This window comes from Eschscholzia californica, unplaced genomic scaffold (genome assembly GCF_041429995.1).
Source record: "Eschscholzia californica isolate CP2 unplaced genomic scaffold, dmEscCali1.0.p SCAF_5, whole genome shotgun sequence".
Classification (NCBI taxonomy): domain Eukaryota; kingdom Viridiplantae; phylum Streptophyta; class Magnoliopsida; order Ranunculales; family Papaveraceae; genus Eschscholzia; species Eschscholzia californica.
Window position 1 is genome coordinate 53,934,791 of NW_028238472.1, and position 52,960 is coordinate 53,987,750.

Consider the following 52,960-nt stretch of genomic DNA (forward strand, 5'->3'; position numbering starts at 1 on the left):
TCTCATGTAAATCTGCTCTCGACGCGGAATCAGGCGTTTGCAAAGTTATTAGCTCAGATAATTCGTTTACGAGCTCACTTTCCTGATTATCCGATTAAGTCAATTCGTCTAGATGGAGCAGGAGAATTTACATCGAGTACTTTCGATTCCTATTGTCTCTCAGTTGGAATTGATGTTGAACATCCTGTAGCTCATGTTCATACTCAGAATGGTCTAGCTGAATCATTCATTAAGCATATCCAACTGATTGCGAGACCAATGTTGATGAGGACTAAATTACCGGTTACTGCATGGGGACCTGCAGTTCTTCATGCTGCAACTTTGATAAGGTTACGTCCTACTTCGAATAATCAATTCTCACCTTTGCAATATGTTCAAGGCCAGCAGCCAAACATATCTCATTTGCGTATTTTTGGATGTGCTGTATATGTTCCTATTACAGCCCCACAACGCACAAAGTTTGGGCCTCAGCGCCGACTGGGAATATATATTGGTTTTAATACGCCATCTATTATTCGATATCTCGAACCCCTGACGGGTGAGACTTTCACTGCACGCTTCGTCGATTGTCACTTTGATGAGACAGTTTTCCCGCCATTAGGGGGAGTAAATTTGCCTGAAGCAAATGTTACCAAAAGGGAACTTTCTTGGGTTACACCAAATTTGTCTCGTTTTGATCCTCGTACTAATCAATCTGAAGTTGAAGTACAAAGGATAATACATCTACAAGAGATTGCTAATAAAATGCCTGACGCATTTAACGACGCAGCGAGAGTGACAAAATCACATATACTTGCTGCGAATGTTCCAGCAAGGATAGATGTCCCTGAAGGACACGATAAAAATATTGCAGCAAATGAATCGTCCAAAGCACGTCTGAAACGTGGACGACCAATCGGTTCTAAAGATATAGTTCCCCGGAAGAGGAAAAACCAACCACAAGCAAGTAATGTTCCAGAAGAAACGACAAATACACCCCTAGAAGTGGGTAAAGCCCCAGAAGAGGCAGAAGCTCTTGAAGAGCATGAGTTATCTCCAAATGAAGAGATATCTATAAATTATGCTTGTAATGGTAAAGTGTTTAATCGAGATAACATAATCATCAATGATATATTTGCGCTTTCAGTAGCCACTGATATTATCACTGAAAATGATGATTATGAACCACATTCTATTGAGGAATGTCGGAAAAGGACTGATTGGGTAAAATGGAAAGAAGCAATCCAGACAGAGCTGAATTCACTGTCAAAACGTAACGTTTTTGGACCTGTAGTCCTAACACCCAAAGATATAAACCCTGTAGGTTTCAAATGGGTATTCGTTAGAAAACGAAATGAGAACAATGAGGTTGTCCGCTATAAGGCGAGACTCGTGGCACAAGGTTTCCTGCAGAAACCAGGGATCGATTATGAAGAAACATATTCTCCAGTTATGGATGGAATAACCTTTCGATATTTGATCAGTTTAGCAGTTCTAGAAGAACTCGAGATGAATTTAATGGACGTGGTCACTGCGTATCTATATGGAAAATTAGATACTGACATTTATATGAAAGTCCCTGAAGGATTTAAATTGCCTGAAAGCAACCCACGTACCATGTATTCACTAAAGCTTAATCGGGCTTTATACGGATTGAAACAAGCAGGACGAATGTGGTACAATCGTCTTAGTGAATATCTGATCAAAAAAGGTTATGTTAATGATCTCGTTTGCCCATGTTTATTTATCAAGAAAGAAGATGTTGGATTCGCTATTCTTGCAGTATATGTTGATGATATCAACCTTATAGGAACTCCAGAAGAGCTCTCTAAAGCAGCAGAATATTTGAAGAAAGAGTTCGAGATGAAAGATCTCGGGAAAACAAAATTCTGTCTTGGCTTACAAATTGAAAGAAGCACAAGTGGCATACTTGTTCATCAAACATTATACACAGAAAAAGTCCTGAAGCTCTTTAACATGGAGAATTCTTATCCGCTTAGTACTCCCATGGTTGTTAGGTCCCTCGATGCTCTAAAAGATCCATTTCGACCTAAAGAAGAGGAAGAAATACTCCTTGGTCCAGAAGTACCATATATGAGTGCTATTGGTGCATTATCATACTTAGCTCAATGCACTAGACCGGATATTGCTTTTGCAGTAAATCTATTGGCCAGATATAGCTCTGCACCAACTAAGAGGCATTGGGTTGGAGTAAAGCAAATTGTACGATATCTGAGAGGAACAACTGACATGGGATTGTTTTATTCAAAGGACGTATCTGGTAATTCTCAAGTAAAGGGATACACAGATGCCGGCTATATTTCTGATCCGCACAAAGGGATTTCTCAGACAGGTTATGTATTCACAAGCGGAGGTACAGCTTTCTCATGGCGATCTAGTAAACAGAGTATGCCCGCTACCTCATCTAACCATGCAGAAATTATTGCTCTCCATGAAGCAACAAGAGAATGTGTATGGCTTAGATCCATTATTGAACACATTAGAAGCTCAAGTGGTCTTGATTCAATCACAAATTCTCCCACAGTCATTCACGAAGATAATTCGGCTTGCATCGCTCAGATCAGAGTAGGATACATCAAAGGCGATAGGACTAAGCACATATCCCCTAAATTGTTTTACTCACATCATCTCCAGAAGAATAATGAGATTGATATCCAGAAGATACAATCGTGTGAGAATTATGCTGACTTGTTCACCAAGTCTCTGCCTACTACGACGTTCAGAAAACTGGTAAATGGCATCGGAATGCGACGCTTGGATAGCCTGATGATGTAAGATTACATCGGTCCAAGATATGATATTCATCAGGGGGAGTCTATTATCATGTGCAGGTTCATGTATCGCTATCTACGCTCTGTACTCTTTTTCCTTCGTCCAGTTTTTGTCCCAATGGGTTTTTCTGGCAAGGTTTTAACGAGGCAGTATTTAGCGTATTCAGCGTCACTCGGAATCTATTATTTGTACTCTTTTCCTTCGTCAGATTTTGTCCCACTGGGTTTTTCTGACAAGGTTTTTAATGAGACAATTATTTCAAGTGATGGTCATCCAAGGGGGAGTGTTATAAGGAATGTGGCTGCCCATAAATCATTGGTGATGCAAGGGATTTGGGTGCCTTTAATATACCCTTTTTCTTATCCAACTTGTATCTCTAGCCACCCACCATTCCTACAATACCACCTTGATGTGGTGTCACCTTATGGTAGCTCCATATGAGAGGTGTCACCTTATGGTAGCTCCATGTGACAAGTGTTTGTGGTTAAGTGACACCACATCATGCAAGTGACAACACATGAGGTTATGTGTCACCATTCTACAACTCCATATGCAAAGTGTCATCTTGGTGGTGACAACACACCATGCAAGTGACAACACATAGGGTATGTGTCAACATCCTATTAGTTCTCCCACCCTATAAATAGATGTACTTTGTGTATTGTTGATATAAGTTTGTGAGAAATGAGAAAGTGTATGGAAAAGTTCCATTAAGTTGCATGCATATATACACACACATTGAAGCAATTAGACCGACAAATTTACAACAAATCACACTTTGTTGTACTCTTTTTCTTATATTTTTATAATCAGCTCAATTGTATAATTGTAAAAATTCCTTTGTCAAAATGTTTGAGATAAGTTTTCATCTTTCGAAACCAACAGTGATGATAAAAAAAACGTTCTGATTTACAAGTTTTACTTTTTATTTATTTTCTATTTGCAACAAAAAAAGGTTTTTTTTAGAGTTGCAATATTGATCAGAGTACAAAAGTTGCACCAACCAAACACAGGCGTGCTCTTACAACAAAGAACTCATAAAATATCAATGAATACTCTTATGCGGGGAAAACATTTTCCCGTCTAACTAGAAGATCATGAGCTACGAGTCCATTTAACAACATTACGAGTCCATTTAACACCATTGAAGCAGGAGATCGACCTTTGAAGTGCAACTGGTAATAGTTTTGATGTATCAATGTCTTTGTAATGACTATCGTAGTCGGTATACAAAAAATAATGAAAAAACCAAATTCTGAGTGAGAGAGAGAGAGAAGCAAACCAAGCACACATTTCCAAATGAAGAAATTTCATGGTTATTCCTAAAAACAGCCAGAACTACCACAAGAGAAGGCATGCTTTTGGGTAGCCAACCTGGGCAGTCAGCCAGATACAAACTATTACTACCAACAAATCTTTTATCAATTCATCACAAGTTGTTATAAAAGTGTTCTTCTTCAGTTACTACTGTACATTAAGATGAGGTGGTTGGATCTGCAAATGAACACTTATTTCGCCAAGAACCTGTCTGTGTCTCGAATAAAATAATCACAAGCACCTCACTATGGCAACATGGAATCGTCTGATGCAAGTATCTCAGTTTCTATTTCCTCCATTGTTGCCCTCGAAGAGTAATCCACGGCAGAATCACCTTGCAAAAACGGATTGTATCGTCAATCAGAATCAAAATAACTGTAACTCCCCAAACCTTAGCAGTTACAGATATTGTCCCCACTTTGACCACCAAGAACAAAACCCCGTGCCTGTGGGTTTGGGCCTGAGGTGCCAAAAGCGAGGACAATATCGTTGACTGCTAAAGTTTGGGGCGTCACAATCACAAACGGAAAGCACACATGTATATGCATGAAACAGATTAATTTGGAAAATATAGTCCGGAGTTGGGGTTTCTTACTGTGTATAGAATCCACGGATTGCCTTTTCGGTGATGTACTCTTCACATCTGCAAAGATTCAATTGTTTAGCATTTCAATCAATCAAGAATCAGTCGATTTTAATAGAATATGTTTAATTCAAGAATTATGACATGAATATGTGTGGAAATTTCTATGTCACTAACGTCCTAATTAATGTTAAGTTGTTTCAAATTCAAACAATAGGACGGCCAATACTGAGTTCGATGTTTGAGAAGTCGAATGAAGTCATTTAGGTTTTGGGATGTTAAAATAAGATAGTCTTTAATAGTTAGACAATTAGCAACTGAGGGTTTCTTAAGATGGGCTCTTGTTATTCGATATGCACAGCTATAGATACAAACTGAGTAACAAATGAATATTGTGTTGTTTTTGGTGAAGCCAAGATGTATAGATTTGACATCACGGTTGAGGCCAAAGATATATTTGGTTACAATTCTGACCAGTACTGTTTTCCCCTCCATTAACACCCTAAAAATATAATATCTAGGTCAATTTATATGAAAAGAAATAGGAATCTTTAGTTACTTAACATAAGCACATACCAAAAGATTGACGTTTCGCTTTTATAGCGTCGAAGTTCTTGTAAGTATATCCCACAAAGCTTAAATCCTTAGGTGTTAATAGCATCTGTCCATGAAACGGAAAAATAAGTCAGAATGGTGAGCAAGTCCAGCATGATCAATAGCATCTTTATAGACTGGTATTCTTTCGTAGGAATGGAATGAACAAATTATTGACGTAGGATATTCCTGAATGAGAGGCCCATTAGATAGTATAAAGTCTATGCACAACCGGACTAGGTCAATTTCCTTTTCCAAGTCTATTTCTTTTTACACATTTATATTTGCACTTGTAGTTTGTCTAGTAGAAACTTCGAAGAACAAAGAAGAGAAAACCTTCCAGATTAAGGGACTGAGGACATTGGACTCTGACAGACAGGATACCCACATATTAAATGTGGAACGATTCATATAGCTAATCAGAGAAAAGTCATTCTGTAAGACCATAGTAACTGATAACGTACATGGGGTTTTAATAGACCATGTGGATTAGAGCGGCCATAAATCATAACGACTTGACTATGTCAAAATTCTGTAACTATTCAATAATTTGCTATATTTCGATACTTGAAAATGTATCACCGAGAAAGAATTAATAAGAGCCACGAGAATCACAAATTACTACTATATTGAAGAATGTTAATCAATAATCAATATTGAATGAAATGGTAATGTACCTTGCGTGAGGGTCCAGAGCCAGTTCTCGCTGCAGTAGGAGGATTCAACTAACAAGAACAATATCAAGCAAGTTATCACATAAGGCAATAAAATTGAGAACGATCTTGCAGTTAGCAGATAAAAACATTTTAATTAGACATAATGGATTGGTATCAAGAGCAGATCTATCATAGTGTGGATATTATGCTTAATCATGAGAAACTTTTTTCAGTGACTAGCAGGTCAAGCTCAATTTTCTGAAAACGATATTCACGGAATGATCGATCATATGAACACCTAACTTCCTTTTTCAACGATAAATATTTCTTGAACACTGCTTTCATATCATAATAAGAAAAATGAATAGTACATGATAATCAGATGATAATATAAATGTAAAAACCTATTATTACTCGAGCCACTCACGAATCCAATGGTCGGTCATGTGATCATTATTCATGTTTTCTATCTTTTTTCTGTTTGTCCTCTGGGGCCCTCATTGGTTTTACTTTTTTTTTAGTATTTTCCAGAACCCTGAAAGCTAATCCACTTATACTTTCAAACAAAGAAGGAAAAATGATTCTTTAGCCCCTAACCTCGTCAAACTTCAAAAAGTTTTGTGTATCAAGCTCCCCATTGATCTCCGGTTTGAAAGCTGCTTCCATTTCATAGAGCTTGTCCCAAACCACATCTTTAAACCAAGGATGAGCCTGAGACATTTTCATTTGAATGAACACAAGGAGGAAGAAACAGCTTAAGGCTGGTAGAAAAATGAACATTTTAGTACTTTTGAAAGCCTTACTTTTATTTGGTCTGCCCCTCGAGTTCCAAATCTGTGTTCAACATCACATAACAATCTACTGATAAGATCCTTTGCCTCGGGTGTCAATCTTGCCTCTTCGGGGAACTTCAAGTGGTTTTTCCAGTGAACAATCTGACAGTTGGTAATGAACATTTTCCAAACAAATATGAGATAATGAGAAGTCGATATAGTAGAAATCACTAAGAGAGTAGTAAGCGAAAGATTAATCGAGTTTTATTAAGATTTAAGGAAAATCGGAAATGAAAATAACTCTCTTATGCTAGTGAGGATGTCTATCAACCTTTTAATAGAATTAGCAGGCAACCAACTGTATATGATATAACTCATAAGAATGCACGAAACTATGATCTTATTTTATAAAGTACGTTCACCTTTCTGCACGTGGTTATGGGGTCGTCGGAGTAAAATGGGGGATAACCAACAAGCATCTCATACATAATTGCACCTAGTGACCACCTGCAAGTGGTCCAATGAGATACAATTAAATCAAACAGATATAATGCATTAAAAGAATATTTCATACATCTCATGCCCGTTAAAGTGTCGAAAACACTCGAGCGTCAACATGCGCAGGTGACATCAACTCTTAGTTGACCGCAAATTCGCAAAAGGAAAGTGAATGTTGAAGAAAACAGTGTAGTGTTGTTAAAACTAGAAGTAACTAAAGCAGTGCAGCATAAAGAAGAAGAAAAAATACAACTAAGAACAAGTACAACACTAAACTAAATGAGAAACTTAGAGTTTTTGCCTAATCAAAGAAGTCGACAACGTAAACTAAAAGAGTGTTTCAGGAAAGTTGGACCCAACCTCTTAGGCCAAATTTCATTTTGTCGAAAAGGATCTACTATATCTTTTTTCGCTTCAGCTCCCAATGTAAGGTTTGCACATATCTCTTTAACCAAGAGCAACTAAAAATTAGGTCTTCGGCCCAATTTTATGTTACTTTATCTTAACTCTAATGACTTGCTAGTTGCACCCTACTTTAAGGAGCAGTTTACTCGTGAGACCCAAACATGACTTCATACTGAAGTAAAGTCTAGTGAAGTGAGTTTGCACTAATTTGGGATAGAGGTTTATTAACTACTAGAGAAGAATAGTTTCATTTACGAACCAGTCACACTCCATGCCGTAGCCTTTTTTAAGCAAAACTTCTGGAGCTATGTAATCAGGCGTACCAACAGTGGAGAATGCCTACAAGATCAAACCACCATCTTGTTACTATGACCTACAAAAATTGCTCAAAAGAACTTAACCATACTAGAAACAAAGTTGAGTTCCCTGAGTAGAATAAGAGTACAAAACTCAAGAGGCTTGCTCCAAAGATGAAAGACCTATGGGGCTTCAACTCATAAATCTCCTTGCTTTAGACTCCTTAGCAAGCATAATTTGTTGGGAAAAAACCCCCACAGGTCTTCAGATGTATCTACTATATGTCATTCTAAAGACGAAAGTAAAAAATTGGGTGCCTACCAACTTCCTCCTATTTATTTGCCAGTGCTGAAGCTGTTCACTGGGGCTTCTCCACGTATCCCCATTAGTTGTATGCTGGAAGTTCACGTCAACGTCCATTCGTTCCGTCACATTTTCATCAGGCATGGGTTCGTCTTCATCTAGAGTAGATAGAGTTGCACAGTCAAGTGGTTTGCAAAGACCAAAATCAGACAGCTTCATGTGACCATTTTTGTCCAATAGAAGATTGTCAGGTTTGATATCTCTGAAAATACATGGGTTCACTATTTTAGGAAAATGCAATTTACATAATTACAAGTGTCCAACAGAACTAATACTACAGAAAAAGAACCAACTTCAGAACTCAGAAGATAATTATGTGCTCATATTAAACACAAACCTGTGAATGTAGTTATGTTTATGAATGGACTCTATGGCGAGGACACTTTGCGCAATATAAAATCTAGCCACACATTCAGTTAAGGTGTCTTCTCTTATCAGCAAAGTCATCATATCACCACCAGGCAGATATTCCATTATCAGATACAGGTGTTCAGTATCTTGAAATGAATAGTACAGTTTCACAATGCAGTGACTAGCAACTTCTGCAAGCAAATCCCTTTCAGCTCGAACATGCTCAACCTGAGGCGCAAAATGCATCTCTAGGTACATCAACCGAGTTCAAAGAAGCTACATCTCTCATCTGATAGAGTTAGTAATACGCAGGAAAAAGGGAAAGATGTCCTTTGATTAAAATATGTACAGAGACACACACGCATCTACTATACGTTGACAACTTTCCAATTTAGCATAAAAAAAGTTTGAGGGCGTAAAAGTAGTAGTGGCATAATCAAAACAACATTGCACAATTCTCAATAAGACTTAGGAAAAGATAGCAATGATTTCTCACCTGACCCCTACTAAGCATATCTGATTTCTTCAACTTCTTCATTGCATAAATATTACCAGATGCCTTTTCTCTGCACAGTCTAACCTGCGTCGCAACCAATATATGAAATCAAATATAATGTCAAGGCCACTTGAATTGTGTCAAGCCCACTTGAGTTGGCGGTAACATGTGTGTCGCACCACTGAGGAGACCAAGGTTTGAATCTTACTGAATCCAAAAGCAGGATTCAGCTAAACACCCCAAGCAACATTAAAATGCGCGACTCTATGTTCTGAGGTAGGTAAGACCCTCACGTCTTACAATTTTGAGGTAGAACTACTAAACAGTCGAGAATAGGTGTGTGCATGCTTTGAAAACATTTTCTTTTATATTTATTGCTCATAGTGGGCCTAGTTGCATTTTTGCTACAGTAACTTCTTAATTGAATTTCCATTTTAAGAATTCCGTCTACAATCATAGAAAATAAGATCCAAAAGATGGAACGATAAATAAACTGCATTTTTGTAAGACATGTCTCTGACCTCTCCAAAAGCTCCGCGGCCAATAATGGTTAAGAGATCAAAGTCATCAACACAAATCTTGTTCCTTTTAAGTCTCATAAACTCTGTCTCTTTCCGTTCTAAATCTTTTAACAGATTCATTTGTTCTTCCTCAGGTACATCTGAAGAAGCTAATTTCTTTTCCAGCACATTGCGTCTGTAATAAAACTATATCATGTCAACAGCATATCGAGCAAGACTAAAAGTGGAATACTGAAAGAACATGAATAAGAGCTGATAAATAAACACATTAAAGTTGAAGAAGATTATGCTCTTTGCAACTTGATCCTTAATCTGTACATACTAAAACGTATGTCAGATCAACAAATACTTTTCAGCTGTAAATACTAAAACGTTTTTTTTTTTTGAAAACTTGATTGAATTGAACGAAAAGAAGACTGTACAGAGGAAATAAAAGAGAGAAAGAGGGTTGCTCGGGTTATGTTTAAATTACATAACCCATGCCTCCCAGTTCCTAACTACATCCAAAAAAGTAGAAAATTTGAACTTAGTGGATCCACTAATCCAGTAGTGAATCGTTCCTTTTACATCTTCCTCATCTATCAAGGAAAACGAGTTCGATTCCTTGAAAATTTTGTCGTTCCGGTCCTTCCAAAGGTTCCACACTATTGCGACCGGTACTAGATCCCAGATCTCCTTTTTGGTACGCGGTTCCAATACTAAAACGTTTTCTCGCATTTGTCTTATTAACCACACAAGGAACATAGCTTTCGTACTATAATTTCCGCTTTCTAAATTTACAAATCTCCACTACATAACTAAAATAACGTAGCCCATTAAGCATAGTTCATATAATGAAACAACACTGAGCATATACTACTAGAACTTTGTGCAAATTGAATCCATATCCTATTCCTACCACTATAATCGTAAACCATAATTCTTCCCCAACTTGCAGTCAACTATTTCAATGGGGAAAACTAACAACTTAGTAGATGATCATATTTAATCCCCAATTGGAATTTAAACACCATTTACATCACCAATTTAGGTTTAATTATCTGATTTAGAGCTCAAATTTAAGCAGACGCAATCAAATTCACTTGGAACCTCAATTTGAAAACATATGCAAATTTTGACAGCTAATAATGTCATCAATTGGAAGTTTGAACAACTCTACATCATCGTCATTTTCAGGTGCTATCACTCTGATTTTAGCCTCAAATTGAACAAATCAATGTCATCAAATTCAAAATCTGAACAAAAACCACAAAAAAAAAGGAAACTACAACAAACATGGAACTTAGATCGGATGTTAACGAAGCTCAATTAATGAACGATGTAAACAAAAAATAAGTAGTAATTATTAACTGATTTAATGATGGATTTGAGATCCAACGAGGTGAAATTATTTATATATAGAAACAAAATCGGGGTGAGGAAATGAAATAATGAATGATTTAAACCTTTCTTTCCGTTCCTGAATGTTCTTCATCTGAGCTTTATAGTGATTCTCGATAAACTGTTTCGCTGCTGCTACTCTTTCCATTGTTAAACTTGAACCTAATGTTTCTTCCTTCTTCTCTGAACTTTTCTCTTTCTCTTGTTCTTCGTCCATCTCCTTCTCTCTCTCTCTCTTACTTTCTCTCTCTACTTTCTCTTTCTCTCTCCTCTATTTTCTCTTTGTTTTAATGGTAAGAACGGAACGCAGTCGGATCATTTTCAGCGAGAGAGAGAGAGAGAGAGAGGCTATAATGGAAGAACGAACCTTAAATTTCACTCTCCTTTTTCTTTCATCTTCTCCTTTTCTCGTGGTTTGATTGTGACGCCCCGACCCTTACCGATATGGATATTGTCCCAATTTTTATTACTCGCTGCCTAAACAAATAGGTACTGGTTTTGTTCCGGATGAAGACTCCACGAAGTCACGGAGTGAAGATCGACTCAGCACTATCGCCTATCACACGTGCGACACTTATGATCAAGACCGGCCTACGTCGAGCATAACTCCGAACTATCCCGTCATGTAGAAGACACTAGAGTCCCACTTAGGAAGGAAAGAGTCACATGGGCACATATTTTGAACAAATTTGTGTGCCAAAATTTTGTCACATGACAACGAGTCCCTCCAAGAGGCATCCTGTACTTACTAAGTTTGAGCATTCACCTAAAGTCCAAATTCTAGACACTTTTGCGAAGATGTAGGACTATTACGTTCCCCCACCCTCAACAAAGAGACGTCGTTGGCTCTGATACCACTTGTGACATCCCAAACCTTAGCAAAATCGATCATGGTTTAGTTTTTACCGCAACAGGCCTAAGCCTACAGGTATGGGGTTTTGTTTTCAGCGAAGGCTCCACGAGTCCCCTCAAAAAGTCTTGGTACTTACGAAGCTTGAGCGATCGCCTAAAGTCCAGACTCCAAATACTCTCACGACCGATGTAAGGATACCAGATTGCGTTTGCGTATAGAACAAAACATGTCTTGGTGATCATATGTTGGTCACATAAAAACTAGATATTTGCATTCAATTCATCTTCACCGTTGATTATATTGTAACTTATTACTTATTGTTTTGAATGGTGTATAAGAGATCAATGATGGGCGCATTTGTCCAATTATCATATGAATGATAGGAAAATATCTACATGCACACACAGAACAAACCATTTTTATTGGCATTCCTAGGTATAAAATGTTTCAGTATGGCACTAGGAATTTTGTAGAAGGCATTGTGCCAAGTTTAATTACTCGAGCGCCTTACAAAGTGATTAGAAAAAGTATAAGGGATATCTTAGAGATATAGACAGTGTTGTCAAATGCATAAGAGAGTGATGTATTAAAAAAGTACGATGTGTTATAATAATTTATACAAGTCTCTAATGTGGTATAAGAAACATATATTCTACCATCAAAATCAAATGACCTTCCACTCTGCAAATGTAAAACTCCAATTTTCACCTATAAGTGATCTTTAACTACATGTCATCTTGTCTTAAGAGATGAGGTCGATGATTGTGACAAACATCTCATCATCTCATAACTCTATTGTTATATAAAAAGATCCACGGTGTCAGTTTTATGATCAAACACATTATGAGAAATGACATAATCTACGTCGCCATGTGACACATAAAATATTGTCAAACACAATAGAGTGATACATTTCACAATCATATTGCACACGATCTAGTATCCATGCCTAATAACCTAATATTAATAAAAATTACCTATCATTATTAAAAGTTAAATGTTTTGGTGTCACATTTTTTTTGTGTAAAGGTGCTCGACTATTATCCACCACACTTGTCTATTATTTTCCATAGGTAAACAACACTAACCAAAAGAAGAATAGTCTCTCTCAAACCAGATATAAGAAATGATACGTCTACTTAGAAAAAAGATTACCTAAAATTTTGTTAATTCACGTGAATCATCTATATATGTCAAAGGGATATGCATTCGAGATTCGAGAAAGGTCACAAGTTTCTTGGAATGTTACACTAGTAAAAACAACATGAGTTATTTCGTTTTTGACCCGTAGTTCTAGAAAAGTTGAAATTTTTTGAAGATTAACTCATATTGTAAAGGGGCTGATTTTGAATTTACAATAGGGAAATTTGGTCAAAACTCCCTAAAAACTTTGGCCTTTGGTTAAAAAAGATTGGACAATTTTTTATGGGCTTCAGCTCCCTGTGGCATTTTTGTAAATTATCTAATATAGGGAAAAGACAAAACTGACCTTATTGCAAACTAGTTTGCAAGGCAAACCAGATTGCAAACTAGTGCAAACCAGTTTGCAAACCAGTTTGCAAAGCTCTGCAAGGCAAACCAGATTGCAAACCAATTTGCAAAGTAGTGCAAACCAGTTTGCAAATCAGTTTGCAAACTAGTTTGCAAAGCTTCGCAAAATCAAACCCTAACAAAATAAGTAACTAAGAAGTAAGATTATATAAAATGTGAGGGTTTTTGGAGAATCTGAGGGTGTTTCTAAAATTTTCCTTTATACAAAGGTCAATTCAGGTATACAAAATTAAGGGATTTTTAGAATTGTCCTTCAAGCCTATTTCCAAACTTTTCATGGTGCCTAGAAGGAAAAAAAGATAACTTTTCTTTTTGACAAAAAAAAACAAAAAATTGGGTCTCCAGCCCAATTTCCTGTTTACAATATCACTTTAACAAGGGAAAGGATAGAAATGGAAAAATTAACCATTAAAAGCCGACCGTGTTAATAAAAGAGAATTCATAATTATCATACGTGGATGATTTATAACCGTCAATTTTTTATTAGTAGAAGAGTCAATGAAAGAGAAAAGATGAAGAGAATTCCGCGCGCTTTTTGGTTAGTCAATTAGGTTATTCCCGCAAAGGCCGCTTAACAGAGTAGAGAGAGAGAGAGGAAAAACCAAAGCGAGAAAGAAGAGAGAGAGAGAGAGAGAGAGAGAGAGAAAGGGAGATTGTGGTGCCGGTGGTGGTGGTGAGCAGAATTAATCATCAGATCTTCTCTCATTTTCTTCTTTTCGGTGGTGGTTTGGTATCTGAAAATGGCGCCGCCTCACATGTCGTCCTTATCAGCCGACGACGATCGTTTAGCTTCATATTCATGTACAGCGGTGGCGATTGATAAAGATAAGAACAGTCAATTTGCAGTGAAATGGGCAATTGATAATCTCTTCAATAATAATCCTAATTTAGTTCTTATCCATGTTAGAACTACCCCTAAATCTCAATGTAGGTATCATCTCTCTCTCTCTCTCTTTCTCTATCATTTTATAAATTAATCATTCAATTCATACTTCATTACATAAAAATTTGTTCGAATAAGCTATAAATCTATTGAGATCTGATGAATGAAAAATGACTGAGTATGAAACAAAAAAAAAATCGAACTTTATGACAAAAGGGTATTTGATTGAATCAGAAAAGGGTATCTTATCAAACCCACGAGTGGGTTTATAAGATCATGGAGGGAAAATGTTTATTAGGATCGAACCCCCTAAAATAGATTTCTTTGGAAATGTAGTTAATTGAGTTTAAAGAGAATTCTCATATGTTGTAAATGAAGCAGCAGGAGGAGGAGCTAATGAAATCAATAATCGGGAACAACTTGATCCTGAGATGCATCAGCTTTTATTACCATATCGTGGATTATGCGCTCGCAAAGGGGTAAGTTCTTATCATTCACCTATTCTAAACATGTGGAATTCATGAGGTATCATAAGCCATATAGGTTAGATTAAATCTTCGCATTTTGACTTGTATGGAAGTTTTTTCACATGCCAAATTTGCGAAATTGTTAGTTTACAGATGGATCACCATCTGCAAACTCTCACACGAGGTGTGGTGGCGGGGTGGTTCCACCCCAACCCCATGGACTTTCCTCTCACGTGAGAGGTGTAGACGAGCAGAAGGTCCAGCCGTCTCTGTACATGTAGCATACCTGCTGCCTTTAGATTTCATAAACAACCAAACAAATCAAAAGTTTTCACGAACTAGTAGCAGTTGGAGGCCAAAGAGATTGTGCCTTGTTTTATCTTTTAAGGACCCTCGAGCTATTTCATGGGCATTTAAGCTACCTTTTTTTTATATATGAAATTGGGTATTTGATGATTTAGGTACAAGCAAAGGAGGTGATACTTGAGGACTCTGATGTGTCAAAGGCACTTCTTGATTACATTAGTACCAACTGCATCAACAACATGGTCGTCGGTGCATGTGGTAGAAATGCTCTTGCAAGGTCCATTCTCTCTCTAAATACTTTATTCTATAAGAAGAGGTGCATTCTATGAAGGGTAACGAACCCTCGACTATCTATAATGGGAGTGTCTTATAATCAACTGACCACCCATCTGGTGCATCGTGCACACTTTGTTTTGCCTGAACGGTTGCATTTCGTAGAGAGGTATCAGACTTTCGACCTCTTGGATGAGAGGTTCTTAGCCATTTAGTCTAAATCACCTGAGACCCCTCTGTTGAACTCTTACTTCTCTCTCAACGTCTGAATTAAGCTATTAACATTGGTTGTAATTGGAGAGTACTGCAGGAAGTTTAGAAACACAATAGATGTTCCGACAAGCATAACAAAATCAGCTCCAGAGTTCTGTGCAGTGTATGTCATATCAAAAGGGAAGGTACTTACATCCAGAGCTGCCAGCCGACCAGCTTCAAATACTGCTGCTCCACCCAGGCAATCATCTTTAGCTGCTAGTGCACTTCCACCTTCCTTTCAACCTCAATCTGAACCTTCCAACCCTGAAGATCCCATTAGGTATTATTCCTTGCACATCTGCCGTGTGATCAGTTCAGTTTATATTTTATGGCGGCAAAATGTCTGAGCTGAAAGAAAACAGTCTATAGTCATAAAATAGAGTAAAATGATGGTGTTATGTGGTCCACGACTTCAATCGTTTTAACAGGATAAGGGTTTCTATCCGCCAAATTTGAGAAACGGATAAAAACAAACATTTATATGAATAAAAATTTCAGAATATGAATCGATATAATATATCCTAAATATGAAAGACTTGATTTCAAAAGACAGTTTTAAGAAACAACGAAGAAACAAATCAAATAAGAAATCATGCTCTGAAGATTTTCTACCGCTATTCAAAAAACGTTTGTTTTTCCTATATAACTGATGTTATTTAAGGCATTGGCGGTAATACAAAGATAGTAGTTATAAAGATTTTTTTATTTGAAAAACGGCTATAACTGAAATATGGTTATCCTGAAAGTTATAAGTGCAATGAGGCAAAGATAACTTTTTGAAATAAATGAAAATTTTCTAAACCTTCCATTGAGAACCCATAGTTTCATCCTGTGAGGAGATGTAACATGAAAAGCGAGAAAAATAATTAATATCTCGATGATGTCTCCCTAAAAAAAAAAACAGGGCACCATTTCCAAGGAGAATGGGTGGAGCAGGGACACCACCAGATAGAAGATCAATCGACAGGGGAGCTGATTTCATGATGTCGCCAGCAAGGGAGAGGCCTATGTTAAACCCTAGAAGCGCCACGCCGAATGATGCATTATTGATGAACAATTTTGATCTTTCGATGAAACCACAAAGAGCTTCACACAGTCGAGATTCCTTCTCTGATGACATTGATTTTACTGGCGCTTTAACTTTCCGATCTTGCGACATTACTGCTGAGAATCTTGAATTTGGTAATGTTGAAGATACTCCGAGGACATCCTCTGCCTCCTCAGCAGCTTCGGTAAGTCTTTGACGTTTTTATTTTATTATCGCTCTTATTTCGTGATTTATGCAGTCTGTAATCTATTAGAGCTTAAATAGGTAGTCTCTATAAAGAAAAAGAATCTGGTTCATGGTTGTTTCCGTTGATACAGAACGTCGTTAATATCATATAATTGAAAAACATAATCAAAGAAATAGTTATAATGATAAAACACCAAAAAAAAAGGGTTTCCTCTTGATATTTCGCAAGCGATACTAACTTTTACTCCATTTCGAGAGAACATGGGGAAAACTCTATTTTTCATTCCCACCCATTACACCCAAACTGGGTTAGTACTACAATGAGGGTTCATAACACCAAAAAGTTATTTCTTCGCTACCTAATTTGACGAGACTTTTTTTTTCTTCTTTCACAGAGAGAATTAGAGGCGGAGATGAGGAGATTAAAGCAGGAGTTAAGGCAAACAATGGATATGTATAGCACCGCCTGCAAAGAAGCCATCTCTGCCAAACAAAAGGTAAATATAGTTTCGACATTAATTTTTGAAACATACTTTTGAGTCACAAATCAAATGGGCCATTAATATTGTAATTATAACAGTACTACCTGTCCCTAAAAGAGAGTTGTAACTGTCTCAACTACTGTTTAAGTTGAGATATGGTTCTTGGCATATTAGAGGAAGATCAAATAGTTTGTAATGTAACCGTAAGTAATAATTTATTGGTGGTTAATGTTTTTTCTTTCAGGCCCAAGAGCTTCATCAGTGGAAGATGGATGAAGCTCGTAAATTTGAAGAAGCTAGGCTAGCTGAAGAAGCAGCTTTGCAAATAGCTGAGATGGAGAAGGCCAAGTGCAAGGCAGCGATGGAAACTGCCGAAGCTGCACAAAGATTAGCTGAAATGGAAGCCCAAAGGAGAAGAAGTGCAGAAATGAAGGCGATGAAAGAAGCTGTAGAGAAGAAGAGAGCATTGGATGCTTTAGCTAATAATGATGTTAGATACAGAAAATACACATTGGAAGAAATTGAAGTTGCTACTAATAATTTCGCAGAATCACTGAAGATTGGAGAAGGTGGATATGGCCCTGTATATAAAGCTACACTTGATCACACTCGAGTCGCCATTAAGGTTTTAAGACCTGATGCAGCTCAAGGAAAGAAGCAATTCCAGCAAGAAGTATGTTCTAAGTTCAGTGCAAGTCGAATGATTTAAGCCCGTGACTTGAGCTTGAACGCTCATGTCTATTGTTTAGTCCTGCATAGTCTAGGAAGACCTTCTAGACATGGGTTCCAAGAGAGGACCTTGTCTTAAAGATTGCCTAATCCATTTGAGCAGGCTTGGCGTCTAAGATGCCGATGACCGTCAGGTACTGAATCCTCCGGTGGCCTAGAGCAGGCTCATGCCAATGGAAAATCCTATACCATGTGGAACTAGGCTGAGTGGGCCTCTGTGGTACTTAAAATAAGGGATTTCCGAATAGATAAGTTAACACTTTATACTCAATCCGAAAACTATTTTTCGTATTGAAATAACAGCGAAATTGGCAATAATTTCACCAATAGAATCAAACCTCTTGGTTTGTTTTCGTACTAAGATTCTTATATATAACTCTGTGCAGGTCGAAGTGTTGAGTTGCATGAGACATCCCAACATGGTTCTTCTTCTAGGTGCCTGCCCTGAATATGGGTGTCTGGTCTACGAGTACATGGATTATGGGAGCCTAGATGACAGAATTTTCAGGAGAGGAAACACTCCTTCGATTCCATGGAGGGTAAGATTTAAAATAGCAACAGAAATTGCGACTGCTCTTTTATTTCTTCACCAAGCAAAGCCAGAGCCACTTGTTCATCGTGATCTTAAACCTGCTAACATTCTACTAGACCGTAACTTTGTCAGCAAGATTAGCGATGTTGGTCTATCGAGATTAGTCCCACCTTCTGTTGCTGATACCGTTACCCAATATCGAATGACATCAACAGCAGGAACTTTTTGTTATATTGACCCAGAATATCAACAAACAGGAATGTTAGGGGTCAAATCTGATATATATTCTTTCGGTATTCTGTTGCTTCAAATTATTACTGCAAAACCTCCAATGGGTCTCACTCACCATGTCGAAAGAGCGATCGAGAAAGGAACTTTTGCAGAAATGCTCGACCCAACAGTTCCAGATTGGCCCATGGAGGATGTTTTATCTTATGCAAAAATGGCTCTTAAGTGCTCTGAGCTAAGAAGAAAAGATAGACCAGATCTTGGGACAGTTGTCCTGCCGGAACTTAACCGATTGCGATGTCTTGGAGGAGGTGAGTCAAGTGGAATGTCTCACAGCAATTATCCACCACGTTCTCCCGATATGAGCCGACCAAGGTTCACGAGTGGAAGTCAGGTTAGCTCGTTTTACTTGCCAATAATCACAGGTAGTTTAGGAAATAACCTCTTTGGATAAACTAAGCTATTAGGGAAGCTTAAGATCTAATTCGTAAATGAGTCCAGTTAATCTTCTCAACCTTTTAGAAATTGTTTCTTTATCTGAAATCTGACTCGAGGTCTAATTGTCTGGAATCAGATTTTAAAGTGTTTGTGTGTGTCTGACTCGTCTGAGTGGTTGGTTTGGGATGTTTTGGCTTCATTTGAGTATTCAAATTCAGACGAGCCAGGTTCAGACAATGACAGTACAACAAACACCACTTAGGTTAGAAACGGTAAACCAAGCCAAAAATATTTTTATATATAGTACATCTGTGATGAATGTTTCTTAAGTGTCCATCCTCTAAGTAAGGATTCGAGACATAGAGTCATACCCTTTAAAGTATGATGATCTTTTCAAAAAACGAAAATAAAAATTTCAATAATCAACAAGGAATTTGATGCATCATGGAACTTTTAATAATCTAGCCAAGTTTAGTCTTCGTAAATAAATTATGTGAAATAGTGGAGTTTAAATGTATATTAAAATATCAAATAACATTACTAGCATGTGTGTTTTAATTTCGTTTCATTATGAATGATAACCAGGAGAGACTATCGAAGAGCAATGCTCAAGCGGGAACCCCAAGCAAATATTCATTTGAAAACTACGGAAGAATGTCACCTTCACTTCCAAATGAAGGGGGGAGGCCTAAGAAGTTGTTTGAAAACATTAGCGACAACGAAGGAAATGACTAGTAGTTGTATCTTTTATCGAATAAGCAAAAAAAAAAAAAATGAATGAATGAAAGAAAGAAACTTGTTTGAAATGTAAAAGTTTGTAAAACAATGTATTTATTCTTCACTTGCAAATTCATTTGTCGAAATTGAGTTGTTGTCTTTCTTTGTAATGTATGAATCACAATTTTACAAAATAATCACATTAATTCTCCTTTCTAAACTAATGAAAAGATGCCAGAGTTTGCTATAGAATTTGGTTACAAAAAAGTGTATTTTAGTATTTGGACACTTTTTGACCTGAATAATAATTTTCAAATGTTTTGTGTTTTTCTACTCATTTTCAATATTATTTTGATCTTTCTAGAAATTACTAACACTTCTGAAAAGAGAAAGGACAAATGTCTCTTTCATCCTCATGGACTTGACCCAGCACCATACCGTTAAAGGTGGTCGAAGCTAACAAGGTGCCAGGGAAGAAGACTAGTTTGAAGCCTGTAGAGTGAAATACATCCATGGTGGTCGAAGCTAACAAGGTGGGGTATCTTAATGAGAAATTGCTAGGAGGGGATGAAGGGATAGGGTGTGAGAAAGAAGATAAGTGAGATCAGGGAAGATGAGTCTCTAAAAGGCTGGGAAAGCCTTCCACCGATCAAAGATCAAGACAATGAGGACCAAAGAACAAACTAGAGAGATGGAGTAGTAGACATGATTCACAGATCTGTTCCCCCTCAAGTTATGATTGTGGATTGCATCAAGAAATGATTCACAGATCTGTTATACCTCAAGATAAATTTAAAAATATTTAGTTTAATCTGTCTTTGGTGACCAAAACCATTTACTGATTTCCTCAATCACCCACAAGTGTCTCACTCACTCGCTCTTTCCCTCTCTCTTTAAACCAATTTTCTCTTGCTTTCAAATAGAGAGCAGTCATCTCCTCAATCGCCCACGAATGTCTCACTCACTCACTCTTTCTCTCTCTCTCTCTCTCTCTCTCTCTCTTTCTAAACCATTTTCTCTTGCTTTCAAATACAGAGTACTCATCTCCTCAATCACCCATCAATTGCTCTGTTTCTTTCTTCTCTGACTCCTCTCTTTTCTTTCTTCGTATACAACTAGTTGGGAAGGATTCATGAATAATATGTGAAGCTATAAAAACACAAGATGAATTCTCAAGGTAAAAGTAGTAAGAATCTCCAGACGTTCTCAAGGTAAAAACAGTAAGAATATCCAGACGTTCTCAAGGTAAAAACAGTAAGAATTTACAAGCTCAGTGTCTTATTTCAACCAAGAAAAAGATTATTCGTCTTCATTAGCACTTAAATCCATCTCATCTCAGATCCTCTTGACATCTACCAATTGGTAGACATCCCCACGCCTTCCCTCTTGTAGTGGAAGGTTTCTCCTGCAGGGGAACACATTTTTCAATATGAAAAACTTAACTTTGAGTTGGTCGAGTCAAATTCAAACGAGTCAGATGATTCAGACTCGTCTAAATCGGATCTAATGGTTTAGTTTAGTTTTTCATTTTTACCTGACGGGCTTGAACAGTGAATAATCTATCTCTGAGATTACCGTGGCCTCTTCATGCAGCGTCGTTGCCAGTATTTCTCCAGACTGCAATATTCATTTTAAGGGAAACTTTGTCAATAGTTTTAGCAATGGGTGACGAATTATACTATCATTAACTTTCAAAGATTTTCACTTACAGGCCCAACAAGGGTGGAATGGCCCCACACCGTAACACCATCAGAACCCACACTACGTGCCGGCGAACATGTTACCACAAAAACCTAATGTTCCAAAAAAGGCATAAAAATTGTAGAATTAATAGAGGAATTGTAAAAACAATTAAGAATTTAACTATAATATTATAATAATAAAAGGTAAAAACAGTAAAGAATTTCAATACCTGATTGTCAGCAGCCCTGGGTAAACAAAAACAAAATTAGCACAATAATACAAAATTTCAATTTCGAAACACTAATTGGTTTGTGGGTCGATAGAAAATTAGCACATAAACAACAAGAAGGAAGATGCATCATTTACCTCGCCCGTTGCAATAATTCCCAGTGCAACGGACCCGTAACCATGTTGAATGCCCCTGGGTAGCACAGAAGGTGAGCACCTGTTGTAAAAACAACATTTTTAATTTGAAGCTCAAAGATCAAATTTCGAAAAAGAAACAATAACGCTTGTAGAAAAGACCATACCTCTTGCTGCACAAATCGTTGATAGCTCTTGGAACCCGATATCATAACCGATACCGACACCAATCCGGCCAACATCTGCACATATGATCACTTGATGATCAGCTTAGTTATACTAGTGATCAATCCATTTGGATACTAGATGATTCATTCTTGAAGGAGTTATTATCTCTCTCATCACCTTTCTATATGCATGTTCACCATTACACCTCTTCTCTCACATTTATTTCTCTCTTTCTCACTTCTTTCTAATTCTAGCTACATTTCTCATCTCTCATCTCTGTGACTTCTTTCTCCCTCTAGATTCTCCCCATTTGACAGATAAAGAGTACAAATATTATTGAAGCTAGCAAGCACAGACACCCATGCACCAATGTACTATACTAAAGCCAAAATAGATGATGACCCATAAATGAACAAAATAGAAGTAGTAATTATATACTTTACACATATATGACCTATACCTGTTACTTGAGATTCATAATTGGTTCTTCTAACATATGTTAGGTTATAATTATTTTTTCGTATTAAATAAGTTAAGGTTTAACAAGCGTGTAGGTGCACTAGCGGTGTCTTTACATACCTGTATCAACAACAGTGGGATTCTCCCCAGCTGTGAGAGTCTCGGATTTCTTGAAGGTGATATCAGGAATGTCAACGTCGAAAAGATGCATCTGCAACCACAACCAAGATGTTACCTTCAGACAATGTCACAGAGAGAATCTCGACAAGGGAAATAAAAGAGTTCTCTTGTTCTAAACTGCTTCTCATTTGCAGCATGGAGACCATAAAGGATGAATCGCCAACTAGCCTACATTATGAGAACATTGAGAAGAATGCATAAATGCATACCTCTCTGTGCTTGGCAATCAATTTCCCGTCTGTCCCAAAGACACAGCACGTATTGTACAGCCTATCACCAGAGCGCTCCGGAATAGAGCCACCGACTATAGTAATCTGGAACCTGCGAGCAGCTTCAGACAGCATAGCAGTTGATGGAGATGCATCGTCACCAGCATCGATATCCTCGGCATAAACTGGGAAGCTATCATTTGAATACGGACAATTCCAAATTTCCTAAGATCAAAGGCAGACAAAACATAAGAAGATAAATTGATATTTTGTATCTAAGAAAAAGAAAATTCAGACTATTTACCATTAGTTCCACTTTCTTAACTTGTCTTTCCTTTCGTGACACATTTATTAGTATAAGTTGGCTTTGTGATATAACCTATACCCGTAAAATATTTCAGCTCATTCTTCTTAATAGTATACTCTGACGGTTCTATGTTTTTTTATCACTAGTCCTGTGATATGTTAGAAGCTCCCTAGACTAATTTTTCCTTTGTCGAAAATGATCCAACAACTCTTCTTAGGCTTCAACTCGCGAGTTTGGTCGAGGTAAGTTTTGCACTTGATTCGTACAGGTTTGGCCAGGGGCCGAAGCCTAAAAGGTACCGGCATGTATTTTTTAACCAAGACCAACACAAAATTTGGTTTTCTTCGCGATTCCTTGTATCCAAAACAATCAAGAAAAATATAAGAGTCGTGGTTCTGGTTAACTTACAGGCAACAGAACAAGGGCGGCACCCTCTTTCGCAGCCCTTCGAATGGCTTTACGGGCATGACGAATATTTCTAACCTTGTCAGCAGTTATAGACAATTGGCACATCGCAATCTTGAACTGAAAAAACAGGAAGATTTTTTTAGATGTTACTGTTGAAACCATCACATGAAAAACTGAATCAGGAATTACAAAATTCAACAAAGTATCAAATACAGAGATAGAGATCTTGCCTTGGTGAGAGGGGGTGGGGGAGAAGGAAGGGCAGGAGGAACCCTAGCCATGCCAGATGCAGCGCGGATCGCGTCTCTGATTTCCTTCTCTCTCCGTAACTTGGAAAGATCGTCATCAAATAAAACCCTACCGTCAACTTCTCCGTTTTTCAGTTGCACAAGCAAGACTACAAGAAATCAGCCAAATTAATTGTTGCATAATCAAAGTATAGTACATTAAATAATCAACTATAGTACAAGAAACCTTACGCCTGGTTCTGTTTTTAGAGTAAACACCCTTGTTCGCTTCTACGAGAGCGTTCTTCATTTTCTCGAGATATCCATCCAATGGAGTTTCAGCCTCGAATTTACGGAGGGGCATGGCTTCTCTTGCGAGTTCGGATCCTGGCCCCTTGCAGACATGTCTGTTCATATACACTCTCATATATTTAAACTCCTTGTTAACCCAATCAATGCAAACCAAGCGTGGTTTGGTACCCTTGAAGCCAGCCAGTAATATATGACCGTCGGTTACTTGGTCCTTGTGGAGACGATCATTAAACAGGGTAGCTACTGTCTTCACGGAAGGTGAATCTCCAAGTTTACCCATGTGTTTGGTAATCTAATAACAATTAAGAACAGCATTAGATTAAGAGAGAAAATGATGTACACAAACCCTAGTTATCCAGTAAAGGATTTCGCCCTAGCCTAAACATGTATTTTTTCTACTCCATGAGGCATATTTATCATAAGAACAAGAATTAGGATAATCTTCTTTATTTATAAGAAGTATAATTAGGAAAGAAAAGATACGTACAATAACCCTAAATTTGGAAATTACACTTTGTAACCTAATTCTTAACATCGAGAAGGTTGTTCTAACACTAAAATAAGGAAAGAAAACAAATAACGAGTAATCAGAACAAGACCTAATTCGATCAATCATAATAACAGATCAAGAACAAAGACCTAATTCGATCAATCATAATAACAGATCAAGAACAAAGACCTAATTCGATCAATCATAATAACAGATCAAGAACAAAGACCTAATACAATCAATCAGAATAACAGATCAAGAACAATATAGGTAATTCAATCAAGAATAACATAATTCGATCAAAGAAGAAACGTAATTTCGATCAAGAAGAAACCTAATCACTTACATAACGCGCAACGTCGTCTCTAATGTTACTGAAGGAAGAGAGATTCCCTGAATTAAAACAGTAGAAACCTCCACCCAGTTTCCCACCGCAGAAAGTCGGAGCAGCCTTCAAGTAGCTCCGTCCGTCAGATACAGTCCCATCGTGACCGATAAGGATGCCGGACGGAGTCGTGATTCCGACGAGATTAATTCCTGACCTAGTTTCATCAACATTCTTCCTCTTCTTCCCCATTAATTTCTTTCTCTAAACAGAACTATCCACTTCTTTTTCTAAGAACAGAATTATCCACTCAAACCACAATCTTTCGCTCTAAGTAAGCGGGTGTTATTTTGATTGTCTACAAAAAACGATGATTCTGATCGTGGCCGTCCATCTCGAAGTATTTATAAACCAAATGCACTTCTACAACAAATGGAGGGATGGGATTTCGTAATATCGAATATTTAATCGATAGCAAAAACCCCACTTGGAGGTTTATTACCGATAAAGAACTTACATGTGGCCGTCCTTTAGGGCAACGACTAGACACCCCTCTCTCTCTCTCTCTAAGCCCATGAGGTCGTGGGATCAAGTCAGCGTGTAAGCAGTTTGCTATCAAGATTTCATTCATGCGTTGTAACGACTAACATAGATTGTAGTCGAATTCTCAAAAGATAAAGTCTAAATCATTTTTTTTTATTGAAGTAGAATATGGCAAGTTGAAGATATAACACAGGGGGTTTTCACCGATTCTGTGGTTATGTAATCTACCAAATGCACTCATCCAAAACCTCACAACTGACCAGAACACACTTTCGAAGTGAGTGACCTGATCCCGAACAATGGAATTTACCTTCCTTCCTATTCATCAATACTTTTCCTCCTACTCAATCATCAGACCGTTTCATATGGCGACCGTCTAATTCAGATAAGTTTTAAACCAAATCCTTTTACAAAGAATTATTAAACCAGACCAGCACCCTTCCTAATACAATCCCCAAATTTGATTAGAAAAAAATTTGATGGGAACTCTGGTTTAATTCAAAAAGTTCGTTGATTTATTTAAAAAATAACACGTAATAGATTACCGGTTCGATCATGACCCACCCGATTTATACAAATACTATCTTTAACGTGTTCAGTTTGCAATCATAGTGAACAAACCATCAATCATCTCTTACTGTAATGTTCGTAAATAAAACAAATCTTCAGTGACTTTGGAATTCAGATTCCTCCAACAAATTTACCACCAACAACTACAAGTTGTCTCTTGTTATGGATCAAAACCCATGATAATTATAATTTTTTTAAGAGCTATTTTCTTTTTAACACCTTAATTTGTTGACTAGCTTCTTTTTTAACCCCTTATTTTTAATAACTTCAAAAAATGACTCACTTTTTATAAAACCGTGACACTTTAACTTTGACACTTAATAATCCTTTCAACAAAAAAAGAACCTAATATCTCCATTATTAGGTCATTCCCACAAATTCACACAGTAAACGAGACAAAAACAAAACATATTCAGGATAAATGGATCCCCCCTGAATCATCCTTCTTAAAAATAAATGTCGATGCATCTTTTATAAACACCCAGCATATTACTGGAATCAGCATCCTGGTACATGATAATGAATCTAAACTGATCGATGCAGTAGCTTACACGGTAAGATGTAGAAATGCAGAGGAAGGTGAAGCTATTGCCATCCTCAAAGGAATACAATGGGCAGAATCGAATGAATACAAAAAAATCATTATCGAAAGTGACAATATAAATATCATAAAATACCTCCAGAAAGGTAAGAACAATATTCAGTGGCAATCCTTTTCTCATATTAAAGCGATCGTAGACATTAAGAAGAGACTAGAAACAGTGAAATTCTCGCATACAAACAGGAAATACATCCAAGCAGCGGACAAAGTAGCTAAATGGGCTAGAAAGAAGAACATATCGAAGATTTGGAAACATGTACCTTATTTTCTATGTAAATTATATTGTAATAATACTCTTATCTCTATTTAATATATATATCCTTCAACAAAAAAAAAAAAAAAAGAACCTAATAACTGATGATGAAGTTGCCAGTGTTACCACTCACCAATACGACCCTAGCCGTGGTGTAATGGCATCATACCAAGTTGTTAAGTTTTACGTAGAAGAAGAAGCGAAGTTATGGGTGACGACTATAACTTGAGAAAAATACGGTAAAGACTTGGAAGAATGGACTCTCAACAAACATAAAAACAAGTATGGATGGGGGTATGGAGGGGCATCCAAAACAGAGTGTATCAGCACTGCTAACAGTTATCGATTCAAAGAAACCCACGACCCAAATCGACAACAAGTTCTGGCAAGCGAAGGAAGACCAACTTAAAAGGAGACGGATGATTGTCGTAAACAGATGCATCCCTATGTAAACGAGCTAAGGAATCCATTAACCACTTATTCTTACACTGCCAAGTAACCAGCAACCTTAAAGATCAGTTGGTGTCCTCCAAGTAGTATTGCAGATGTTTTGAATAATGGGCATGGCTCGAAGTCAGGAAGAGCAAGAAGTTCATTTGGAATATCATTCCCGCTGCAATTATAATGGCAAGACAGGAATAAAAATTCAAGGAAGACAATGTTAACAGCTGAGTAGATATAGAAGAAATTCAAGGAAGACAATGTTAACAGCTGAGTAGATATAGTGAATTGGGAGGCTTGAGATATGTAACAAGTCCCACCTTTTGTACTCTTCACTCTTATTCTACATATTTCTTGTGTTTTGATGTGGCGTTAAAATGCCACACTTGGACCACTTAACTTCGATGAGTTAGTTCTTTTCAGGTTTGATTTCTAATTATTTATGTGTTTCTCTTGGTAGGTACCTTATTTCGAGTTCGACGCTTAATTCGCAATAAAACAGGAGCATTTGTCACATTTTTATCTCATGTGAAGAGACCGGAAGGAAAGAGAGACCAGGGGTATTTTGGTAATTTTGTCAGAGATCAGAGGTTAAATGGCAAGTGGAGTCGATGGTGAGTCCGACGGCGAAAACGAAAGTCGAATCGGAGTTCGGACAAAAAAGTTATGGAAGAACGAAGTTGAGGGTCATTTTTGTCTTTTCTGAAAATTAGAGGAAGTAGAGACAAGTTTGGAGGCACCCCTTGGTTTGTAATAAGAAACAAAGTCCTAACTCCAACCCAAGCCCAAGAGCCTAAAGAAGAGGAGCAATGAAAAATTTTATGAGCACCTTTGTGTTATGAAGACCAAATTTAGCCTTGTTTTTTAGGTATTTGACGTTCTCAGGATATTTAGGATTAGGATTTTATGATTTATACTTTTTGTAGTACAAATTTATCCGAATATTTTATTTTTCAGTTTTATGTTGAAAGTTCAACGTTGAATGGTCGATTGGATATTGATAAACCTGGTTTACTTTCAATATATGTATCTCAAGCATTTCTTGTATTTGACTGGGATTTCTTACTTCCTTAAATAGAGATTTTGTGGATCTGAGATCTTATTTTGTTCCACATGCTGCAGAGTACCATCTTGGACAGCTAAAGGCAAAGATAGCCAAGTTAAGGACACAACTTCTGGAACCTCCTAAGGTATGTTAAGTGTGCGTGCTTGTTGTGACATTCAAATCTAATTTGATGAATAACTAACCTATCCACTAAGATACTAAAAAGAAGTGGCCCACTTGAGTGCGTTAGATCCTTTTAGTAACCGGCTGGACAGGCAAATAAATAATAATGTAATGGCATGAAGTTGACATAGTACATTAGTGAGTCTGTATGTCAAGGGTATGAGTTATCCTGTGTACAATTTTGTAATTATGTTTTGGTCCCATCGACATGCTTGGATACGTTGCCTGCCTTTGGACCAGGAGTGGTTGATGCATTATAAAGTAGGTATTAGGGTTAGATGATTGTGGAGTGTAATTGTATTATAATTCATGAATTATATCTAGCTTCTAGATTTCTGCTACCTCTTTTTCATTGACAATGGTATCTCCAATGGCAATGCCATAAGGTTGTTGGTTGTTTTATTGAGTTCAATGGTAAAACTTCGCCAACGCAATTTATGGTGTGGTGTATTATGCCATCTTTTTCTGTATCAGGGTTCTAGTGGAGCTGGAGAGGGTTTTGAAGTAACAAAATTTGGCCATGGACGGGTTGCACTGATAGGATTTCCAAGGTTTGTCACTTTCTGGACTCACCATAATATTTTTCTCATTTGCTAGATGGCGGTAGAACCGTAGAAGAGACCAGTTTTAGCAAACCACTTTTTCCTTTGTGAAGTTACCAGTATCAGTTATCGATTGTAAGGCCTAATAGCCCTTTTTCTATAAGCCACTTGGTACTTAACCTCTAAGAGCACTTTCAAGATATCTTGGTGTTTGACCTCTAAGAGCACTTTCAAGAAATCTTGGTAGCCGGGTTTATGGATTTTTGATAAATAACCTTGCTTTCAGTTTTCCTCTTTATTACTATCTGCTCAGTCTTCTTTTACCAGTCCCTACCGCAACTGTTGCATTTTTTGGATATCTAAATGCTCTATCCAGAGAAAATATTTGTAACCTTCTAAATTTGTATATGATATGGATCTTGTCTGTGTACTAAATGTAATTTTGAACCTTTTCACAGTGTCGGGAAGTCAACCCTTCTAACTATGTTAACGGGAACACATTCAGAAGCAGCATCATATGAATTCACAACTCTTACCTGTATTCCTGGGATAATACACTATAATGGTACAAAAATTCAACTTCTCGATCTTCCTGGAATCATTGAAGGTGCTTCTGAAGGCAAAGGGCGTGGTAGGCAGGTAGATTCCTTGACTCATGGTATTGCACATTCCTCTTTCAGTTATATTATCTATTTGCACTTCCCTTGTCCTGTATCATATTTTAGCCCTGCATGAAATAAGTAATATACTTCCAACTTCCAAGAGAATCTGGGAGTTGCAATGATACGTTTCATGTGTTTTGTGCATAAGCTAATTTTTCATGCGAGATCACAGTTTTAATATTTGTTCGAATTTCAGGTCATTGCTGTTTCTAAGTCATCAGACGTTGTGTTAATGGTTCTTGATGCCTCGAAAGTAAGTATCTTTTATTGTCTAGTACACATTTCCTAGGATCCTTCTGTTATTTATCAACTAGTATTTTGTTGCTTTAGATTTTATATGTTACCAAATAATATCCCGATAATTTTTAATGGCCTGTTGTCATCCCCGATAGGATGGAAATTCACTAAAATGGTCTAATTTCATGAAGTATTGATTTATTTTATTCAGCCATTAAAATTAGTATGATGATTGATGAAAGTATGAAACATTTGGAGTCTTTAGTTTATTGAGAAATAAATGTATTAATCAAAGCACCTCATAACTTATTTGTATCTTCTCTGAAATTTGTTGTTCTTGAATCTGCTACAGAGTGAGGGCCATCGTCAGATACTAACAAAGGAGTTGGAAGCTGTGGGTTTACGTTTAAACAAGAAACCACCTCAGGTTTGCTCACCCATGGCAGCTTATAGATGTCAAAGATATCTTCTTGTCGCTTTTCATTTCTCAACAGAACCAAGTTTATATCTATCTATATCTTATTTGCTCCAGGAACTATTCGTCGCGGTGTTGTGCTTTGTTATTGATTCACTACAATTTGAAGTTCTTAGTAGTAATAATGTGGTGCTTTTGTTTCCGTTGATAGATATACTTCAAAAAGAAAAAGACGGGAGGCATTTCTTTTAACAGTACAATCCAATTGACTCATATAGATGAGAAGCTCTGCTATCAAATTCTGCACGAGTATAAAATACACAATGCGGAGGTTATCAATTTTCACTTTTGCTAGTTGTTTGGAATTTCAGTGATTCTGTTTGTCACATATATATGTTTGTGCATATACCCATTGCTTACTGCCTTCGTAAGCATCATGAGTGATGAGTCTCTTACTGTGTTGTGGGTTTTCATTGTAGCTTTTGTTTCGTGAGGATTCTACAGTGGACGATCTCATTGACGTCATTGAAGGTAATCGTAAATATATGAAGTGTATCTATGTCTATAACAAGATCGATGTAGTCGGTATTGATGACGTGGACAGACTAGCTCGTCAACCAAATTCTATCGTCATTAGTTGCAACCTGAAGGTAAGTTTTCTCTTCTTTTTTAATAATCAGTGGACTCAATTCATTACACCTTACAGCAGTTTTACGACTTGGGGCAAGATATCGACCCATATCGATTTGAAGCCTAGTTTGACTTTCTGTGACCTGTAAAATTTTTCAAGCTTTTTTTGATAAAACGTTCCATTAGATGAATTTGCGTATCGTTATTTACCTGGAATGACAAGCATCAAATTTACTTCGGTTTCATGATCGCTTAAACAGCTAAATTTTGATAGACTACTAGCAAAAATGTGGGACGAGATGGGTCTAGTAAGAGTTTATACAAAGCCACAAGGACAGCAACCAGACTTTTCCGACCCTGTTGTTCTTTCAGCTGTAAGTTACATACCCTCTCTCTCTAGATATATTTATATGTATATATATTATTATATATACATGGGTTTTCAAACTATATCCATTTTCAGGACAGAGGAGGCTGCACGGTAGAAGACTTCTGTAACCACATACACAGGAGTTTGGTGAAGGACGTCAAATATGTGCTGGTTTGGGGTACAAGTGCGAGACACTATCCGCAAAATTGTGGTCTTGGTACTGTTCTCCAAGATGAAGATGTGGTTCAGATTGTGAAGAAGAAGGTCAGTAATCCCTTTTTTCTAAATCTTTCTAATGCTAAATTTCCCTTTCGCGCGTCTTACGGTAGTTTGAATTCGAATTTCACGAACTCCTTGGATTCTGTGGAAAGTAAGATAGGAGTTTGTTGCTAGGTATTTGACCAAATATGATCGTCCACTTCCTATAGAACCTATGTCTAAGATACCCCTAGAGGAGATAGGACCAAGCGAATAGGAAAGGGTTTTCCATGAGATGGGAAATAACTACTAGCCTCACCGAGGGGTTTGTGAATAAGTGATTATCTGATAATGAGCAAGGTATATCTGTCTTTCTGCTGAAGTTGGAGCACGTTACCAACTTTTGGTTGGGCAGATTATGAGAAGCAAGTATCTGTATTGTCGTTTTCTGTTTTACTACTAACCCAGACTTCAAGTACATTTCCTGTAACAATTTCATTTTTTGCATTTTCAATGTTTAGGAAACTGACGAGGGAGGGCGAGGTCGGTTCAAGTCACATTCGAATGCCCCAGCTCGAATATCCGACAGACAAAAGAAAGCTCCCCTAAAGCAATAATAATGTGCGAACATGCTTGCCAGTTTATTTTTCGATCATCAATGACATGGGGAGATCTAGGAGAAAGATTTGAACTGTAAGAAGAGTACAAAATCTGTTGCCTGAAAGATCGTTGAAACGAATAGCAAATTGTTGAATATTAGGGGTGCATTTGACATAAAAAGTGAAAAGAGAATTACTCAATGTTATCTAATTAATGTTTATTCTCATATGAGAGATTAGGGTTTTCTAAGGATAGTTGGTAAACATCTCTAATAGCCATTACACCCTGTAATACTCGGTGTTTGTTTTTTATTTTTAAGCCATCGAAGATTTTCAGATTTGTGAGAAGATAATTTGGATTTCGCAGTTCTGTAACTTGTGTTATGATGTTTTTTGTCATGAAGGGATTATATTTAGGGTTTGGTTCTCTCTTCTGATTCTGCATCCGAAGATGACTGAAAAGATTAGTGTCTTTGATTTTCTTGTTTTGGGGGTTCGTTTAGATAAGATGGGCCAAATTGTGGTTTTATGTAACCTTGTGCTATTTTGACCTACCAGAACGTAAGCATTTTAGTGTATCTTGTTAGAAGCGTATGATGCATTCGTGTTTCAGTGTTGGTTGGCTTTATTTAGTGAGGGTTTCGAAGTTGAACTTCTCTATGATTTTGATTTTCGTTTTGTATATGTCAACCAGTTATGTTACTTTCCAGTTATGTTCTTAGAAGAAGAGAACGTTTTTTCAAGTCAGTGGTGGTTTCCACTTAGCATTCGGGTTCTTGCAACAGCAATAGTGCATTCACTCTGGAAATCTAGAGGTCAGACTTGATATTTGGTGGAGTTCGTATGGGGTTTGAGGTGTGCTGAGTGTTAGAGGCAATACATGTCATTTTTTATTGCAACAAGTATTTGATGGAAGTGTCGAAGACCCTCCAAGATCAAGATTTTAATCCGACCTTAAAGGCCAAGAGTTCGAACAGTTTTTTATTTGACCAAGTAAAACCAAATTTCATTCACAAGTGAATTAATCACAATGTTACAAGGATGATATTTTATTCCTTTGAGAACTACATGGATGTTACATACGTTCCAATGCAAAGTGCCTCATTAAATGAACTACATGCAGAGTTCGAACAGTTACGGGTTAGACTTTCTTAAAATGTCTGCAAGAATTGTAATAGGATTGTGCAGATTATACTGGTTGCTAGCAATATTGTCCGCTCACAACACTCCAAGGTTTCACAGACTTAAAACATATTTGGGTTGAATTTTTGGTGGTTTTTTTTCAACAGAGAGCGATCGTGTCTCCAGTCCTAAAGCGACGGGGACAATGGTTCTGAAACCTCATTTCTAGGCCCACAACACGTTGGCAGATCCGTTTTGGGGTCAACACGGCACGACAAGGGCCATGCCAGCCAGCTTCCAGGTGGACTCTACCCATTTGGCCATGGCTAAGAATTTCAAAGACAATAGCGCCATGTCATTTCTCAAATAATTTTGTTAAGGAAACAATTCAGAACCTTATAAGTTAAAGCATTCTGACTCCATCTTCTTCCCTTGAAATCCAACTATACCCTACTGATTTTCTCATTCTTCTTTCATTCATCCTTTTTCTCACTCTTTCAGCATCATCCCACCTTCCCACCGACGCGTAGATATTAGCCAAAAGCACATAATTCCCTGTGTTGTCAGGTTCTATTTCAAACAATATTCGAGCTGCCTTTTCTCCCAATTCAACATTCCCATGAACTCTACAAGCACCTAATAAAGCACCCCAAACTCCACCATCTTCTTTACCACTTACATTTTTTGATATAAGTTCATATGCTTCGTCGAGTCTTCCTGCTCGACCAAGAAGATCAACCATACAAGAGTAGTGCTCGGTCGATCGGTCAATCCTGTAATCTGACATTGACTTGAAATACTTGTAACCTTCTTCTACTAATCCTGCATAACTACATGCATTAAGAACTCCTATGAAGGTGATTTGGTTTGGTTTTATTCCATCTTTTTGCATCCTGGAGAAAAGCTCCAAAGCTTCATTTGCCCTTCCGTGATCTGCGAGAGCAGTGATTAATGCACCATATGTGATAACATCTTTCTCTGGCATTCTATTGAATTCAGTCCACGCCCGATCTATACTCGAACATTTTGCATACATGTGGATTAGAGCATTTGATAGGACGAGTGTCCTCTCTGCAAAGAATTATAAATATAACTTCATAAGATTATAAACGAGAACAACCCGAGATATCACTCTGAACTAAGTAGAAAAACAGATGCAGTGTCCTCTTTGGCAACTTTTACATAGTAAGTCGGCTTTCAGTGGTGGATAGTACAAATGTGTTCTATCATTTGGCATCATTGACATCGTGTCCTAACGGGCTATGAGCCCTATCGGTGGAAGGTTGTATGATTAAGTTCTATGGCACTAAAACAATAAACTTACCACAGCTTCCTTCCTCGACATGATCGGCTATCGAATTTGCCATATCGGCATCTCCAAGTTGAGTACATGCTGAAATTGCTCCAACCATCGCCACTTCGTTGGCCTTCACCTTAAGTTCTCTCATCCGTTTAAACATTTCTATTGCTTCATTTGAATAGCCATTATGCGAATAACAAGCAAGCATAGCAGCCCAAGAAGTCTCATCCTTCACACGTATTTCGTCGAACACTTTCCGAGCTCCCAAAACATCGCCAACTTTGCCATAACCAGCTATCATAGCCGTCCATGTAACACCATTTCTTTCAGGCATTTTATCATACAATTCTTTCGCTTCGACAATTTCACCCAAATTTGCGTACCCAGCAACCATAGAAGTCCAAGACACAACATTTCTTTCACGCATTAAATCGAACAGCTTCCTAGCATCTCTCATCAAACCCATTTTGGCGTAGCCAGAAACCATGGCTGTCCAAGCAACAATATCTCTATCAACCATTAAATCAAACACAATTCTAGCATCATCGACAACCCCACATTTTGAATACATATCAAGTAATGCGGTCTGTAGAATTTTGTTATCGAAAAACCCAGATTGGACAATTCGAGTATGAGCTTGTTTACCTTCAATGATTGCGGGAATTCGAGCACAAGCATTGATAATGGAAGAGAAGGTGAACCCATTTGGGGAAACACCCAATCTATGCATTTTGACGTAAAGGGAGATGGATAACTTGAATTGGTCATGGAGGGTATGAGAACGGATGAGAGATGTCCAAATGAACTGATTTTCACAGTGGGGAATTTGATGGAACACATTGCGTGCGTATTTTAAATTGGGGAGAGGAAATTTGAGAAGGTTGGTGGTGAGGTGAAGAAGGAGTTGATGGGTTTGTTGAGTTTGGGTTCTGAGTAATCGAGCGTGGGTTTCTTTAAGCTGGTTTTGAGTTTTGCTGATCTTAAGGCAGAAATCAATAATGGGTTCAGTGTTGAAAGATTGATGAGTTGAAGAAGATAAAAGAGGAGGAGAGAGCAAGTGTTTGAAATTGGTGCTAGTCATAAAGCTTGTTTTTTTGCTCCCACCATTCTCATATGAGCCTTTGGACTGTAAGTTTGTCAGCCAAAATACAAGGAATTTCTTCTTGATTAGCAAGCACCTATAACAAAAGAAGAAGTGAAAAGATAGAAGATAAAAGCTGCAAATAACAAGGTAACAAGTTGTTTTAATGGAACATATATTATAATGAAACTGAGAATATGAACTGTACATCTGAGTATCCCAGATCAGTTCCTATTTATAGGATAAAACACTGCACCCACTTCCTAATATAACTGACCACTATCCCACTTTGTTTACCACTTACAAAGTGACTCTTTAATTGAAATAGAAATTAACTAAACAAACTACCATGTAGGTAGCACAGTACATTTAAACTAAAATGCATAAATAAAGTATGCCGAAAGTTGCGCTAATTTGTGACACTCCCCCTTAGTGCAAGCTTTCGATCAACAATTCCCAAAGCACTTCGGAAAGACTCAAACTTAGATTTTGCCAAAGCCTTAGTGAATATGTCAGCCACTTGATTACTTGTACGAACGCCTTCTAACTCAATCTCTTGACTCAACACCTTTTCACGGATAAAATGGTGTCGAACTTCAATGTGTTTTGTTCGAGCATGGAAAACTGGATTCAATGCAAGCTTGATGGCGCTTTCATTATCACATTTAATTTGGACAGTATAATCAACTTTGCTCATTATATCTCCAATTAATCTTGTCAGCCAAATGCATTCTTGTGCAGCCATAGTTGCTGCCACGTATTCCGCTTCAGTGCTAGACAAAGCAACAACATCCTGCTTCTTGCTACACCAAGAAGTTACTGCTGAACCAATGTTAAAAAAGTAGCCTGAAGTTGAACGACGGTCATCCGTATTTCCTGCCCAATCTGCATCAGAAAAACCACTCAACACAAAGTCATCACATCTCTTGTACAAGAGCCCATGATTAAGAGATCCTTTCACATAACGCAGAATTCTTTTTGCTGCGTCTAAGTGGGGTGTTCTTGGATTCTGCATAAACTGAGAGACAACACCAACTGAATATGAAATTTCTGGTTTTGTAATAGTCAAATAAATTAAGCTTCCAACAAGTTGTCGGAACTTTCTTGCATCTTTTAACAACTTCCCTTCATCCCTCTTTATCTTAAGATTTGGCTCCATTGGAGTAGCCATTTCTTTCGACTCCCCCATGCCAAAACGTTCCAAGAGAACCTTGGCATAACCTTTTTGAGAAACAAAATATCCCTGGTCTGATTTTTCCACTTCTAAGCCAAGGAAACATCCAATTTCTCCCAAATTTTTCATTTCGAAACGAACTGACAAATCATTTCGTAAGTTAGAGATCTTTGAGTCATTGTCTCCCGTTATTATCATATCATCGACATATAGTAATACCAGCAAATGCATATTTGATTCTAGTTTTATGAACAAACTAGAATCTGAATCAGAAACTCTAAAACCACAAAAGATAAGGTATTGAGCAACTTTACCGTACCAAGCTCGAGGTGCTTGTTTTAGGCCATAAAGTGCTTTCTTCAAACGACATACATGATGTGGGAATTCCTTTGAGACAAAACCTTGAGGTTGCTCCATAAATATGTCACGGTCCAACTCTCCATAAAGGAATGCATTCTTTACATCAAGTTGCCACAACTTCCAGTCTTTAAAAGCTGCTAGTGAAAAGATTGATCTTACTGTTACCATCTTTGCTACCGGACTGAATGTCTCTTCGTAGTCTATTCCATGACTTTGAGAGAATCCACGAGCAACTAAGCGAGCTTTAAACCTTTCAACCGTACCATCTGATTTTTTCTTTAAACGAAACACCCATTTGCAGCTTACTGGCTCACAAATTTCTGGTTTTGGCACCAGCTCCCATGTCTCATTCTTTTCTAGAGCTTCAATCTCCTCTTCCATTGCTTTTTCCCAATCTGGACAGCCCTTTGCATCTTCATAGCTTGCTGGCTCTTCTGCACTTAATAATCCAGTAAAGAAACAAGAAGTAACTGTACAATAGTTAAGTTGTACCTCGTAGTCTTTGAGATAATCAGGTTGTCTTATCTCCCTTGTTGATCTTCTTAATGTTTGTCCATCACCATCTTCTACTCTTTCAGTAGTTTGTGGAAGAGTTGGAAGTTCATTTTCTGCTTCGTCTTGGATATTATGGTCAGGAAATAAGATCGCCAAACCATCTTTATCAGCATCAAGAACATCATGTTTAACCAGTACATTTTGAGCAGGAAAAGATGATATTTCATCAAACACCACATCTCTAGAAGTAGTAAACTTCTTTGTCACTGTATCCATGCACCTCCAACCCTTCCTATGTGAGTCATAGCCAACAAAAATACATTTCTTTGCTTTCGGGTCAAGTTTAGTTCTATTAGATTTAGCAATATGAACATAACAAATAGAACCAAATACCCGAAAATAATTTACATTTGGCTTTTCTTCAAATAGAATCTCAAAAGGAGATCTTGTAGTACCTGGCCATGGAGGCAGCCTGTTTACCACATGACTTGCACATTGAATAGCTTCTGCCCAAAGCTCTCGTGGAAGACTCTTGTCGTGCAACCATGAAAGGCAAACTGAAATAAGATGACTAAGCTTTCTTTCCGCGACTCCATTCTGTTGAGGAGTGTCAGGACAAGTCATTTGTCGAAGAATACCGTTGTCATTACAGAATTTGAAGAAGTCATCTGACATATATTCCCCACCGTTATCACTCCGCAAACATTTTAGTTTCGTTTTGAAGTCTTTTTCAACAGTACCTCTGAATTCCACGAATTTCGATAGTGCTTCACTCTTCTCTTTCAAAAATTTCACCCAAGTGAACCTTGAGTGATCGTCCACCAACACCATAACATAACGATGTCCGCTGTAGCTTGATGTTTTTGTTGGTCCCATCAAATCTGTATGAATTAGTTCGAGTGGTGTAGATCTGCGATTTGATGATCTTTTAAAAGGAAGACGATGGGATTTGCCAAATTGGCAACCTTGACAAATTACATCTTCACATACACTTTTCAAAGTTGGCATTCCATCTACCAGCTTTTTAGAAGACATTTGCTGCAACAATTGGTAGCCTACATGCCCCAACCGAGCATGCCAAACTGCAGCACTATCTGTTTGGCTTGTTTTCTTCACATATGCTTCACTCGCCGACAAAACAAACAAAGAGCCTTTCTTGCCACCAGTGAAGACAACATCAGCAGATATTTCTTTCACATTATCAAGCACCTTAACATCATTTGGACCAAATAATACATATTTTCCTGAATCAGTAATTTGAGGAACAGAAATAAGATTTTTTGTCAAACCTGGAACATGATAGACATCATGCAACTTGACACTTTCGGTTCCTGTATCACCAGCAATATGGATTGTCACAACACCTTCTTTTGCCACAGGATAAGTTGAGTTATCTGCAGTAGTAATAACTCGATCTCCACGGTGTTCTTGTGTTTCTGTGAACAATGTGTCGTCTCCAGTGACATGGTGTGAGCAGCCTGAATCAATGATCCACACCTCCTTGTTTCTAGCAGAAGTTAGATTGGCTTGGGATGACTTTTCTTCAACTACTTGGGCTGACTTTTCTTCAACTACTTCAACAGTAAAGCATTGTTCCCATTTGAGTTCGTCATCTCCTTCACTGGTGCATTCACTGGTACATGCTACATTGGCTTTGGAGATCTTCACCCGACAGTTTTTCTTAATGTGCCCAGGCTTCCCACACCTGAAACATGTGAAACGTTTCTTGTTTTCTGATTTGTTACCTTTATCTGCACTTGTATCTCCTTCCTTATCCTTGGTCGTTGTGTATGTACTCTTCTTGTTTGGTTTCCCTTTCGAGAAGAGAACATTATCAAACTCATTGTTCTTTGTCATCTGTTTTGCTAAAGCTTCCTGATTAGAGAGCAAATTCTCTAATTCTTCTACAGAAGGCTCCTTGGACCACCCCTGAATAGAAGTGATAAAAGGCCCATACTCTTTCTTCAATCCACGGACAAGATAACGACGAAGACGTGCTTCGCTGATCTTCTCTTCAACATCTATTTCTGAAATTTCAGCACAAACACTTTTAACTCGCAAAAAATATTCAGAAATTGACATACCTCCTTGTTTTAACATTGCCAACTCGTTCTCCAACAACTGCAATCTTGCAGTATTCTTCTTGGTAAACAACCTTTCAAGTGTTTCCCAAACTTCTTTTGGAGAGCTAACATCACGAACATGGTCGATAAGTTCTTTGCTAATAGATGTCCTTAAAGCAAAGAGAGCCTTACCACACTTGATCTTCCATTTCCTCCGTGATTCGGCATTCTCAGGAACGTCAATAGGAATTTCTGCATCAAAACCAGCAACCAATTCCCATAAGTCCTGACCTTGAAGATATGCCTCCATACACATTCTCCAATACTTGTAGTTGTTGCCTACAAGCTTCTCCATTCCATACTGACTATTTCCTCCATTTGAGACCTCCATTTGTAACAGACAATGAAATCTTTCCTTTCACAATTAGACAAGCAAAAAAGAGACAAAGAAACCTTGCTCTGATACCATATAACAAAAGAAGAAGTGAAAAGATAGAAGATAAAAGCTGCAAATAACAAGGTAACAAGTTGTTTTAATGGAACATATATTATAATGAAACTGAGAATATGAACTGTACATCTGAGTATCCCAGATCAGTTCCTATTTATAGGATAAAACACTGCACCCACTTCCTAATATAACTGACCACTATCCCACTTTGTTTACCACTTACAAAGTGACTCTTTAATTGAAATAGAAATTAACTAAACAAACTACCATGTAGGTAGCACAGTACATTTAAACTAAAATGCATAAATAAAGTATGCCGAAAGTTGCGCTAATTTGTGACAGCACCCACTGCATGGGCGAAAGATTTATTAGATAGACATGAGAACAATTCATTTAGACCAGTCAGACACAAGATTCAAATACGAAAAGAACATTCTAGAATCTAACTCAACTTAAGACACTGACTCAATTCCAAGAAAAGTTTTTTTTTTTTGAAGTATTCTCAGCCTGCCTTTACAAAAAAAAAAAAAAAAGTTAATCCAATCTCAAAACCTAGATTAATAAGTTTAGATATCATCTCATAAATTACATAGCCACGCCTATGATACCACAATCATCACTTTCTCCCAAAAGTACCGATGTTTTCTTCGATTTATACAGATTATGATATATGAACTCCTCTACATTTTCCTTAAATTGTCTAACCTTGCCTGTAGATCATTATCTATTCCACCATCTTCGTTTCCAGTCGGTTCAGCTTGAGCGACTTTGTTATTTGCAGTTGGTGCACTCACTGCCGTTGCAGGTGCATTCAGAAGCTGTACAAGAAAAAAGAATGAACTCTCGGATTTATTTCTCAACTAATAGTATAAGGAGAATCTATAAGAAAAGAATGAAAGACGTACCTCTGAATTTATTTCGATTCCAATCTCATCAAGGACTTGACTCACGAGTTCTTCAGTTTCTTCCTCGTCTCCCTCCAAAGCATCGTCAATGGCATCTGCCATTACCAGATCACTTACCATTTCCATCTTCTCATTTTGCCTCTCGAATTCTTGCATAATCTTCTGTAGTGATGGCAAATTCATTTGTCTATTCATCTGTCCCATTGTCTTGGTTGTTACACCTTTCATGGCCTCTCCCATTGCTTGTGTTGATTTTAATGTCTGAAATATTTTTTAACATTGTCAGATACTATTACATTATCAAAGTAAGACAAGTTCCAAATCTCTCTTAAAATGTTGGTGAAGATTCAACAGTAAGAACCGGATACATGGAAGAGATCTAGGCATTTGGTTTTGAGGTAAATTAATCATCTTCAAAGGAACATTAGTTTCCTTGAGTTGGTGTTTCTAATCCCAAGAAGGCGTATTTGTTCATCTTTCTTTCCCATAACTAATGGATAGATAACAAGCTAAAGAAAAACACATACTGCGCATTATATGCAATCCTTAACATAGAGCAATTAATTTAAGAAACTCAGCCGCATTAACATTTAACAACCAATAAAGAAGAACCGGAAATGTTATTATTACTCATAAGAGGAGACATATCGGGTATTTTGGAGCTAAAACAAAAAAAAAACATATGGGATGGAAATAGTACCTGAATTCTAAGAGATACCCCTTGCAGCTGTGATTTGAGTTTGTAGAATTTCTCAATCTGATGCCTCGTTCTAATAAGGTCTTTCGCCATTACCTTCACAGCTCCCTAAAACAATAAATAAGATAATTTTTCAGTTCGACGGATTAAATCCGTAAACAATTACGCAAGTTTTGCATTAGAACACTGAGCAGTATCTGAGTCTAACAAGGCGGACAGTGTTCATCAACTAAGAAGCCACATATATTAAAACACTGCATCTCCATTTTTGCAAGATGATGCATGGGTTTAGTTCAAGAAGGAAAAAACGAAACATTTTATTAAAAAGCATTTGTTTTAAGTTGTTATTTGTTTAATAGCATCATATATTTTCGGGTGTCTGCCACATGAGAAACTAATCCGACCAAACACAGGATGTATTAAAAATATACTGTTAAAAGAATACTATTAATTTGACCTCCTCATTTTAATGGTTTTAGTTAGACAATGATCACAGGCAAATTACGTTTCTGAGGAAAAGTAACTTAAAACTAGTGTAAGTAGCTAATAACCAGAGTTTTCGATCCTCAAACAAATCCCAATGATAATTATGGATGACGACCATAGACAATGAAAGTCCCAATGAAATGATGGTTTAATTTCATGAGTAGATAGATTGTTTGTGCCTAAAGTAGGTAGATAGAAAATTGTGAGCAGAGAAGTTGAAATAAAACCACAACTAGAAAAGAGAGGAAGACATACGTACCATCTGGCCTTGCTTAGCTGTTTTTTTGATCTCTAGGATAGATAAGCTTCTTCTCTTGTGTTTGTAAACCTTGTCTCTCTCTCCCTTTCTATTTCTCTAATAGATTAATTTGTCGCTTATTTTCCCGCAAAAGTTCTAACATACATACATAACCAACAACTAGTAATTAATTAATTGGCCACAGTTTATTACTAAGTGTGATTTCAAATAAAAGATGATAGAGTTCGTAATGAAGTTGATTGATTCCAAGTAAATTTTGAGTCTTTATAACCCAATGGGTTAATTATATAGACTATTCTTCTTGTTTCAAAACCCAGAATGAGTTAGGAGTTGATTTCACAGTTTGACTCAATAAACACTTGATTATTTGTATGTACCCTCCTAGCTAATTCAATCAAATTTTAGAGAGAAAGAGAGAGAGAGTTTTTTTTTTGTTTTTCCAACCGTGAAGTATGAATCAAACTTCCTTCAATAATAAGAGAGAAGGAAGCGATTTAATAGTTAAAACCCATTTTTATGTGATTATTTCAAATACTAAGGTGCTGTTTGTTTTTTTTTGTATGTCTGAATCTGAAACGGCTGAATCTGAATTTACTGAAATGAATTAGCTCAATCTGAAATAGCTGAATCATTTTGCAAGTCAGATGTTTGTTTTTTGAGTCTGAATTACTAGGTCTGAATTAAAGTTTGGACATTTATACCCCAATGACATATTTAAGGCAAAAAGACCTATTTCCAAAAAAAAAAACCTAAATCTTTTGCAGCAATATAAAAATCCTAAAATTCTCTTCTTAATAAAATGAGAAACCCTAATCTTCTCTCTCTTCCTCCATTTCTCTGCAACCGTTCTCTCTCCTAGTCCCTCTCTATCTACAAGTCTCTCCGACGAGGAAGTAACAGAAGATCCGGCGAGTTATTTCTTTCTCCCTCTCTCTCTCTAACAGTAAACAAAGATCTGGTTGGATCTCTATTTCAGCCTCTCTCTTTCTCTCTAATCGAATAGTTGGTGGTTTTCTTGTCTGGTGGTGGTGTTTGGTGGTTTTCTTGTCTGGTGGTGGTTTTGTGGTGGTGGTGGTATTGTTGAGTGGTGGTTTCGTGGTGGTGGTGTTGTTGTTTTGTGACGGTTTCGTGGTGGTGGTGTTGTTGTTTTGTGACGGTTTCGTGGTGGTGGTGTTGTTGTTTTCTGGTGGTTTCGTGGTGGTGGTGTTGTTGTTTTCTGGTGGTTTCGTGATGGTGGTTTCGTGATGGTGGTCTCGTCTGGCGGTGGTTTCGTGGTGGTGTTGTTTGACGGTGGTGTTGTTTGGCAGTGGCGGCCTAGTGTTGGTGCTCTGCTACGGTGGTGGTGGTGAAAGAGTTGAACCAGAGAACATTTTTAAATGACGAGGGTATAAACGACATTGCACATATTTCAGATATTGGGCTCTTGTTTCAGACTTCTTCTGAAGTCTGAAAAATATGGACTAGTTTTCAGTACATTCAGACATGAACTTAAATCAGCTAACATTTCAGATTTTCTTAAATACTAAAAACAAACATCTGAAATCTGAAATTGAGTTCAATTCAGATTTCAGATCTGAAAATTAGAAAAAACAAACAGCACCTAAAAGTTTCCCTATGTTATACTACTAGACTAGGGGGGTTAGGAAGAAAAGTAGGAAGGATACCTGCGGGTGTCTTTCTCTTTCCGAAAAGGAAACTCATTTTTCTCTTTTAAGGAAGATTCTTTCTCTCGAAACAAAACAAAACCAAACCAAACCAAACCAAGATCCTCTCTTCTTCTCTCTCTTTCTCTCTCTAAGGAAGGTTGGTTCGTCTGGTCTGGAGTAGGGGTGGGAATCGGGCGGGTATGGGCACCCGCGGGTAATTCTAAGTCGGGCTCGGGCGGGTCGGGTAAGTTTCTCCTCTGCCCACTCGGGTTCTCGGGCGGATTCGGGCGGGCTTTTCTGAAATCTCCTATGATCAAAGCCCGCCCAAGCCCACTAAAGCATCGGGCAAGTCGGGCTTCGGGCAAATCGGGCATCGGGTTTCTTTATCTGATATTTTTCTACCAGATCAGGAAACTTTAGAAATTTGATATTGTTCAAATAAGCTTCTTTAAACAAATTGATACCAAATCTTTACAAAACTTATAAATCAAGAATGAAAGAAATACTCAGATTCCGTAACATAAGAAATCAACAACTGATATAGATCTATATATGCAAACATGAGACTTGGTTGTCTTCCACTTTTTTTTCTTGTCTTTGTATGTTTCATTAGTTCTTCTTTGTTCTTCCTTCACATCAAAACAATCTTAAAATTTGACCACTACATAGAGATGGAAGATGATCCCAATAACTTATTTAATAGAGAAGAAGGTTGGCACAAGAAGGTCTAGTAAATAAGAGAGAAACGGCTAGAGAGACAACGTAGATTCTTTTTCTCTCTCTATGCTACCGAATTTTTCAGATTCAATGTGGTAAGCTATTAGGGTTGCTTCAATGTGTAGTTTATATATCTTGGGAGAAATAAATCTACCTTGGGCTTTATAGTGAAGTATAATCGACACTCAAAGTGATTGGCATCTATAGGCACTCGTCGGGTGAGCATATCGGGCTCGGGTATGGGCGGGGTGGCGGGCAGAGCTTTTCACCCGAGCCCGCCCACGAAAAATCATCGGGCTGGGCGGGTAGTACCCATCTTCGGGCGCGGGCGTCCATGGACATTGTCGGGCGCGGGTAAACGTGACGGGTATCGGGCTTTCGGGTAGAATTCCCACCCCTAGTCTGGAGGGAAGATTTGGGTGGGATACAAGAAACTGATGAGTGTGATGGTAAGTGTCCCAATTCTTGTTTAGCCCCTCAAATGTGAACTTCTCTGGCAGTTGGCCCTCTAAATAACAAATATTACCACTACGTATGTTTTTAATTTCCTGAATTACCCTGTTCATCTTTTTATAACTTGATATGTTAGAGTGCAGAGAGCTTGTACAAATAATAATCTCATAGTATAAAAAAACATCTTGTCGTTATGTTTTTCACTATAATACAGACCAGAAAACAAATAATAATCTCATGTTAAGTTTGTGGTCATCCAACTCCAAACCAATTGGCAATGAGTGGAGAGGACCTATACTTTATATTCTTGGTTGCTAGTTACCCATTCTCTAATGTGGGACTATTCTCACACTAACGAATTTAAATTATAATCAAAATTAGTAACTACATCAAATAACATTTTTGAAACAAAACAAAAAAACCAAAGATTTCTTCTTTCGGCTTTGTTTGTTTGAGATTGGTAAATTACATAATGTAGCCATTGGTAATGGCACAATTAATCGTTTTTCATAAACTGGAAGCTCTTCACTACCTATCTAACCCAATTACTCCAAGATCATCAATCTCAAATAAATCAGAACTTGTACAACTAGCTCTATCTTCTTTGTCTTCACCATCTTCATCTTGATCAACACAAACATCTGTAACAACTTCTTCTTCAACAACAACAATTCCATTTTTGTTATCATTCAGACCAAATTCAAGATCGAAATCAAGAGATTTATGACCAAAAGATTGAAAATCTCCATCCGGTACCACATTAACTGGATAAAATTTAATAGATCTTCTAATTCGACTAATCTGTTTCTTATTCGAACAAGGCTCTTTATTTGAACGAGGTGTTGTTTGCTCTGATTTTTCTTTCGATATTGTTCCTAATTCTGACCTAATTGAATCATCTTGATGACCTCCTCCTCCAACTGAAACATAGATCTTCGTTTTCTTCGGAGTAAAAATTGAATTAATGAAACTAGCTAGCTTTCCTCCTGGTGAAATGGGTTGCGTTAAATCACTATAAATTTTCAAAGCTCTGGTTTTTGTCTTCATGAAATTCTTCGCTTTCGTTTTCGACTGATTTCTCTGCTCATTTTGATGAATTTCATAACTCAAATTGCCACTATCTCCACTTATTTTAAGAGGTTTAGGCCTTTGGGTAGGAACAGAGGAAGATCGTTTTGACTTAAATTTATAAACAGTTGATGGTTCAACATCAGATGAAGAAAACCCAGAGCTAGAATCAGCAGATGAACTTGAAGAGAAGTCAAGGAAAACAGAGGAAGGTGAAGAACGATCGTTAGTTAGTAATTTCCGATGATCGAAATCAATAATCGAAGAATTTCTCCTAATATTTACAAATCTCTCTGTTTGTACTTCCTTTTCGATCCATTTGCCACTGTTATTAACTCCTCTGAAATTGTTTTGGTTATTCTTGTTCATGATTTCTGATTCAAATCCTTCTTGTATAGGTTTAGGTTTTGGTTTTAGTTCACAATATTTTGGTTCACTATCGAAGGAACGATAAATGGAGTCGAGAAGAGTGGAGGAGAAAGAAGAAGTTTTACATTTAGTTCTAGTTCTAGTTCTAGGTTTCTCTTCCATTAATGATTGATTTTTATATGAAAGTGAATAGAGATGTGAAGAAGTAGAAGAAAGAAAACAAAGAGTTAGAGAAGAAAGAAAACAGAGCAATTGATGGGTGATTGAGGAGATAGATGACTACTCTGTATTTGAAAGCAAGAGAAAATTGGTTTAGAGAAAGAGTGAGAGAGAGAATTTTGTGGGTTGTTTTGCCTTGTATGGTTGTGGTCATTTTAGTGACAACTCACAGATAAAAATAAATATTCTTAAATCTATATCGAGTCAATTCAAACATCATCGAGTCTTATTTCAATCTAATTTAGAAAAGAAAAACAAATACCTTCTAAAATTACAATTCATACAGCATTATGGGAGTTAGGAGTGTTCATACAAGGGGGAACTCGAACAGGAAAGTTTGACCAAAAAACTTCTAATTTGGGTCGTTAAACTAACACGACAAACAAATAAATAAAACAACACCTTAGGAAGGCTCCGACTCCCTGAAATTCAAATGTTATGTGTCATGAAACTCAAAGACAGGGTCATTAACTCAAGCTTAGGTCAAACTTATTGTCCAACAAAATATTAATGTTTGTGTATTATTGTCATAAAGAAAGATTTATTTATACTAATATCTTGAAAGTTGTACATGGTTCAATTCAATAAAAAAATTGGAACCGTTGTGGGAGTTGTTCGACATGGCTTACGAAGACCTTATACAAGGTAGATTCTCTAATTGTTTGATTCGATGCTGTACCCTGATTAGTCAAAGAAGCATACATATGTAGAAGGGAAAAAACCTATATCATGTGAATCGTCTGGGGAGAGGGAGGGGGTAAATAAATTAGAGCAAGTCAGAGACAATATGACTGGTATCGAGATGAGTGTTAAATCAGATGGATGGTGAAACTTCTATGAACATTTGATGAGATAATAATCACGAAATGTACCAAACTTTTATTATCAAAAGGAAAATATTTCAAAACCCATCTTAAGCGAATACATAGATTCATCTCTACCTACCAAACATTGGTGTGTTCTTGAAAAATGGTTTTCGAACATGATTTGTCTTCATAAACATTAAAATCCATCGAACTTTTCATTAGTTTCTCACTTTCAGCAACTAGGTCACTAGGTAGTTGGTGAATTCAGCCTCTGAACATCTACCAATTGGTATAGATCCCCACGTCTTTGCTTCTCTAGTGGAAGGTTTGTTCTACAGTTTAAAAAACAAAAACAAATTTTTGTATGTCAATATTAGAAACTTAACCAGCTAAACAATTGAGGTGGGTTAATTCACTAGAGTAATTCGGGAATCGGGACAGCCGGGCAGGCTTGTGTATAGCCAAACAAGCCGAACCTTGGATTAGTTGGCAAACTCTTGGTGTCTTTCAGATTCTTGGAGACTTGAGGCAGAATTAGGAGTGTTTGTTTTTAGCAGACCCGGTCTAAATGGCTGGTTTGGGTTGATTTTGTATCCATTTGAGTTGGTTGAATCAAATTTAAACGAGTCAGATTCAGACAATGAGAAGCAGAAATAACCACCCGTGTATATTTACGAGGTGGTAAAAACTCTGGCCGAGTCACTCCACACGGACCAGTGGGGATGAGGCCTGACCCCAAGATGATCCCTACCCCAAATTCAAGTAAGAGTAGTAGACCCATTATCAACATTGAATCAGCTTTAGTGGTTTAGGTTTTTACCTTCTCAGCTCCAACTGTGAATAATCGATCTCGGATATAATTATGGCCTCGTCATGCTCAGTAGTTGCAAGTACTTCTCCGAACTGCCAAATTCATTTTGTTCAAAATTTTGTCAATAGTTGAGCAATAGTCAACGAATTTTCAAAACTACTGAGGCTATCATTAACTTTCAAAATTGACAAAGTTGCTAGTAGAATCCCCTACACAAGTGATCGTGAGATATTAGAGTACAAAGAGTTGTGCTTTTCACTTACAGGTCCAACAAGGGTAGAATGGCCCCAAGCAGTATAACCAGCGCCAGAATCTCGAGCAGGTGAACATGTCGCTACATATAACTATCATTCCAAAATAGGAACCAAGAATTTGGAGTTAATATAGGAATTTATTTATCGAGAACCCTAGAAATATTGACACTTAAAATAACAGTGTACAATATTCATTTTCAGAAGAAATTGTCAGTTCTCACAGAAACGGAACAATGCATTTTTCAGCGAAAAGGTGGTTTATGTTTGTAAATAAGAGAGGGAATTCGGAAAGAATGGATACTTAGAAAGCTGGCAAGTTACACGTTTACAACTTATTCCCAAGTACAGATGGAAGAAATAAAAAGAAGCTCATCAAATACCTGATTATCGGCAGCCCTGGTAAACAAAAACACGGAAAACAATCAGCATATAGGAAACGAAGTTGCTGAAGCAAAATGGTTCGATATAATATCGACGTAATAAATAGATCAAGGAGAAATTCAATAACAAAAAGGCGGTCTTAGTTACACCTAGAAGTATTTATGTCAGACGAATAACCATAGCAAGTGAAGTAGTTTTAGCTAGTGTTGCTAGAAAACTACTTACAAGCAGTACGGATAAACTACAACCTTCGAAGTGAATCCAAAAAGCATCCAAGCTAAGATTACCCGAAAAAAAAATATTAAGAGATCAATGCTTCAGAAGTATGTCATGCGTCTTGAATTCAGAGAAACATCAAATGGTATGAAGGTGGTTAACTTCTTGTACTTTTCTTTGTTTGATTCATAAGGTGGTTCCGTAACTTCTGTTATTTTTGAGTTAAACTTCGAAGCGCTAATTGGGCAAAAGGAAGTCCAATTTCGAGAGAAAACTAGCACAATGATACGAAATTACGAATATGGAATTAGACAGACCCCATTGGAAAGAACAAGAACAAAGATATATCATTACCTTGCACGCTGCAATAATTCCCAATGTAATGGACCCGTAGTCATATTGAATGCCCCTGGATAGCACAGAAGGTGAGCACCTGTTGTCCACAAAACATACCCCTAATGAGAGACAACTCAAGTCAATACAGTTTTGATCCATATATAACCCCTATAGATTGCCATTCGATGGAATAAACACAAGCATGTCAAGAAAGGAAAAATACGAGAACAACATTTTTCAGTTGAAGCTCGAATAGCCAATTTCCCTGCCAAAAGCCCAGAAACAGAAACAAAGCTAATAATACTTGTCATAAATAAGAAATACATAGAAGAACCAAACCTCTTGCTGCATAAATAGTAGCTAGCTCCTGGAAACGAATGTCATAACAAATACCAATACCAATTCGACCAACATCTGCACAAATAACTTGATGATCAGTTTCTTATGCATGGTATACGTGGATTTGATGAGATTAATATTTCAGTTGAGTTGCAACTTTAGGAGTTACCAAGTTTCTAAAAGAAGACAACAAGAAGGGAAATAAAATTTCACTTGCTAAATGTTTCATTTTATGTTAATATGATTCTCATTCTGCAGGGTGAAGAAGAAACAAAACTTAGTAGCCTATTGAGTTGGAAAAATAGCACCAAATAATTATTTTAACTGTACATGCAATTAGAATTATAGAACTAGAGTTGTGGTTAGACTGATATCCATGTACACGAAATAATGTGATTAACTTAGGAAGCGTAGGCATGCGGGCAAGGACCACACCAGGAAAATATATTATGATGAGCTATCAAACCTGTATCTACAACAGTAGGATTCTCCCCAGCGGTGAGAGTCTTTGATTCCTTGAAGGTGATTTTCCCAGGAATGTCAATGTCGAAAAGATGTATCTGCAATCACACACAGATGTTTCCTTTAGACAATGTCACAGAAAGAATCTGGGAAATAAAAGAGTTCTCTTGTAGCTAATACATGTCCTTAACTGCTTCTCAGTTGCAGCATACGACCATAAAGAATGAATCGAGGACTAGCCTACAATATGAGAACATTGTGAAGAATGCAAATGCATAAACGCATACCTTTCTGTGTTTGGCCTTCAATTTCCCATCTTTCCCAAAGACACAACATGTATTGTACAACTTATCACCAGAGCGCTCCGGTATAGAGCCACCAACTATAGTAATTTGGAGACTACAAGCAGCTTCAGACAGCATAGCAGTTGATGGAGATGCATCTCCACCAGCATCGATATCCTCGGCATAAACTGGAAAGCTATCATTTGAATATGGACTATTCCATATTTCCTAAGATGAAAGGCAGACAAAACATAAGAAGATGTCTTTATATTTTGTATCAAAGAAAAAGCAAAATCGGTATATTTACCGCTAGTTCCACTTTCTTATTTTGTGTTTCTTGTCGTGAGATATTTATTATTTGAAGTTGTTTTCTTATCTAAAAAAAAGTTAGTAAGGTGCATGGGTATTGTTAAACAATAGTATAGGCCATCATAACCACCATGTGGCTTTGTGATATAACCTATACCCGTCGATTATTTCAGCTTGTTCTACTTAATAGTATACTCTGATGATTCTATGTTTTTATCACTAGTCCTGTGATATGTTAGAAGCTCCCTAGACTAATTTTTCTATTGTCAAAAATGATCCAACAACTCTTTCTAGGGTTCAACTCCTAAGTTTGCGTGAGTAAGATTTCGCACATAGGTTTACACTTGATTCCCACGGGTTTGCCCACTGTCGCCCAAGCCTAAAAAGTATTAGCATGTCTTTAACCAAGACCAACAGAAAAATTACATTATCGTCAGTAATTTCTTATATCCAAATCAATCAAGAAAAATATGAGAGTCATGGTTTTGATTAGCTTACAGGCAAGAGAACAAGGGCGGCACCCTTTTCTGCAGCCTCTTGAATGGCTTTACGAGCATGAACAATGTTTCTCTCCTTGTCAGCAGTTACAGACAATTGGCAAAGTGCAATCTTGAACTGAAAAAATAAAAGGAAGAACTTTTAGATGTTACTATAGGTTCAAAAGAAAAAAAAAAAACTCAAATTTATGACCTCAAGCTCAATTTAAAACCACTTGGGAACTTTAAAAATTAAAACTTTGAGAGACAATTCAAACAATACCATGATTTCATCATCAATAAACTTAACTGTAAACAAGCTCAAATTTAAAACCCAACAAAGAAATCAAGTTATGAAACAATCAATCGGAATATCACATGAAAAACTGAATCCGGAATTACAAATTCAACACCAAATCAAATATAGAGAGAGAGAGAGAGAGATATCTTGCCTTGGTGATAGGGGGTAAGGGAGAAGGAAGGGCGGGAGGAACCCTAGCTTGTTGAGGGTTAAAAGGAGAAGAAGCCATGGCAGATACGGTGCGGATCGAGTTTTTAGTAGAAGAGAGTTTGAAATAAGTGGGTTGATATTTAGAGAGAGAAAGTTGTTTGGGGAAGAAGAGAGATTGTTGTTTAGGTACAGATGAGAATGAGAGATAAGAAGAAGAAGAAGAAGAAGAGAGAATTTTCAGTCCACTTTTCATTTTTCTGATATCATCTGCTTCGGTTTAGATGTGATGTGGGTCCCTTCCCCCTCCTTGTAACACAGAAAGCAAATGAGTGAAGCATTAATTCCTTCTTATAAAGGTGTTTGGGGCCTGTTATTCCTTAAGGTCTTATTACTAGATCTTCAAAGTCCGGATCTTCAAAGATCTCAGAAATTTTTATTAAAACTCTCAAAAATCTCTGTTATTAGTCCTATTTGTTAGAGTTTCCATTGAGATTCACACTCTCTGAGTTGCGAAAATAGAAATCATCGGTTCTTATATGTCTCCAATGGAAAACTGTGATTTATTCTTTTACTTATGTGGCATTGTTATTTTTGTA

The 52,960-nt window shown here is 37.3% G+C and overlaps 8 protein-coding genes across 12 annotated transcripts; 2 read left to right on the forward strand and 6 right to left on the reverse strand.

Annotated features, from left to right (window-relative positions):
- Positions 1 to 4,045: 4,045 nt before the first annotated feature.
- On the reverse strand, positions 4,046 to 11,650 carry LOC147540717 (uncharacterized). The gene is made up of 13 exons (XM_086639872.1): positions 11,072 to 11,650; positions 9,627 to 9,801; positions 9,106 to 9,189; positions 8,596 to 8,837; positions 8,217 to 8,460; positions 7,858 to 7,937; positions 7,118 to 7,202; positions 6,726 to 6,857; positions 6,520 to 6,633; positions 5,944 to 5,991; positions 5,249 to 5,333; positions 4,685 to 4,732; positions 4,046 to 4,423 (listed from the first exon to the last, which is right to left on the reverse strand). Exons 1-13 carry the CDS (start codon positions 11,221 to 11,223, stop codon positions 4,335 to 4,337), a joined length of 1,578 nt encoding a protein of 525 aa, XP_086495998.1. The 5' UTR covers positions 11,224 to 11,650; the 3' UTR covers positions 4,046 to 4,334.
- Positions 11,651 to 13,851: 2,201 nt separating this feature from the next.
- On the forward strand, positions 13,852 to 20,178 carry LOC147540718 (kinase with adenine nucleotide alpha hydrolases-like domain-containing protein). 2 transcript variants are annotated; one of them, XM_086640717.1, is made up of 9 exons: positions 13,852 to 14,337; positions 14,675 to 14,772; positions 15,222 to 15,343; positions 15,650 to 15,874; positions 16,499 to 16,826; positions 17,224 to 17,325; positions 17,555 to 17,983; positions 18,426 to 19,193; positions 19,823 to 20,178. In XM_086640717.1, the coding sequence occupies exons 1-9, from the start codon at positions 14,151 to 14,153 to the stop codon at positions 19,970 to 19,972; spliced, it is 2,409 nt and encodes an 802-aa protein (XP_086496843.1). In that variant the 5' UTR covers positions 13,852 to 14,150; the 3' UTR covers positions 19,973 to 20,178. The 2 variants fall into 2 exon arrangements, with proteins under 2 accessions (XP_086496843.1, XP_086496842.1); XM_086640716.1 differs by having other exon boundaries at positions 13,928 to 14,337; positions 14,672 to 14,772.
- A 926-nt stretch (positions 20,179 to 21,104) lies between these two features.
- LOC147540719 (omega-amidase, chloroplastic-like) lies at positions 21,105 to 25,463 on the reverse strand. Of its 2 annotated transcripts, XM_086640728.1 has the most exons (12): positions 25,107 to 25,432; positions 24,211 to 24,562; positions 23,962 to 24,128; positions 23,732 to 23,848; positions 23,017 to 23,241; positions 22,748 to 22,838; positions 22,168 to 22,242; positions 22,004 to 22,082; positions 21,867 to 21,882; positions 21,664 to 21,747; positions 21,489 to 21,571; positions 21,105 to 21,359 (listed from the first exon to the last, which is right to left on the reverse strand). In XM_086640728.1, exons 1-12 carry the CDS (start codon positions 25,335 to 25,337, stop codon positions 21,290 to 21,292), a joined length of 1,590 nt encoding a protein of 529 aa, XP_086496854.1. In that variant the 5' UTR covers positions 25,338 to 25,432; the 3' UTR covers positions 21,105 to 21,289. The 2 variants fall into 2 exon arrangements, 1 of the variants encoding a protein (XP_086496854.1); XR_015225298.1 differs by lacking the exon at positions 21,867 to 21,882 and having other exon boundaries at positions 21,995 to 22,082; positions 25,107 to 25,463.
- A 2,928-nt stretch (positions 25,464 to 28,391) lies between these two features.
- On the forward strand, positions 28,392 to 32,808 carry LOC147540720 (developmentally-regulated G protein 1-like). The gene is made up of 10 exons (XM_086643675.1): positions 28,392 to 28,683; positions 29,196 to 29,272; positions 29,722 to 29,902; positions 30,122 to 30,178; positions 30,515 to 30,589; positions 30,789 to 30,908; positions 31,057 to 31,227; positions 31,468 to 31,581; positions 31,671 to 31,841; positions 32,297 to 32,808. Exons 3-10 carry the CDS (start codon positions 29,747 to 29,749, stop codon positions 32,390 to 32,392), a joined length of 960 nt encoding a protein of 319 aa, XP_086499801.1. The 5' UTR covers positions 28,392 to 28,683; positions 29,196 to 29,272; positions 29,722 to 29,746; the 3' UTR covers positions 32,393 to 32,808.
- A 599-nt stretch (positions 32,809 to 33,407) lies between these two features.
- Positions 33,408 to 40,967, reverse strand: LOC147540721 (putative pentatricopeptide repeat-containing protein At5g37570). Of its 3 annotated transcripts, none has more exons than XM_086643674.1 (3): positions 40,799 to 40,967; positions 34,821 to 35,955; positions 33,408 to 34,567 (listed from the first exon to the last, which is right to left on the reverse strand). In XM_086643674.1, the coding sequence occupies exons 1-3, from the start codon at positions 40,811 to 40,813 to the stop codon at positions 33,900 to 33,902; spliced, it is 1,818 nt and encodes a 605-aa protein (XP_086499800.1). In that variant the 5' UTR covers positions 40,814 to 40,967; the 3' UTR covers positions 33,408 to 33,899. The 3 variants fall into 3 exon arrangements, with proteins under 3 accessions (XP_086499800.1, XP_086499799.1, XP_086499798.1); XM_086643673.1 differs by having other exon boundaries at positions 34,821 to 35,974; positions 40,766 to 40,879; XM_086643672.1 differs by lacking the exon at positions 40,799 to 40,967 and having other exon boundaries at positions 34,821 to 35,991.
- Positions 40,890 to 42,838, reverse strand: LOC147540722 (vacuolar protein sorting-associated protein 2 homolog 1-like). Its single transcript, XM_086643676.1, has 4 exons — positions 42,768 to 42,838; positions 42,026 to 42,130; positions 41,326 to 41,586; positions 40,890 to 41,238 (listed from the first exon to the last, which is right to left on the reverse strand). The coding sequence occupies exons 1-4, from the start codon at positions 42,768 to 42,770 to the stop codon at positions 41,101 to 41,103; spliced, it is 507 nt and encodes a 168-aa protein (XP_086499802.1). The 5' UTR covers positions 42,771 to 42,838; the 3' UTR covers positions 40,890 to 41,100.
- Positions 42,839 to 45,940: 3,102 nt separating this feature from the next.
- LOC147540723 (protein BIG GRAIN 1-like B) lies at positions 45,941 to 47,324 on the reverse strand. The gene has a single exon (XM_086640906.1). The coding sequence runs from the start codon at positions 47,180 to 47,182 to the stop codon at positions 46,112 to 46,114; it is 1,071 nt and encodes a 356-aa protein (XP_086497032.1). The 5' UTR covers positions 47,183 to 47,324; the 3' UTR covers positions 45,941 to 46,111.
- A 768-nt stretch (positions 47,325 to 48,092) lies between these two features.
- Positions 48,093 to 52,691, reverse strand: LOC147540724 (Nitrilase/cyanide hydratase and apolipoprotein N-acyltransferase family protein). The gene is made up of 10 exons (XM_086640905.1): positions 52,366 to 52,691; positions 51,936 to 52,052; positions 51,132 to 51,356; positions 50,849 to 50,942; positions 50,383 to 50,457; positions 50,062 to 50,140; positions 49,491 to 49,506; positions 49,120 to 49,200; positions 48,866 to 48,948; positions 48,093 to 48,377 (listed from the first exon to the last, which is right to left on the reverse strand). The coding sequence occupies exons 1-10, from the start codon at positions 52,615 to 52,617 to the stop codon at positions 48,293 to 48,295; spliced, it is 1,107 nt and encodes a 368-aa protein (XP_086497031.1). The 5' UTR covers positions 52,618 to 52,691; the 3' UTR covers positions 48,093 to 48,292.
- Positions 52,692 to 52,960: the final 269 nt, after the last annotated feature.

Bases quoted from the DNA above. Each gene is read 5' to 3' on its own strand.
- LOC147540720 (XM_086643675.1), top strand. From the start codon at position 29,747: ATGTTAACGGGAACACATTCAGAAGCAGCATCATATGAATTCACAACT. The intron at 30,179-30,514 runs GTAAGTATCTTT...AATCTGCTACAG, and splicing joins TGGTTCTTGATGCCTCGAAA to AGTGAGGGCCATCGTCAGAT. The intron at 30,590-30,788 runs GTTTGCTCACCC...TTCCGTTGATAG, and splicing joins TAAACAAGAAACCACCTCAG to ATATACTTCAAAAAGAAAAA.
- LOC147540723 (XM_086640906.1), bottom strand. From the start codon at position 47,182: ATGGAAGAGAAACCTAGAACTAGAACTAGAACTAAATGTAAAACTTCT.
- LOC147540719 (XM_086640728.1), bottom strand. From the start codon at position 25,337: ATGGGGAAGAAGAGGAAGAATGTTGATGAAACTAGGTCAGGAATTAAT. The intron at 24,129-24,210 runs GTAAGGTTTCTT...GATTTCTTGTAG, and splicing joins CTCTAAAAACAGAACCAGGC to TCTTGCTTGTGCAACTGAAA. The intron at 21,360-21,488 runs GTAAAAATGAAA...GTTCCCCTGCAG, and splicing joins TCACTGTTCAAGCCCGTCAG to GAGAAACCTTCCACTACAAG.
- LOC147540718 (XM_086640716.1), top strand. From the start codon at position 14,151: ATGGCGCCGCCTCACATGTCGTCCTTATCAGCCGACGACGATCGTTTA. The intron at 17,326-17,554 runs GTAAATATAGTT...TTTTTCTTTCAG, and splicing joins CCATCTCTGCCAAACAAAAG to GCCCAAGAGCTTCATCAGTG. The intron at 17,984-18,425 runs GTATGTTCTAAG...AACTCTGTGCAG, and splicing joins AGAAGCAATTCCAGCAAGAA to GTCGAAGTGTTGAGTTGCAT.
- LOC147540722 (XM_086643676.1), bottom strand. The intron at 41,587-42,025 runs GTACTATTTCCA...AAAATATTTCAG, and splicing joins GGGTATCTCTTAGAATTCAG to ACATTAAAATCAACACAAGC. The intron at 41,239-41,325 runs GTACGTCTTTCA...TTTCTTGTACAG, and splicing joins GAATCGAAATAAATTCAGAG to CTTCTGAATGCACCTGCAAC.
- LOC147540717 (XM_086639872.1), bottom strand. From the start codon at position 11,223: ATGGACGAAGAACAAGAGAAAGAGAAAAGTTCAGAGAAGAAGGAAGAA. The intron at 8,838-9,105 runs GTGAGAAATCAT...TTTGCGCCTCAG, and splicing joins ATATGCTTAGTAGGGGTCAG to GTTGAGCATGTTCGAGCTGA. The intron at 5,334-5,943 runs GTACATTACCAT...TTTCATGGACAG, and splicing joins GCTCTGGACCCTCACGCAAG to ATGCTATTAACACCTAAGGA.
- LOC147540721 (XM_086643674.1), bottom strand. The intron at 34,568-34,820 runs GTAAGTTTATTG...AATTCTTTGCAG, and splicing joins TGTCGAGGAAGGAAGCTGTG to AGAGGACACTCGTCCTATCA.
- LOC147540724 (XM_086640905.1), bottom strand. From the start codon at position 52,617: ATGAAAAGTGGACTGAAAATTCTCTCTTCTTCTTCTTCTTCTTCTTAT. The intron at 50,943-51,131 runs GTATGCGTTTAT...GTGTGATTGCAG, and splicing joins TGAAGGCCAAACACAGAAAG to ATACATCTTTTCGACATTGA. The intron at 48,378-48,865 runs GTAAAAACCTAA...TTTAAACTGTAG, and splicing joins TCACAGTTGGAGCTGAGAAG to AACAAACCTTCCACTAGAGA.